This window comes from Marmota flaviventris, chromosome 1 (assembly GCF_047511675.1).
Source record: "Marmota flaviventris isolate mMarFla1 chromosome 1, mMarFla1.hap1, whole genome shotgun sequence".
Lineage (NCBI taxonomy): Eukaryota > Metazoa > Chordata > Mammalia > Rodentia > Sciuridae > Marmota > Marmota flaviventris.
Genome location: NC_092498.1, coordinates 214,261,255 through 214,333,343, shown reverse-complemented (window position 1 = coordinate 214,333,343; position 72,089 = coordinate 214,261,255). Strand labels below are relative to the sequence as shown.

At 38.5% G+C, this 72,089-nt stretch overlaps 3 protein-coding genes and 3 pseudogenes across 3 annotated transcripts; 3 read left to right on the top strand and 3 right to left on the bottom strand.

Moving 5' to 3' along the window:
* Nucleotides 1-6,070: 6,070 nt before the first annotated feature.
* On the bottom strand, nucleotides 6,071-6,900 carry LOC139702332 (olfactory receptor 7E24-like; annotated as a pseudogene).
* Nucleotides 6,901-11,889: 4,989 nt separating this feature from the next.
* On the bottom strand, nucleotides 11,890-12,732 carry LOC114084172 (olfactory receptor 7E24-like). Its single transcript, XM_071603231.1, has 2 exons — nucleotides 12,378-12,732; nucleotides 11,890-12,092 (listed from the first exon to the last, which is right to left on the bottom strand). Exons 1-2 carry the CDS (start codon nucleotides 12,730-12,732, stop codon nucleotides 11,890-11,892), a joined length of 558 nt encoding a protein of 185 aa, XP_071459332.1.
* Nucleotides 12,733-36,767: 24,035 nt separating this feature from the next.
* On the top strand, nucleotides 36,768-37,763 carry LOC139705226 (olfactory receptor 7D4-like). The gene has a single exon (XM_071610193.1). The coding sequence runs from the start codon at nucleotides 36,768-36,770 to the stop codon at nucleotides 37,761-37,763; it is 996 nt and encodes a 331-aa protein (XP_071466294.1).
* A 4,236-nt stretch (nucleotides 37,764-41,999) lies between these two features.
* LOC114107477 (olfactory receptor 7D4-like) lies at nucleotides 42,000-43,364 on the top strand (annotated as a pseudogene).
* A 3,666-nt stretch (nucleotides 43,365-47,030) lies between these two features.
* Nucleotides 47,031-54,684, top strand: LOC114107571 (olfactory receptor 7E24-like). The gene is made up of 2 exons (XM_027954996.2): nucleotides 47,031-47,263; nucleotides 53,742-54,684. Exons 1-2 carry the CDS (start codon nucleotides 47,031-47,033, stop codon nucleotides 54,682-54,684), a joined length of 1,176 nt encoding a protein of 391 aa, XP_027810797.2.
* An 899-nt stretch (nucleotides 54,685-55,583) lies between these two features.
* Nucleotides 55,584-56,377, bottom strand: LOC114107479 (dnaJ homolog subfamily B member 6-like; annotated as a pseudogene).
* Nucleotides 56,378-72,089: the final 15,712 nt, after the last annotated feature.

Below are 72,089 nucleotides of genomic sequence, written 5' to 3'. Positions count from 1 at the left end.
GGTTAAGTGTCCCTGGATTCACTCCCCAGTACCAAAAAAAAAAAAAAAAAAAGTGACGAAGAAGAAAAGGGGAACCTCCTGGATTTTTATGGCAGTGTGGCCTGAGTCTGTAATCACACAGTCAATCCAACTACAGCCTTACTTTTTCTACCAGCAACTTAATACAAGTTACATAAAAATAAAACAATAATATTGTGGGGACACATAACTAGGGAAAACTATGAATGTTAAATTAAAGAGGCCACATAAAACATACAGATGAGCACTTCCCATTTAGGAAGCCCCCAGTATTGGTTCATGATTGATGGCTACTGTTCTTCTGATCCTCGTCTCCCTCACAGACCTTTTGATGGTTTATTGAACAGCTCACAGGAACCTGTCTCCCACCAACATGTATAAGATGCTGTGGTCAAGTAGAAACAGTGTAGGAGGAAATGAAACCTTTAAACAAAGCAATTGGCACCTCCACCACCAGCAGGTACCTACGCTTCAGTCCACAGCAGCTGGTATTCAGCCTGTCTGTGTTCACCCCTAGGATCCACACGGGCTGTCCTGTGCATCTGCTGATGAGGAAACAGTGCTGCCACCCATCCTTTCGCCATCCCTCCCCTCCCTCAGCACTTACTGGGAAGAGCTGCCTCCTTCCTGGGTCATGTCTAAGAGCGGAGGATCCAATGCCCCCCCCCCCCCCCCAGTGCTCAGTGAGGTCTCAGGCTCTGCACTCAGGATTGATAGGAGTAAGGTGAACAGGAGCCTTGTGGGGCAGAAGAGCACGGGAGGGGCTGACGCAGGTAGGGGCCAGCTGGACTGGAGCATTGAAGGAAGGGCTGGAGGCACAGGATGATTATTATATGACCTTGGAGGCTCCCAGCCCAGAGTTCATAATTAGCCATATTGGTCCATGTCACCCAAACATCCGAGGACTTCCTAATGTTAGTGGAGGAAGTAGAAATCTAAAAAAATGTCCACAAACGTTTGGGGCTATCTTCTTCTCAGGAGGAAGCTTGTGTATTCTTTTCAATTCATTTATTTATTTATTTTTTTAAAGATCCATCTCCTTTTAATTTCAACTGTGGTAAAACACACCTAACAAAAATTGACCGTTTTGATCACTGTTTAATACACAGGCCAATGAGATTTCAGAGATCCTTGGGGAGAAAAGTCTTTATATTTACAATCTGATGATGAGATTCTCAGCATGGGAAAAACAATTTTAGAGTAAGACAAAATTGACTTCAAGAGAGGGAGAAAATCTGAAATGGAATCAACAAAATACACTTTTATATATTTTTAGAAAATAAGACCTGACAAGATTAAGGACTTGAGAGGTTCATAAAAGAAATTAGAAAATTGCATATCTTTGAAGTATGTAGATTGCAAAATAATTAAATCATGCATCTTGGAGTCCACATGCTGATCATAAAGTTCATGAAACCAAAACACATAGAGTTGAAGGATCATGATGACTGACTAAAGCAGGGGGTGACTGGTTTTGAACCATCATAGTCAGAAGTATACCATTCATATGTCCAAAAATAAAAACAAAGGGCGTCTGTCAGGCATCCCAGTTAGAAAATGACTCTGCTGTGAGTTTGGATGTGCACAATCATCTCTGGGAGTGTGGAGGAGACATGACAGATGTCAATCTAGGGCAGGTTGGAGAGGAAGAAGGTTATGGGGATTGGTGTTGGGAGTTCAACAGTCACAGAATGATGATCAGGTTCCCTATCTCTGTGGCCAGGTACAGGGACAGAACAGAAAGGTACAAAGGGGTTGGACTGCAGGTTTGGCTTTTCTTACTGACCCAGGAGATGGAATTCTGAGGTGTGTGTTAGATTTTGTGATTCTTTATAACTTGGACAACTTTCAAAACAGAAAAGAGGATTAGAAAAATGAAACCAACAAATAGCACCCAGCATGGTGTACACATTCAAACTGAATTCACATGTTCCCAAGTGGAGTATTCATGGCTGTGGTCCACCCACCTCAATGATTCTCACTTTGAGAAACTCTGCCTTCTTAGATTCTGCTTCTAATTTTTTTCTGTGTTTTTTTCCTTTGAATATGTTCTGGCATTTAGAAAATAATTCATTAGTGTTACCTTTTATTATTATAAATTGGAAAGGGGTATATATCCCCCAAAGATAAACTTAAAATAACCCTTTTTACTCTAAACTTTTAAAATTTGGATTAATCAGGGCTTAGTGCTGTGGAAAGGCACATGTGTCCAAAAAATGTACATAAGCCTAAGGTACTTTGGAAGGATATTCTAACAGGACAATGGAAAGGTCCTGACCCAGTGATTGTCTGGAGTCGGAGTTCTGTTTGTGTGTTTCCACAGGGAGAACAGCAGCCTATTTGGATTCCAGAGAGACTAACCAAAGCGATTTCTACATACCAAAAAGAAGATGATTTGACTCAAATCCATAACAGCTGATATCCAGAGCTCCAGTTTGGCTATTTTTACATCTGTGACAGTGATTCTCCCACACCTGGGGGCTAATGAATAATGAACACCATTAAGGCCTATTTCAAATGTAAAAAAAACCCTTGAGGCTTGCTTGTGGAAATACCTTCAGACCCATATGCAAGTTACAGAAAAAAGGATGGGATATCCAAAAAAGAGTCAAACCCAGGTGGTAATCAGGATATCTTTTTCAATATCTATTTTATTATTGCCTTTTCCCACATCATAAAGTTCTATTTTGTTTTTTGAGCTCATACAGACCTAGGTTAATGTTTTTCTGATCAGTTTTATTTTTTGACTGTGGAGTTTTTAAACATTGCAATAGAGATTTCACCTGTGTAAAGCTACAAGGCCTTTACTATTGTCTTATGTGTTGTATGTTATGTGTGCACACTTGTGTTTTGTGTTGTATGTCTGTATGTGTGTATGTTCATATATCATATATGAGAAGCACTCATGATAAAATGGATCTAAATATTTTTATTATTTACATGATTTAAATGGTTTAATTTAAATTGGGTAAACAGCTGTTGAGGATTGTTTTAATATGTGAACAAATAAGGAGGTTAACAGATCTGTTTGTTTACTTTCACCTTTCCTTTTCATTATATTTAATAATTCTGTTCAGGATAATGTAAATTGTTCAGAAAATTGTTTTCTTAGTTCCTGTTGGAATGTTACATAATTATTTTTTTTTTTGTATCTACAAAAAGGAAACTTTATTGCTTGAACTCCAACAGCATTCCATGCACACTCCTCGGGAACTCTCCCGAACACCACTCGGCTCCTCCCGGAACCACCAACCAGAAATCCCTCTTCTGGCACTTCCCCAACCAATGCGAACTCTTCAGGAATCCCCGCGAGAGCTCAAACATAGCTCGAGAACTCCAAAGTAGCGGGCTGAGGCGGACAGTAAAGGTCTAATATACAATTGAATCAATTCAGCATCATCTTAATGGCTCGCCTCTCAACCAATACTATTGGCAAAATGCCAGGAGCCATTCCAACTTGGCTGTGGCTCTCAGCAATAAATAATATCCATCTCTTATATTAATACATAAACATTAATGAGGTGCTTTATGTCTGATATTTTGCAGATATTTGATTTATTATCTATGAAATTTGAGTTCTGGTTATTTCTGCACGAATCCATTCTGATGCATTCCTATCCCTCAAAGACAACTAATATCAAAAAATTGACAGGTATATTTTCCTATTGAATGTTTCCATATCAGTATTGATTTATTAATCCAGAAATTGGATTCTTAAAACTTACCTAAAAAATGTCAAAACTCATCTATGCAGTCTACGGCACAATACCTATTGCCTCTGAAATGTACTACTGCACATATACATGTGGCTTTGTCTCTTGGTGTGGTATGTATGGCTCCTTCAAATGGCAATAGCTGAAGGAGAGTCAATTATTTTTTTTTATTTTTTAGTCCACTGTTTTTATTTTTCCAAATGAGCAATAGATAATATTTTGAGCTTATTATCATAAAAGTTCTTTTGCAATACTGCTGTATTTTCCAGATAACATAACTTATGTACACAACTCAAAAAACTTCACAGCAAAAATCCCAATCTATAAATGGGCTAATGAACTAAACAGACTTCCATCAAAAGAAAAAATATAATTGGCCAACAAATATATGGAAAAAATATTCATGATCCTTAGCAATTCAGGAAATTCAAATGAAAACTACACTAAAATTTCACCTAACCCTTGATAGAATTGCAATCATCAAAAAAGTAAATAATATAAATGCAAAGGAAAATGTAAGGAGAAAGGAATATTTATAATAGCTGAATTACATTTTGCCCCAATTTCATACATATGTCAATTAATAATCACATAGAAAACACACATGCATTTAATCTTAATTCAGCTGTATCAACTATAAGTCCACTCAGGTGACATTTCTCAGTTGCAGAGATACTGATGACCTGCCCGTGTTAATGAAATGAGAAATGTAGCCAGCGTCATTCAAAATTAAATTGTCAGACTCAACGTCAGATACACCTAAATTTCCATTGTTTCATAACGTAGTAAAATTTTAAACAGAGGTCCAAATTTCTAAACCACAGGTATATTTGAGAAACATTCAAAATTCTGGCTAATTCTGAGTAAGAATGGTATAAAATCCCAACGTTAATGTCTTCTTTTGAGATTGAATAGGCTGATGTAAGATCAGAGGGGGATGTGAACATCTGAAGGATGCCCTGGACTACGGGAAAGAAAGATCAGGGCTGCTCATTGTTCATCTTCTCTTTCTGTGAAGTTACCTGTCATCTATAGGTGTCCTCCTGTACTGACACAGGAAGTTTCAACCACGTCTCTCCCTTGTGGTGTCCCAGTAACTGCACAAGGGAATAGCACAGTGGGGAAGGCTCTCCTCCTGGAGAGACAGGCCAGGGAAAGCTCTGGCTGTGTAGCCAAGCAGGCAGCGATGCAGGGTGTTCTCCTGTCATGAGGTCCTGCATCTGCCCAGACCAGGAAGGCACGTCTTCTCTCTCATATCCAACAATGGTATCACCAACATAAAAATCAACATTCCTCCCTTTTCTAAACAATAACAATAATATAGGAGTTTAAACTTTGGAGAGATAATACAGATGTAATGAAATGAATTATACAGAGCATGTAAGTCAGACCCTGGCCACTAGGAATCCGTACGACCAGTTCATAACATTATGGATACTGTCCTCCTCTTCTTCCCACTCAGGATTACTTTTATAATCTTATTGGAGTACATAGGAAACCATTTTCAGGGGTTCACATTGTGCTGTTATGGATGAAATGTCTAAGGGAAGGAGGATCAACTTGGGTGGAAATCAAAATCTCAAATGAGTCTTTTGGCACCCCTGTCATAACCAGAAACATAAAGTTCCCATAAAGTCTATAGAGAAACTTTTAATATTGATATCGTCTCATCTTGACACCCAAACCTTCATGTCGGTTCTCCTGAAGGGAAAGAATGATTGATAGGCCTTTCTCCATCCATCATGCCCCTTGGCGTTTAGGAGTCACAGTCTTCTTTACTGTCATATGACTTTGGAGGTACAAGCACAGAACTCATACTTGGCCAAATTTATACAATATCCCAATCACGAAGGATATCCTCATGTTAGAGGAGGAAGCAGAGGAGAAAGTGAATGTCCCCAATAGTTTTACAACTCTTCTTACAGAAGAGAAAGCTTGTATGTGCTGTTTATTTCTATTTTTTCTTTGTTCCCTAAAAATTCACTATTTTTTTTCTGATTCATAAGTAATATTGTCAAAATACAGATGACATAATCCAGCCATTATAGCCGTGATCAAGGGCACAGCTCAGTGGCAATAATTACTGTCACTCCCTTGTGCAACCATCACCATCATCCATCTCCAGATCTATTTCTCCATTCCAAACTTTATACCCACTTAAGAAACTTTCAATTATTCCTTCTCCTGTCTCTTCAAACCACCATTCCACTATGAAGCATAGTGAATAAATTCATCAAACTACAAAAATAATGTGATAAAGGAAGCAATTATAATATCTAGATGTTTAGTTTTGCTGAGTTTCTAGAATTCATTCCAAATAGACGCCACAGGACCTGAGATCACACTGCTCTCCTGTGCAGCCTCCACAGGGCACTTTTAATGTCCCTGTTATTCAGGCTGTAGATGAAAGGGTTCAGCATGGGGGTGACCACAGTGAACATCACTGAGTATACTATACCCTTCCTGGTGACAGATGACTGATATGAAGACAGGTACACTCCAAGGCCTGTTCCATAAAATAAGCAAACCACTGAGAGGTGGGAGCCACAGGTGTATAGAAGCTTTTGTACTTCCTGCCTAATGATGGGATTCACAGAATAGAAGACACAATTTTAGAGTAAGAGAAAAAGGTCCCCAAGAAAGGAAGAAAACCATAAACAAGGCCAACAAAATACATGACTGTATCTTTGATAAGTGTATCAGAACAGGAAAGACTAAGGATCTGAGAAGGGTCACAGAAGAAATTAGCAATGGCCGTGTCCTTGAAGTAAGTAAACTGTAAGGCAATCAAATTGTGCAACTGGGATTCCAAAAGGCTAAAACCAAGAGACCAAAATTAAGAAGCCACAGAGGTGAGGATTCATGATGACCGAGTAATGCAGGGGATGACAGATGGCCACAAACCGGTCATAGGCCATCACAGTCAGAAGCATTTCATCCATACATCCAAAAATGATAAAAAGGAACATCTGCGTCAGGTATCCCACATTCGAGATGACTCTGCTGTGAGTTAGAATGTCCACAATCATCTTTGGGACTGTGGTGGAGATGAATCCAATGTCAGCCAAGGACAAGTTGGAGAGGAAGAAGTACATGGGGGTGTGGAGGTGGGGTCGGAGCTGACGGCCAGGATGATGAGCAGGTTCCCAAGCACCGTGACCAGGTACATGGACAGGAACAGTCCAAAGAGGATCTGCTGCAGGTCTGGATCCTCTGAGAGGCCCAGGAGATGGAATTCTGAGACACGTGTTATATTTTCTTGTTCTGTTTTGTTTGGACACCTTTTGAATCAGAAAAGAGGTTTGGAAAAAGTACCCAATCATCTGTTACCATATAAACGGTGATACACGTTATTTTGACTTACAATACTTTACATTGTGTAAGATTAGGACTGCATTATTTGAATACTAGATTTGATTATTCATGTCAGAGAACATTATGTGATACTTATCTTCCAGAAGTTTTTCAGCTTCCTGTTTTTTTCTGATTTGCCTCCTTTGTGGAAAAAGTTCTCACTCAATTTTTGTTTGTATTTTTAAAATCATGTAGTATAGAACTGCTCTGTTTGTGAACTTCACATGGTGATTAACATATTTACATTTGAGGCACATAACCACAGTTATCACTAACCATAATATGTTATTTTTTGGACTGTACCTGTCAATGTGTCAATGATGAGATAATAATGAAATGTTAAAGAAACTTTTAAAATTTTATATTTTATTATGTAAATGTCTCACATAATCTTAGTAAAATATCTCGGGAGAAAAAGTTTCCTTGCCTCCCACCTTTTTTCATTTCTTATTTTCTAATGGTTTTGGAATGATTTTCTTTTTTTTTTTTTTTAAATCAGAAACCCTTCTGCGTGGTGTTAAGGATTTTAGAACCAGCAAATCCCCACCCTTCTTATGCTGCTTAATACAACTTCACATATATACTTCCTGGAACTTGGATGCTATTATCTGACCTCAGCTAATTAAAGGCCATTTTGTGGTTATTATTTTGTGATATGATTCCCCCCCCCCCCCAAAAAAAAGGCAAAAGAAAACATTTAGGTGTTTACCTTATTAAACACCTGTGCCATTTATCCATGTCTGAAATTGAGACAATAATTACAAGTGATAATTATAAGTAGCTTTTAGTGTTATTGTAAGTTTTTTTTTAATTCAACTAGTGATTTTTAGTCTCATTTATCAATATGTATATCATAATGTTATTAGCATATCTGACTTATCTATAACCTAAATTTACTCAAATATATGTGAATATTTTAAAATATCAAGACACCACACATCGGACAAAAACCAATGTAGCTAAAATACTTTATATGAAATTCCTCATGGGCTTTCCTACACCAGGATTGAGAACCATCAGCACTGACTACCACCCTTAACATTATCTGCTATTACTGGCAATAATACCTACTGCTCATGTAAAACCAAACTTGAAACAAAATGTGCTTTAGAACCTAATAATTTAGAGTAATTTCATATTTTTTTTAATTTTTAGTTGTAGTTGGACACATTACCTTTATTTTCTTTATTTAATTTTTTTTAATGTGGTACTGGGGATGGAACCCAGTGCCTCTTGCATGCTAGGCAAGCACTCTACTGCTGAGCCACAGCCTCAGCCTGCAGAATTTCATTTCTATGAAATCTGAGTTCTTGGAATTTCTGAACAATTCCATTCTGCACATCTATTTCCCCTAAAAAATGCTGTCATGATTCTGTGGGTGAATTTTGTGTGTCGATAAAGAGATGTCAGGATTCATCTGTGTATCATGATCAGGTTTCTTTAAGGTTTAATCAAAAAAAGCATGTAAAACTAATGTAGCTCCCAACATACTTACTGGTCCTCAAATGACTGATTTGTAAAGTTTTGGACTTAAGTCTCTGTGAAGTACTTGCAGCTATGTCAAATGATTCAGAGGATGCAGAACATACTCCCATCGAGGAACATCATTTCTTTACTGAGTTTATTATTAACCAAATACTTTCAAAATCCTGTGTCTCTCTCTGTATTATGCAAATGAAAATTTCTAGATAATATATACTGTGTGAGATAGTTATTTGAATTTCAATAATTGATACATGTTCCCTTTTACTATCAGTCACCTATATTTGGTATGATAATAAATATCATTTATATTCAAAAAATCTACATCTGTTCATTCATACTGCCAAAAATACCACTAATCCATATGTGGTAAATGTTCTTGTAGGATTATTGAACAAATGTCATCTTGTATATTGAATAATATTTCCATTTGGCTTCTGTAGAGGACACAGTCCCCTGAGATGAGACTCAGGAAATCAACAGTACAGTCCTGGCTCATTAACCCATATGCAGAATGTGTGGACAACCCCCTCCCACCTCTGGGTGCACACTGCTTAAGGAAAGCAGCATCATTCACACCCATAATTTCACATAGAAGGTATGTAAGGCAAGTTTGGATTCTAATAAACGTTTGGTCCTTAAATCACTTTTTGAAGAACTCATTCTTTATAGAAATAGTGAGTTTATTGATGCAAACAGTTGTCAAAAGCCAGTAAACCCTAAAATGATGCAATCAAAATGCAAATGAGCTCAAGCAGGAGGAATATTTCCCACTTTATCTCTCTTTTGTCTTTAATACCCATAAATACCTGTGCTATTATCTTTGAATAACATAACAGTGTAAATCCTGTGAAATTAAAATTTAAAATTCATGCATCTATTGTATAGACACAATTAGGATGAAATATTTTTTGTGTCCTGTTCTTCGTGACTTTCCTAAAAGATAAAAGTGTAGAAAGAAAAACACTAAGTGTATTGGCCACATCAGGTTTTGCAAACCAAGAAGTAGCTCTTCTCTATTTTAAGCGGATTTCTTTTATATTTGATGCCTCCTTTGTATCAAATAAGGTACAGAATGTGAGGAATCGTAAATGAACCAATATTAGATTTCTTTCCAAATAGACAGCACATAATTTATACAAGAACAGAATCATTTGCCCCACTGTAGAAACAGGAAAAGAGTAACTTCAAGTAACATGATATTTTAGCTGAATTGTACAAAGATTATCATCACCCTTATAATAATACCTAAATTGCCTTTCACACTTATTTCATAAGCTCATCACGTGTTAGTCACATAGGAGCATTCATATGTATTTAATCTGTACTCAGTGCTTTTGTATCAACTAGAAATAAATTTAGATGAGAACGTTGAGTCTCTGAGGTACCAATAACCTGCCTGTGTTATACGGACATAACCAGTGTGGGGGATTAAATTGTAAGTGTCTGTGTCTGAAACCTAAACTTTTCATTGTTTTCCAAATATCAGAATGTTTTAAGCAGATAACCAGAGGTCTCAATAACAGGGGCACATGAGGAACTTAAAAAATTATTTATTGTGTAGAATTAAAACCAAGACCAGAATGCCAGCCTCCTTTGGAAACTGGCTTTGTGGATTCTAAGAATGCCGGGGGGTGCCCACAGCTGTCAATATCCTGGATGGGGGCAAGAGGTAATCTGTGCTGAACTGTGATGTGTCTACCTTTTCTGTGATCCTTGCCTATGATTAACTATCCCTCTTGATGCAGCAGGAGCCAACCACTGCTCTGCCCTGTGGGCTAACAGAGACCCCAGGAAGAACAAAATCAGCGAGGGGTCTCTTCCTGGAACACAGTGAAGTACAATGTACTGTTGGGTTGTCAGGGGGAAACCCAGCAGGATTCTCCTGGTAGGAAGCCCTGTGTCTGTATTCAGACAGACCCCTTCAAAATCTCTTCAGTATTTTTTTACCTAATAACTGATAGCAGTTACATAAAAACTCAGTTCTCCCTCCCCTTTTGGAAAATAAAGTGGCCAATTGATTGGCAGAAAACCATGCAGATTAAATGGAATGAAACAAGCTCTCCATAGCTCACAGACTGAACCAAGGAATCCCTCAAATATGGTTCACAGTGTTAATGTTGCTTTCCTCCTGCTCCTCCTCATCCCTTGGTTATCCTTTTGGAGAGTTTTGGGGACAGTGGTGCTTTCATGGGTGAGAGATATTGACAAGTGTGGGAAGGAAACAAAACCTTGCACAGGTCATCAGGACCCCAAGTTGACACAGAACAAGAGCGTCCCACAGTACAGCTTACTGCCTGCCTCACCTCTCCATCCATCATCTCCCTCAGCTTTAACTGGTTTAAGCTGCTACTCTTCTGGGTCATGACCAAGCAGTGAGGGTCAGTGCCAAGCCACAAAGGTTTCTGCTCCTCCCTGGGCTCAGAATGTCTGCAGGGAAAGAGGCCACACTTCCTGGGACAGACAGCAAGGGAGAGAGCAGACGCAGGTGTGGGACACCCGGGGCCGAAGTCCCCACTCTGAAGGCTGGTTATTTATTATGAAATGACTGTGTAGGTTCAGTACTCAGAGGTCACAATTAACCAAATTGGCCCATGCAATCACAATCTCTGAGGACTTCTTCATTAGTAGAAGAAAAAGGTAGAGGGATTGAACGTTCACCAAAGTTCTAGGTTCTTCCTCTGTGGAAGAAGAAGCCCCTGGTACTATTCACTTAATTTGTTTCCCATCTTTCCTTGCTCATCTTTAGAGATCCATTTGTATTTTTCCATTGATTATTGTGATAAAAAATGACAACATTACACTTTTCACCATTTTTATGACATTCAGTGGTATTAATTACATTCACTTTTTTATACAGTTATCACCAACACCCATTTCCAGAATATTTTTCTCTTCACAAACTGAAATTTTGTAACCATTTAAAAAATTTATGACCATTTAAAAAATTTCATTCCTCATTCTTTTTTTCCCCCTCTTGACTCTGGGGATTTAACCCAGGGGTACTTTACCACTAAGCCACAACCCCAATTCTTTCATATTTTTATTTAGAGACAGGGTCTCACTGATTTGCTTAGGGCCTCGCCAAGTTGCTGAGAATAGCCTAGAATTTGTGATTCTCTTGCCTCAGCCTCCGAAGTCACGTCACCCTGCCCAGCTTCCTCCCTCTTTCAAACAAAAATGGTAATGGCCATTTGTTCATGAAACTCAATGAGGAATTGAACTCCTTAATCTACAAAAATATTGTGAGCAAGACACACCACTCACGGGTCTACATATTTAGTTTCACTGCTAATTCTATCCTCTATTAAAAACAAAGGCCTCAGGTTCTGTGATTGTCCTCATTGCTGTGTATCCTTCTCAGGGTGGTTTTAATGTCCCTGTTCCTCAGGCTGTAAATGAAGGGATTCATCATAGGGCTGACAACTGTGTACATTACTGAGAACACCGCACACGTTCTGGGAGAAAGTGAGACAGCTGAACCGAGATATGCTGAAAGGCCTGTCCCATAAAATAAGCCAACAACTGCCAGGTGAGAGCCACAGGTGGAGAAGGCTTTGTACCTCCCCCCTGAGGATGGGATTCTCAGAATGGAGGAAAGAATTCTATAGTAAGAGAAAAGGATCCCTGAGATGGGAAGAAATCCAGAAATGGCAACAACAACATACATGACTATGTTATTTGTTAAAGTATCAGAACAGCCAAGATGAAGTAGTTGTGAAGGGTCACAGAAGAAATTAGCAATTTCCACATCCTTGAAGTAGGGAAAGTTTAAGACAATCAAGTTATGCAGCTGAGAATCAAAAAAGCTGATCCAAAAGGACATCAGAACCAAGAACCCACAGAGGTGAGGGTTCATGATGGCTGAGTAATGCAGGGGATGGCAGATGGCCACAAACCGGTCATAGGCCATCACAGTCAGAAGCATGTCGTCCATACACCCAGAAAGGATAAAAAGGGACATCTGTGTCAGGCAGCCCACATAGGAGATGACTCTGCTGTGAGTTTGGATGTTCACAATCATCTTTGGGACTGTGGTGGAGATGAAACCAATGTCAGCCAAGGACAGGTTGGAGAGGAAGAAGTACATGGGGGTGTGGAGGTGGGGGTCAGAGCTGATGATCAGGATGATGAGCAGGTTCCCGAGCACTGTGACCAGGTACATGGACAGGAACAGTCCCACAAGCATAGGTTGTAGTTTTGGATCCTTTGAGAGTTCCGTGAGATGGAATTCTGATACAGATGTTAGATTTTGTGATTCTGTATTGGTGACCATTTTTGAAACAGAGATGCAGGTTTTAAAAAAAGGTAACTGCAGACATAGAGTTGTTTCCATATATTTTGAATTTAAGTATAATGAAGTATTCGTTCACACTTTAACATCAATGTGCTTCTCTAATACTTCTCAGCTGTGATCATCTTAGTCATCATAAACTCTTCAGGGTTGGTTTCTGTTTCATTCACATCATTCTATATTTTAGAGATATTGAAAGGCACAATGTTAGAAGACCAACAAAATTATAGAGAGCTAGTCCATTAGTATTGTAAAATAAACCCAACACTTTTGAGAAAAGAAAGTACTAATAGCCTTTTATCTTTATAAATGAAATAATTCTACTTATGAAGGTTAAGAAGCAGCCAAACAGCCAGGTGTGGTGTCCCACACCTATAATTCCAGTGACTCGGAAGGTTGAGGCAGGAGGATCTGCAGTTCAAAGCCAGTCTCAGCAACAAGCCCTTGAGCAACTCAGTGAGACCCTGTCTCTAAATAAAATACAAAATAGTGCTGGGGAGGTAACTCAGTGGTTGAGTGCCCCTGAGTTCAATCCCTGGTACCCTCCCCCCCAAAAAAAAGCAGCAGTCAAACAATAATGGGCCAAAGTCCTTTTACTTGGAGTATTTTAAACACCATGTAAGAACAAGCAAATTATCTGCACACTGAATTTAATAGTTTATATGCAGAAGATTGTTATATGCTGGTCATTTTCCAGTTATTGAATTTTCTGATATCCCTCTTTTGTAGTTAGAAGACCTCATTCAATTTTTTGAGTTTAGAAATCATGTAACAAAAATCAAATAACTCTGATTCTAGGTATGTTGAAATTCAAATTTTGATAAATATGGTTTAATTAAATCCATATAATCTTGTGATATCCCTCACCATAAATGTGTCATGAATCAAAGTAACAGTCAATGATTAAAACTAATGACTTTTTTTGGCACTGTTGTCAAAGATCAGATGACTGATCTATGTGGATTTGCCTCTGTGTCTTCTATTCTATTCCATTTGCCTTAAAGTCTGTTTTATGTCAATGCCACGCTTTTGATTTTACTCTAGTTGTGGAGTATCATCTGAGATTGGGTATTATGCTGCCTCCAGTATTTCTTATATTTCTCAGGATTGCTTTGGTTTTTTGTATTTTTTTCACATGAATTTTAGAACTTTTTTTCCCCTCTATGAAAATGCCATTCATATTTTAATGGTGATTGTACTGAATCTATATAATGCCGCAGTCTGGCTGGGCACAATCAGGAGCCACTTGTCAAAAGAAACTAACTTTATTTTTAGAACAAAACATATGCCTTTCAAACAGCCTCTCAGGAAAAACCCCTCAGAGCCTCAACTGCCACCACCGGCTTTTCACAAGCCTGTCTCTCCCCCCACAAGCTTCTCCCCACCTCCCACAATCCTCCTGCTCTTGAGGCCGATTGGCTGGGTCACGTGGGCAGAGCCAAAAAGTCCCCCAATGAGCAGCTCCGTGGTCTGAAAGGGCAGGGAAACAGTCCAATGAGCATCACCGCAGAGGAGCCAATCAGCTAGATGTTGCTGGGGCCAAGGAGCCAATCAGCTAGATGTTGCTGGGGCCGCTGTGAGCCAATCATCAGCCGGCAGCTGGATTGCTGGCAGCTGGAAGTTTGCTGGGGCCCCTTCGGCTGTGGCTCTCAACATCTCCCACTCTCTGTTTAAACAACAAGCATGTGGCTTAGGGACCGTGCCTGTTAGGCAGTCCAATTCAACATATGGTCCTTACCCGTCATCGGATGAACTGACCTCTAGGCGTCAGCCTCCTGTCTTAGGTTGGTACCACTGCAATTGGATCATACCCGTCACTGACTACCGGTCCAGCATACAGCCATACTTGTGGATAGGCCTTTGCACCAGTGGGGGGGTGAGGTTCTTTGCCTCACCTCTGTTGGCCCCCAAATTTTAGACCATCACTAGTAGAGGAGGATGCAAAATGTCATGACATTAAGCCAATTGAGGGCTCCTTTGAAAAATTGTACCACCGGTGACATCATCAGCAAAAATACCCCAACACTACCACAAGTCGCTGCACCAACAGATAGTTCAAAATGCATACAGGTGAGCTCACAATGTGTCCAGGCAAGTTCTGCAAGCAGTTCAGTGATGGCTATTGTAGAAGGTGTAGATTGGTTTTATCTTTGACTTCACCAGCACTGGGATGAAGATAGGAATTCTGGCAATAATGGCTAAAGAAAAAATTATGTAACATTACAGAAGGCACTAAAAGAAAACAATTTTCTTAACAATTTACATTGTCTTCACCGGCACTGGGATGAAGATAGGAATTCTGGCAATAATGGCTAAAGAAAAAATTATGTAACATTACAGAAGGCACTAAAAGAAAACAATTTTCTTAACAATTTACATTATCTTTAAGAGAATTATTAAATATAATGAAAAGGAAAGGTGAAAGTAAACAAACAGATCTGTTAACCTTCTTTTTTGTTTACATATTAAAACAATCCTCAACAGTTGTTTACCCAATATAAATTAAACCATATAAATCACTTGAAAAAAAAATATTTGGATCCATTTTATCATGAGCGCTCATCATATATGATATATGGACATTCAAACATATAACACAAAACACAAGTGTGCACACATAACATAATACATACAACACATAACATTATAGTAAAGGCCTTATAACTTTTTACAGGTGAAATCTCCATTGCAATGTTTAAAAACTCTATAGTCAAAAAATAGAACTGATCAGCAAAACATTAACCTAGGTCTGTATGAGCTCAAAAAACAAAATAGAACTTCATGATATGGCAAAGGGCAATAATAAAATAGATATTGAAAAAAGCATCCTGGTTCTGTTGCAGATGTAAGAATAGCCAAACTGGAGTTTTGGATATCAGTTGTTATGGATTTGAGCCAAATCATCTTCTTTTTGGTCTGTAGAAATCGCTTTAGTTAATCTTTCTGGAATCCAAATCGGCTGCTGTTCTCCCTGTGGAAACACATAAACAGACCCCCGACTCCAGACAATCACTGGGTCAGGACTTTGGTTAATCTCTCTGGAATCCAAATCGGCTGCTGTTCTCCCTGTGGAAACACACAAACAGACCCCCGACTCCAGACAATTACTGGGTCAGGACCTTTCCATTGTCCTGTTAGAATATCCTTCCAAAGTACCTTGGGCTTATGTACATTTTTTGGACACATATGCCTTTCCGCAGCACTAAGTCCTGATGAATCCAAATTTAAAAAGTTTAGAGTAAAAAGGGTTATTTTAAGTTTATCTTTGGGGAATATATACCCCTTCCCAATTCCTTCTTTTTGCTTTAATAAGTACATTTTAATAGTTTGATGAGCTCTTTCAACTATGCCTTGTCCCTGTGGATTGTATGGGATTCCTGTTATATGAGTAATGCCAAATGTTGAGCAAAATTGTTTAAAAGAGGTAGAAGTATAACCAGGGGCATTATCTGTTTTTAACTGTTTTGGAACACCCACAGTGGCAAAATTTTGTAAGCAATGAGCTATAACATCTTTAGTTTTTTCTCCGGCATGAAGGGAGCCCATCAAAAATCCAGAAGAAGTATCAACTGTAACATGCAAATATTTTAATTTTCCAAATTCTGGCAAGTGTGTGACGTCCATCTGCCAAATATGGTTAGGTATCAATCCTCTAGGATTGACTCCAAGATTAACTTGTGGTAAAAAGGTCACACAATTTTGACATTGTTTTATTATTTGTCTAGCTTGTTCCTTAGTTATTTTAAAACGCTTTTGTAAAGTATTAGCATTGACATGGAACTTTTTATGAAAATTTATAGCTTCTTCTAGTGTAGAGAAAATATGTATGTCATGTGTAGTTTTATCTGCTAAATCATTGCCCAAACTAAGGGCTCCAGGCAATCCTGTATGTGCCCTGATATGTCCTATAAAGAATGGATCTTTTCTGTCCCAGATTAGACTTTGTATAGTGGAAAGCAAAGAGAAAACAGTAGAAGAAGGGGAAATCCTACCAGCATCTTCAAGAGATACTATAGCATTAACTACATACTGACTATCAGAAAATAAATTAAATACAGAATCTTTAAACATCACAAAAGCTTGTAAAACTGCATTAAGCTCTACCTTTTGAGCTGATTGTTTGGGTACTAAAAATGTAAAAGTTTGATCAGGGGTAACTACTGCTGCTGTACCATTATTTGACCCATCAGTGAATATATTTGGAGCATTCATGATAGGTGTTTTTCTTGTCATTTTTGGAAAAATTACAGGATGCAATGCCCAAAAAGACAATAAAGGATTAGATGGTAAGTGGTTATCAAATGAAACATTAGATTTGCACATGATTATTGCCCAAGTATTTAACTCATTAGCTAACTCATCAATTTGATTCATAGTATACGGAGTAATAATTTTATTGGGAGAAATTCCAAACACTCCCTTTGCTGCTTTTATTCCTTTGAGTATTAATTGTCCTACAGCCTCAGGATACCTAGTAAGAATAGTGTTAGGAGAATAAGATAAATGTATCCATAATAATGGACCTTCTTGCCAAAATACTCCTGTAGGAATATTTTTTGTTGGTAGTACAATAAATAATAAAGGCAAACTTATATCAATTCTATCCAAATGCATATTTTCCATATATGTTTCAATGATTTTTAATGCCTTTCTTGCTTCAGGCGTTAACATTCGGGGTGAATTTGGATCTGATGGACCTTTTAGGATATCAAATAAAGGTCCCAACTCTCCTGTTGGTATACCTAAATAAGGCCTTATCCAATTTATGTCTCCTAATAACTTTTGAAAGTCATTAAGTGATTTGAGTTGATCTACTCGTATTTGAATTTTTGGTGGACGGACCATGGTTGAGGATAATAGAACTCCTAAATAATTAATTGGAAAATTTAATTGTACTTTATCTATTGCTATCTCTAGATTATAATTTTTTAATAAGTTTGTAAGTGTGGCATAACATTCTAGCAATGTGTTTTTATCTTTGTGTGCTAATAATACATCATCCATATAGTGAAATATTTGTAGTTCAGAATTTTGATTTCTAAGTGGCTGGATTGCTTTGTTAACATAAATTTGACACATAGTTGGGCTGTTAGCCATCCCTTGAGGGAGTACTTTCCATTCATATCTCTGATCAGGACCTTCATGATTCAGTGCAGGGATAGTAAATGCAAAACGTGGACTATCCTCAGGATGAATTGGAATTGAAAAAAAACAATCTTTAATATCTATAACTAAAACATACCAGGTTTTTGGCAAAGCAGACAACTGAGGAATCCCTGATTGAGCAGGTCCCATAATAACCATCTCATTATTAATGGCTCTTAAATCTTGCAATAATCTCCATTTACCAGATTTCTTTTTGATGACAAAAATGGGAGTATTATGGGGAGATACAGAAGGTTGTATATGTCCTTCCTCTAATTGTTGTTTGACCAGATCATGGGCTGCTTGTATCTTTTCTTTAGTCAGGGGCCACTGAGGAACCCATACTGGTCTTTCTGATTTCCAAGTAATTTTTATTGTCTCAGTGGCCCTTTCTGAAAATCCAACCCATGTCTTTCTGTTCCTTGATCTATTTGTATTGGTGCTGCTATACCTTGTTCTTGTTTTTCTAATCTTTTTCCTTTCCTATAACCTTGTCTAGTCATAATAGTGGGTGCATTTTGGTTGATGTTATTTGTTAATGTCAAACCTAATTGATCTAGGACATCTCGTCCCCATAAATTTACGGGAAGATGATCCAATACATATGGCTGTATAGTTCCTTCACATCCTTCAGGATCCTTCCAATCTAATACCATTGCACTTCTATGGGGATTAGTCGCCACTCCTAGGCCTCGAAGCGTTTGAGTGGCTTGTTGTAATGGCCAATGTTTTGGCCATTCTTGACGAGAGATGATGCTAAGGTCTGCACCTGTATCCAGTAGCCCATTAAATTCATGTCCTTGAATATTTAGTTTTAGCATGGGGCGAGAATCTAAATTTAAAGAAAGCATAGCCCAATCTACACCTGTGGAACCTAATCCCTTGGAACCTCTTTCTACAGTACGACTGGAAAATTTATCATGTAGGCTGGGTATTATTAGTAACTGTGCTATTCTATCTCCTGGTGAAATTACTGATATACCCTTTGGAGAACTGGCTATAATTTTTATTTCACCTTCATAATCGGGATCAATTACCCCAGGACTTATCATAAGTCCTTTTAGAGTAGAAGAGCTGCGTCCCAATAATAAGCCTACTGTTCCTTTGGGAAGAGGTCCTTTCACCCCTGTGGGAATGATTTGAACTCCCATCTCTGGAGTTAGTACTGCTCTGGCGGAGGCGCAGATGTCCAACCCTGCGCTCCCTCTGGTTTGTCTGATGAGGGATCTGATGGACAATGTGTCCTGGGCACTACCCTGATGGGGTTGCTGGGTTCCTCCAGTGCTCCGTATATTTGTGGTTTTGGGCCCCGGAGCATTGGGCCCCCTTGTCCATTTTTTGGCAATGGAGCCTGATGCCTTTCTCCACGATATCGTGGATAAACACCTGGTCCTTGTTCGTTTTTTGATAATGGAGTACCCTCTATGGTGGTTTGAGAACGGCATTCATTAGCCCAATGTCTCCCTCTACGGCATCGTGGGCAAATACCTGGTATTCTACTCCTTGGATACCTAGTTTTGTTAAACCCTCCTCCAATGGGGCAATTCCTTTTAAAATGTCCTGTTTGTTCACAATTGTAGCATGTTCTTGGCCTGGCATCTAAAGCCTGTTTTACTGCAGCTGCCACAATTTGCCCTTGTTCATTAATGTCTCTGGCATCTAAAGCCTGTTTTACTGCAGCTGCCACGACTTGCTCTTGTTCATTAATGTCTCTACATAATTTAATATATGTGTTTAAATCTTCATGTTTCCATGGTCTAATGATATCTCTGCACCAACGATTCGCTTGCTCATAAGCCAGGTGTTTTAGTAATGGCATTGCTTGTTCTGTATTCCCAAAAACTCTGGTAGCTGTTTGAATAAGCCTATCTACAAATTCAGCATAAGGTTCATTAGCTCCTTGTATTACCTTAGATAATTGACCTTGTAAACCTCCATGTCCTTGTAAAGTCTTCCATGCCTTAATTGCATCTGCAGCAATTTGTGCGTATACGCCAGGATCATATGCAATTTGTTGCTGCTGATCCTCATAAGGTCCCTTTCCTAACAACATATCTAGATTTCTCTGAGGATAACCAGCTGCTGCATTTCGCCTAGCCGTCTCCTTGCAAAATTCCTCATTGGCAACCTTCCATAACAGGTATTGTCCTCCATTTAGCACAGCTTTACACATATTAGCCCAATCTGCTGGCGTCATGTTCAAGTTGTTAATGGATTCGACCAAGCTTACAGTGAAGGGTGCTTGAGGACCATAGGTTGTTACAGCCTCTTTTAGCTGCTTCACTGTTTTGAAATTTAAAACTTGGTAAAATCGCTGCCCTCCTGCCTCAAATACAGGGCATGTTAATATTTGAGATCTTGTCTCAGGATCCCAACTATCAACTGCGGGGGTTGGGGACCTCCCAGCATATGGAGGTGGCCTTGTTAGTTGGACACTTACGTCCTCTGGTGATAGAAAGGTGTTAGTAGCAGTCTCCTGTAGAAAGGTGTTAGTAGCAATCTCCTGTTGTAACTTTCCCCCTGATGGCTTTTTCTGTTTTACACTTTCTTTCTCTGTCTGACTAACTTGAGAGGCCTTCTCTTTTACTTGAATCTTTTCCTCTGTCTGACTAACTTGAGAGACCTTCTTTTTTACTTGAATCTTTTCCTCTGTCTGACTAACTTGAGAGACCTTCTCTTTTACTTGAATCATTATGTCTTCTCCTTCCTCTACCATTGTCTGAACTGAAGGCTTTGGACTAAGCAAACAAGATACGAACGTCCACAATGGCAATGTGCCAACTGGCAGAGTCCCTGGGCTTTTCTTTTCTATTCTTTTTAAATCTTCACCATGATGGTTCCATTGTGATATATTTAACAACTCCTCCTTAAAAAGCCATGGGCTACATTTTTGTATTGTATCAACATATGCCCTGACTGCTATTGATTTTACTGGGATGCCTCCTTCCTCTAACAATTTACTTAACACTCTTTCAGTTTGTTTTTTACTAATTTCTGATCCCGTATTTCTACTATAATACAACCCAACAAGATGACGCCAAACAAAACCGAGACAGAATGAAATAAAAAGGGAACAACAAAAAGTCATTATAGCCTTTCTATCCTCCTGACATGTGCATCCGTCCTTTCTCCCTATCTGTTCCTCAGACGTAAATAGTTTTTCCTCAGATGTGAGCGGTTTTTCTTCCGTCTCACTCATCTCCAGGGACAGGCAACTTAAAACAAAAGTGAAACAAAATAACAAAAGAAGAATCTTAAAATGGCTACCCATCCTCTCGCCCTGCCCTCAGGGGCGAGCAGTTCACTTACCCTCAGTCGCTCCCCGTGCGAGCCACCAGATGCCACAGTCTGGCTGGGCACAATCAGGAGCCACTTGTCAAAAGAAACTAACTTTATTTTTAGAACAAAACATATGCCTTTCAAACAGCCTCTCAGGAAAAACCCCTCAGAGCCTCAACTGCCACCACTGGCTTTTCACAAGCCTGTCTCTCCCCCCACAAGCTTCTCCCCACCTCCCACAATCCTCCTGCTCTTGAGGCCGATTGGCTGGGTCACGTGGGCAGAGCCAAAAAGTCCCCCAATGAGCAGCTCCGTGGTCTGAAAGGGCAGGGAAACAGTCCAATGAGCATCACCGCAGAGGAGCCAATCAGCTAGATGTTGCTGGGGCCAAGGAGCCAATCAGCTAGATGTTGCTGGGGCCGCTGTGAGCCAATCATCAGCCGGCAGCTGGATTGCTGGCAGCTGGAAGTTTGCTGGGGCCCCTTCGGCTGTGGCTCTCAACAATATAATGCTTTTGATAATATTCCCATTTGCTGATATTTATTCTACCTAACCAAGAACATAGGATGTCTTTCCATCTTCTAAGGTCTTCTTGGGATTCTTTCTTCAGTCTTCGATAATTTAGTTGTAGAGGCCTTTCACTTCCTTGGTTAGATTTGTAGATGGCCTTCTTTTCCAATTGGTGCTGGGAAAATAATATCCATATGCAGAAGAATGAAACTCCCTGTCTCTTGCCCCACAAAAGCACTCATTCAAAGTGAATCAAAAACCTGGGAATCCACTAGAAACTTTGCAACTGCTAGAAGGAAACACTCCTATCCAGTGGTGTAGCAAAGACTTTCATAACAAGACCCCTGAAGTTCAAGAAATAAAACCAAGAGCCAACAAGAGGGATGGCATAAAATCAGAAAGCTTCTGCACAGTAAAGGGAACAAGGCAGAACATGAAAAGAGAGTCCACAAAGCTGGAGGAGCTCTTTGCCACAAAGAGGGAAATTTCATTGTGTCCAGCAACTTTTGCCTTCTTCACATTTGCAGCACGACTCACCCCTGCAGTCCTTACTCAGTGCACTTATCACCCAGAAATCAACTCACACAACAGTGCTCAGACTCGGAGACAAGAGCCACATGCTCTATGTCACAGAAACAATAAGTGAAGCCAGCAACACTTGAAATTAAGTTGCCAGACTCTGGAACTAGAAGAATAAAGTGTTTTATTGTTTCCAAACCACCAGAAAGTTTAAGAAGAGTTCCAGTGGTCACAACCACAAGGATATTTGAGGTACATGTTTAAAGTCCCTCCAGATTTATGGAAGAAATGACACCAAGACCTGACTTTATTTATCTGTATGAGGCTCATTACAACATCAGAGGGAGTTAGGAACAGCTTTCAAGGGTAACCTGGACTAGGGAAAAAAGAAAGATTTGAGCAGAATTATTATTTTTTTAACTCTGTGTACAACCAGAAACATGAAAAATTGTGCTCAGTATGTGTACTATGAATTGTAATGCATTCTGAGCAGAATTATTTTGTGCCTGCTCTTTTATTTTTCAATCGCTGCTTATTTTGTATAGCTATCCTACCTATATTCCATGCACCAGGTTCCAGTCAGGGATCTCCACTGTGATCTACCTGGACTCTCACAAAAGGAAAGAATACAATACTGAGGAAATCTCTCCTGGTGTGAAGGCAGGTGAGATGCTGGGTGTGTTGTCAACAGCCCCACCTAGCAGGATCCCACTGGCAGCACTGCCCTGCGTCATTATCATGCAGATTAACTGGAGCAAGGCTTCACACTTCTCTACCTAATCACCTTGTCCTTGTCTTTGTTAAACAAAAGTGCTGGGCTCCTTCCTTCCTGTAAATGGATGACAGCTTGGGAACATGTAACTTGGAGAAGACTGTGAAGGAAATAAAACCTGCTACATAGAACACAGAGCTCAGAGCCTGGCACCTAGGAACCAGAAACTCTGGTGTACAATGTCAGGGCACCGTTACCCCATCCCACCATCAATACCTTGGAGTAGTTATGAAATAGGTAACACAGACCCATTTCTTGCTGTTGTGGGTGTGATGTCCATGTTGAGAAGAGTACTGTGTGTGTGTGTGGAAAGTAAAATTTTGAATACGATTTTTGTGATTCCATCACAACTTAGGACATAAAATTCACAGTCCACATACCTGAAATTTTACACTGTCATTCTCCATCTGACTGCCTCAACTGTCATATTTCTACAAATGATAACAAGCAAAGCTTCGGTTAGTCCTTCCTCCATCCCTGTCTCCCTCAGCACTTACTTGGTTGTGCTGAGTGGCTGCTTGGTCATGACCTTGGATGGCAGAATTGATGAACCTCCCCTTCCCGTTGTGTAATTAAGGCTCAAGCTTGTTCCTTAAGATGGATCTGAATAACGTGACCCATAGGAGCTTCCTTGTGCAGAGAACCAGGGCAGGAGATGACACAGGTGTGGTGCCAACCAGACTGGAGGCACAGGCTGAGTATTTACTAGATCAAGACCTTGGAGGCTCAGTACATGGAGCTCATAATTACTCACATTGGTCTTCACTACACAAATCCCAAAGGTTTTGCTAATATTAATGGAAGAATAAAAATGGAAAATGAATGTCCTCAATAGGATTTGGGGTTCTCCTCTACTCAGGGGAAATTTCATGTAAACTATTCATTTCTTTCATTTTAGGTAAGATCCATCTACTTTTTATTTCCATATTTTATTATGTTAGCACACATAATAAAAATTTACCATTTTAGCCATTTTTAAGGACGGTTTGGTGACAATAATTACATTCACTTTGCTGTGCTGCCTTCTCCAATCTGTATCTCAAATGGATGCTACAAGTTCTGACATCACACTGTTGTCTATTAGCCTCCTTAAGTGTTTTTAATTTTCCTGTTCCTCAGGCTGCAGATGAAGGGATTCAGCACTGGGGTTACCAGTGAACATCACTGAACCAACTTATCATTGAGGACAAATGTGATACAGCTAAACCGAGGGGCATTTCATTGCATTATCCACAAAATAAACAAACAACTAGAAGTTGAGACCCACAGGTGGTGAAGGCTTCATATTTCCCACTTGATGATGGGTTTCCAAGAATAAAGGAAAGAATTTTACACTAAGGTGAAAGGATCCCTGAGTGAGGAAGAAATCTAAATATGTCCCCAATAAAGTACATCAGTGCAATATTGGTAAAAATGTCAGAACCCACAAGATCAAGAGTTGAAAGTGTCACAGGAGAAATTAGTGATTCCCTTATCTTTGAAATTTAAATCAGATTGACAGATGAGATACCAAAAGACTGGGAAAAAAAGATAATAGAATTAAGAAGACATATTGGTGAAGAGACTCAACATGGCAGCAGGCGGGGAGGCAGCGCTTTCAGTACCTCCTCAGCCACGCGGACAGAGAGACACATCAGAACGTTCGGATTCTGCCTGCTGAGAAACTCCCAGCAATATTTCACTGAAGTGAGACCTAGGCGGGTAGTTTGGGATTATTGGAGGTGACAGCTTGCCCCAGACGGGTGAATCTCGGCCACCCTGCATGCGGAGGTGTGGATTGCCCCTGTCTGGCGACCAGCGCAGAAGGAGGCGTTTCAGCACTGCTGGATACCGTGTGCGGGGTAGAGACACTTTGAAGAGGTTGCTAACCAAGTCTTCATGAAGCAGTGGACCGAGAACTGAGACTGAAACTGGAATAGACCAGAGACAGGCCAGACCCACCCCTCCCATTGGACACTCAAGCAAGGAGTCTGGGGCCCGCCATAGCAGGGAGCTGATGTCACCAGAGTTCCGCAGACGGGATTCCTTCCCAGCAAAATCGGCTTCAACTGATGTGTGACCTCCATCCCCACCAGACACATACAGCTGAGAAACCTCAAAAATCTCACCCCAGATCTCCGTGGGTGTGCCTGTAGGGGCAGAGGGAAGCAGAGGGGACTCCCAACCCCCAACTCCCCCTACCACCAGCAACTACACAAAAGGCCTTAGTTGCCAGCTCCCGGGGGGCGTGGCCACCGAAGGAGTCCAGGCAAATTAAGCTGATGGTATCCAGATCACGGGCTCCACAACCTTGGGTTCTGGGTGAATGGCAAACAGAGAGAGTGCTCAGTCATTCAGGAAATAGGGCACTCAGGGGTGGTGCAAGTGTAACTAGATCTGTGGAGATTGCCTCCGGTGAGCGAGGCCTGGCTGGCTGGCATGAAGAAGGGGGGAATGGCTGGAGAAGACAAACGGCTCTGGACTAACAGGATTGGTGAGATGCCCAGTAGGGGATGAGGAGCGACCTTACAGGGATTGCTGCTGGCATACAGAGGGCAGAAGCTCCACTCAGAGGGCACAGCTCCACCTACTGGAAGAGAAGAAAAGAGAACTCTAAGACTTCATTTAACATTTTTTTCCATTTTCAATTTTTATTGTTCTTTTCATTCTCCTTTATTCTACCTATTTTTGTCTCCCTCTTTCTCTTTAAGGACTTCTTCCTTCCCCTTCCCCCTAACTTTCACCCCAAGCATTACGACTTTCATTACGGGTAATTTTCTAAATGCAAATAGGTGAATGTTCCGAGGCTGTCTATAGGGCTCCTAAGTACCTAGCTACTACCAAATACCCTGATCCATTCGCCTGTTAATATCCCCCTTCAGTAGAGCAATCTTCTAAGTAGCCAAGACATACTAACCTTCATACCATCATAGCACCCAACCTAAACATAAAGTCCTAAGACCAAACAACAGATCACTATATGCCTACAGAATCTGTAAGCCTTTTATGAAATGAATGAATCAGCTTTAAATTACAATAAAGCCCAACAGCTCTAGACATAGTCTCCCACCACAAAAGAGTGACCACAGAGATATACAAAACCAAAACAAATTTATAGGAGAAAACAGAAACACAGCAGTTAAACAGAGTTGGAAAGTAACGTGAACACCATGAAAAAACAAGGGCAAAAGGATTACAAACAATGCAGGACAACTTAAATTTACAGGAGAACCTAGAGGCATCAGAAAAAAAAATGGACAGAGAAAGAACTCAAGTCATACCTGACTCAGATGGAATGGAATATTAAAGAAGTAATTAGACAGCAAGCCAAAACAATGAAAGAATACTTTGAAAATGAATTACATAAACAGATTCAAGAAGCAAAAAATCAACTCTAACAGGAGATAGAGATTTAAAAAAAAATCAAAGAGTAATCCTAGAAATGCAGGAAACCATAAACCAAATCAAAAACTCAAATGAGAATATTACAAGTAGACTAGATCAAATAGATCAGATAATGAAGACAAAGTTTATCAACTCGAAAAGAGTATAGTCAACACAGAAAGGCTGATAAGAAACCACGAGCAAAACATCCAAAACATATGGGATGTCATATAGAAACCAAACTTAAGTCATTGGGATAGAGGAAGGTATAGTGGTCCAAACCAAAGGAATGAGCAATCCATTGAATGAAATAATTTTAGAAAACTTTCCAGACATGAAAGATGGAATGGATTGCCAAATCCTGGAAGCCTATAGGACCCCAAACATACAAAACCATAATAGACCAACTCCAAGACACATTATTATGAAGATATCCAACATGCAGAGCAAGGAGAGAATATTAAAAGCTACAAGAGAAAGGAGGAAGATTACATTCAGGGGTAAACCAATTAGGTTAATAGCTGATTTTTCATCATAGACGTTGAAAGAGAGAAGATCCTGGAGCAACGTATTTCCAACGCTGAAAAATAATGGATTCCAAACAACAATATTTTATCCAGCAAAATTAAGCGTCAGGTTTGACAATGAGGTTAAAATATTTTATGATAAACAAAAGTTAAAAGAATTTGCAGCCAGAAAATCAGCACTGCAAAGCATTTTGAGCAAAACACTACAAGAAGAGGAAATGAAAAACAGCACCCAAAACCAACAGTGGGAGGTAACTCAGTAAAGGGGGTAAAAATTATCAAAGAGGAAAAACAAGCCAAATTAAAATAAATAAATAAATAAACAAACAAACATGAGTGGAAGTACAAACCATATATCAATAGTAACCCTAAACGTTAATGGCTTAAACTCACCAATCAAGCGACATAGGCTAGTAACTTGGATTAAAAAAACAGATTGAACAATAAGCCCTCATTCAGGAGACTCATATGATAGGAAAAGACATACACAGGCTGAAGGTGAAAGGTTGGGAAAAATCATACCACTCACATGGTCCTCGGAAGCAAGCAGGAGTGGCCATACTCATATCGAATAAAATCAACTTCAAACCTAAGTTAATCAAAAAGGATAAAGAAGGACACTATATACTGTTAAAAGGAACCATTCACCAACAAGACATAACAATTATCAATATTTATGCATCGAAAAATGGTGCTGCGATGTTCATAAAACAAACTCTCCTCAAGTTAAAGAATCAAATAGACGACAACACAATAATTATGGGTGACTTCAACACACCTCTCTCACCACTGGACAGATCCTCCAAAGAAAAGTTGAATAAAGAAACTATAGAACTCAATAACACAATCAATAACCTAGACTTAACCCACACATATAGAACATATCAACCATCATCAAGTTGATAAACGTTTTTCTCAGCAGCACATGGATCCTTCTCAAAGCTAGACCATATATTATGCCATAGGGCAACCCTTAGTAAATATAAAGGTGTGGAGATAATACCATGCATCTTATCCATTATTAATGGAATGAAACTGGAAATCAATGATAAAAGAAGGAAAAATCCTACATCACCTGGAAAATGAACAATATGTTACTGAATGATCAATGGGTTACAAGAGATATCAAGGAGGAAATTAAAAAATTCTTACAGATAAATGAAAACACAGACACAACATATCGGAATCTATGGGACACAATGAAAGCAGTTCTAAGAGGAAAATTCATTGCTTGGTGTTCATTCCTTAAAAAAAGAAAAAAAAAACAACAACAAATAAACGATCTCACACTTCATCTCAAAACCCTAGAAAAAGAAGAGCAAAACAACAGCAAAAGTAGTAGAAGGCAAGAAATAATTAAAATCAGAGCTGAAATTAATGAAATTGAAACAAAAGAAACAATTGAAAAAATTGACAAAAATAAAAGTTGGTTCTTTGAAAAAATAAATAAGATCAACAGACCCTTAGCCATGCTAACAAAGAGAAGAAGGGAGTGAACTCACATTACTAGCATACAGGATAAAAAAGGCAATATCACAACAGACACTTCAGAAATACAGAAGATAATTAGAAATTATTTTCAATCCTTATACTCCAATAAAATAGAAGATAGTGAAGGATAAATTTCTTATGTCATATGATCTGCCCAGATTGAGTCAGGAGGATATAATACAACCTAAACACAGCAATATCAATTGAGGAAATAGAAGAAGCCATCAAAAGACTACCAACTAAGAAAAGACCAGGACCGGATAGGTATACAGCAGAGTTTTACAAAACCTTTAAAGAAGAACTAATACCAATACTTTTCAAGCTATTTCAGGAAATGAGGCCAACATCACCCTGATTCCTAAACCAGACAAAGACACTTCAAAGAAAGAAAACTACACACCAATATCTCTAATGAACATAGATGCAAAAATCCTCAATAAAATTCTGGCAATTCGGATACAGAAACATATCAAAAAGATCGTGCATCATGATCAAGTAGGATTCATCCCTGGGATGCAAGGCTGATTCAATATATGAAAAATCAATAAATGTTATTCATCACATCAATAGACTTAAATATAAGAAAAATATGATCATCTCGATAGATCTAGAAAAATCATTCGACAAAGTACAGCATCCCTTTATGTTCAAAACTCTAGAAAAACTAGGGATAACAGGAACACACCTCAACATTGTAAAAGCTATCTATGCTAAGCCTCAGGCTATCATCACTCTAAATGGAGAAAAACTGAAGGCATTCCCTCTAAAATCTGGAACAAGACAGGGATGCCCTCTCTCACCACTTCTGTTCAACATAGTTCTCAAAACACTGGCCAGAGCAATTAGACAGACAAAAGAAATTAAAGGCATAAAAATAGGAAAAGAAGAACTTAAATTATCACTATTTGCAGTGACATGATTCTATGCCTAGCAGACCCAAAAGGGTCTACAAAGAAACTACTAGAGCTAATAAATGAATTCAGCAAAGTGGCAGGATATAAAATCAACATGCATAAATCAAAGGCATTCCTGTATATCAGCGACAAATCTTCTAAAATGGAAATGAGGACAATCACCCTATTCACAATATCCTCAAAAAAATAAAATAAAATACTTGGGAATCAACCTAACAAAAGAGTTGAAAGATTTATACAATGAAAACTACAGAACCCTAAAGAGAGAAATAGAAGAAAATCTTAGAAGATGGAAAAATATACCCTGTTCATGGATAGGCAGAACTAACATCATCAAAATGGCAGTATTACCAAAAGTTCTCTATAGGTTTAATGCAATGCCAATCAAAATCCCAATGGCATTTCTTATAGAAATAGATAAAGCAATCATGAAATTCATGTGGAAAAATAAAAGACCCAGAATAGCAAAAGCAATTCTAAGCAGGAAGAGTGAATCAGGCGTTAAAGCGACACCAGACTTCAAACTATACTACAGAGCAATAGTACAAAAGCAGGATGGTACTGGTACCAAAACAGGCAGGTGGAACCAATGGTACAGAAAGAGGACACAGAGACCAATCCACAAAATTACAACTATTTTATATTTGACAAAGGGGCTAAAAGCATGCAATGGAGGAAGGATAGCATCTTCAAAATGGGAAAACTGGAAATCCATATGCAACAAAATGAATCTGAATCCCTTTCTCTCGCCATGCACAAAAGTTAACACAAAATGGATCAAGGAGCTTGATATCAAATCAGAGACTCTGTGTCTGATAGAAGAAAAAGTTGGATCTGATCTATATATTGTGGGGTCGGGCTCCAAATTCCTTAATAGGACGCCCATAGAACAAGAGTTACAAGCAAGAATCAACAAATGGGACTTACTTAGACTAAAAAGTTTTTTCTCAGCAAGAGAAACAATAAGAGAGGTAAATAGGGAGCCTACATCCTGAGAACAAATTTTTACTCCTCATTTCAGATAGAGCCCTAATATTCAGAGTATACAAAGAACTCAAAAAATTAAACAATAAGAAAACAAATAACCCAATCAACAAATGGGCCAAGGACCTGAACAGACACCTCTCAGAGAAGGACATACAATCAATCAACAAGTACATGAAAAAATGCTCACCATCTCTAGCAGTCAGAGAAATGCAAATCAAAACCACCCTAAGATACCATCTTACTCCAGTAATATTGGCAGCCATTATGAAGTCAAACAATAACAAGTGCTGGAGAGGATGTGGGGAAAAGGGTACACTTGTACATTGCTGGTAGTACTGCAAATTGGTGCGGCCAATTTGTAAAGCAGTATGGAGATTCCTGAGAAAGCTGGGAATGGAACCACCATTTGACCCAGCTATTCCCCTTCTCAAATTATTCCCTGAAGACCTTAAAAGAGCGTACTATAGGGATACTGCTACATCGATGTTCATAGCAGCACAATTCACAATAGCTAGACTGTGGAACCAACCTAGATGCCTTTCAATAGATGAATGGTTAAAAAAATGTGGCATTTATACACAATGGAGTATTACTCTTCACTAAAAAAATGACAAAATCATGGCATTTGCAGGGAAATGGATGGCATTAAAGCAGATTATGCTAAGTGAATCTAGCCAATCCCTAAAAAACAAATGCCAAATGTCTTCTTTGATATAAGGAGAGCAACTAAGAACAGAGTAGGGAGGAAGAGCCTGAGAAGAAGATTAACATTAAATAGGGATGAGAGGTGGGAGGGAAAGGGAGAGAGAAGGGAAATTGCATGGAAATGGAAGGAGACCCTCATTGTTATACAAAATTCCATATAAGAGGAAGTGAGGGGAAAGGGAAAAAAACAAGGGAGAGAAATGAAATACAGTAGATGGGGTAGAGGGAGAAGATGGGAGGGGAGGGGAGGGGAGGGGTGATAGTAGAGGATAGGAAAGGCAACAGAATACAACAGACACTAGTATGGCAGTATGTAAAAACGGGGATGTGTAACCAATGTGATTCTGCAAATTGTATGCGGGGTAAAAATGGGAGTTCATAACCCACTTGAATCAAATGTATGAAATATGATATGTCAAGAGCTAAGTAATGCTTTGAACAACTAATAATAAAAATTAAAGTAAATAATTTTTTTAAAAAGACTAACTTGGTGATTTATTGCAGGCCATAACACTCTGAAAGTCCTTCCCACACAAAGCTAGTCTATGTAGAGTATAATTACACAGTTCTTCAAATATATTTGTAGACATTGACATATGACCTTGAAGATCCTTGACAATCAGGGAACCATGACATAACAAGGGAGAAAAAGCAGTGTTGTGAATAACCGTGGAGAGATTACAGTTCATATACTTCCCAGCAAAAATATAAATGACTGTCTTAAGGAGGTTCAGCAAATTTAATAAAATGGAAGAATCATTCAGCAAAAGATGAAAACAATAATAAGGTGCATGTACCTAAGAAGAAGTTGTCCTAGAGTTTAAAATATATGTATCTATATATCTCAAAAAGAAGTAATGCTAGAGCTAAAAATACAGTATCATGGAAAATGGAATAAAAGTATGAATTGCAGAATTGATATCGCTGATGAGAGATTCATGATCTGGGAGGTAGGAAAAGTCATTGGAGACAGGGTGGAAGATGCTAAAATGAAAAAAAAAAGAAATATTAAAGGATTTTTGAGAGAGTTTTGAAAGAACAAATATTCAAGTCATTGCAGTTCAAGATGGAAAACAAAAATATAACCATAAAAAAATTGTATTTAAAGCCAGGTGCTGTGGTGCGCACCTATAATCCCAGCAGCTCCGGAGGCTGAGACAGGAAGATCATATTCAAAGAGAGCTTCAACAAAAGTGAGGTGCTAAGCAATTCAGTGAGCCCCTGTCTCTAAATAAAATACAAAATAGGACTGGAGATGTGACTTAGTGGTCGAGTGCACATGAGTTCAACCCATGGTGAACCTTCCCCTCACCAAATAAAGAAATCATATTTAAAGATATAATGCATAAAATACAATAACAATATAGTGTTGAAATCAATTCCATACCCCGAGAAACATAAATATATAAGAAAAGTAGGTCCATGTTCTCCAATCAGGTTCAATCTACATAAGACAACCTCATGATATATTATAATGAACCCATAAACAATCAAATAAAAAGAAAGGATAATGAAACAACAAGGAAAAGAAGAAAAAAAAATTAGGTATCTGCAGTAGGCCTCACAGCACAAATCTTACAAGCTAGGACACAGTGGGAGGATGCTCCCAGTATGCTGAAATTAAAAAACTGCCCACCATGACTGTTCCTTGGCAAAGCTGTTTTTTTCATTAATGAAGAGAGATAAAGACTTTTCCAAACAAGCTGTGGGGAGATCATCTCCATCAGGCTGTCCTTCAGGAAATGCTGAAGGAGCCCTTCAACCTGGTGGAACAGGATTTTAAAAAGTAATAGAAACATGAGAGTGTGTTAATTAAACTCATTGGTCATAGTAAGCAAGCAGTTCCAGGATAATGTCACCCTGGTGCACAATTAATATCTCAAGTTGGACAGTGAGAAGAAAATGCTGTTTCAATGATCATCTTTTTTAAATGATTTTATAGGAATAATCACATCTAAAATGAAAAGATGTCAAGTAAACAACCTAATGTTGCACACTATGGATGTACAGAAATAAGAATAAACTGAGTCCCAAATTAACAGAAAGAAGGCAATAATAAACTTCAGAGTAGAAATAAATGAAAAATGAAACAGAATAGAAAAACAAGAGAAAAATCAATGAAATAGAGGTCATTTTTGAAAAAAAAGTATTGACAAATTGTCACATTAACAACAAAGAAGATGAGAAGACTCATATTTTAAGCACCATATTTACATAATATATGTACAATTTTATCTCCTAATTTAAAGAAATAAATATGCAATTAACTACACGTGGAAAATAAAGAGGTTAAAGAAAATTACAAATATGATTTTTTAAAATAGCATTGTGAATCTGAAATGAGGTCTAAAATATCCAGATTGTTTAAAGGAGGCATATCACAGGAGATGATACCTGGGACAGATTCCTTATAGAAATTAACCTTCCATTGGCAGATACCTTATGACTTTTAAATTAAACCAAAGAAAAAAAAAGAAATATATTTTTTTAAGGAAATAAATCCATTTTCCCCTGCCACTTCTGCCACAGATGCAAAATTGGCTGAAATTTTTCAGCTCTGCTTCTTTGTATCCCAAGGGCATTGAGTTGTTTAGACAATGGAAACACAGTGAAATAATTTATTTAATTAGGAGCTTTGAGAATTCAATCTTGGAGGCTGCCGAAAATTTAACAACACTCCTGGTGCCCCTCCCTCATCCTTTTCTGTTCTCAGCCCTCCTGAAAACCTAAGCTGGCTTCCTATGGACAGACAGATCAGGGGGAAGAGGAAGTTCAGTGACAGCCTTCAGACACAGTCAGTGTTTTGCAGTAAGAAGGACAACAGGAGAGGACATGGGTGCTGGGTTTACCTCTAGGATTATGGGAAAGGGAATGTTCCACAGTTCTTGAGCTGAGAAGGTAAAGCGCCTGCACTTTGAAGGCACTGTAGTGTCTGTTAGAACCTGTCTCTTCCACCTCTATTGCTTTGCTTCCTTCTGTCTTTGAAATCTAGAGCCTCTCTCCCAAATTGTTGTTTCCTGAGAGTCTGCAACTCTTCTCCACTCTTTCTAAATTATAGGCTCTTGTCAGATTTGCTGCACCTAGGTATTCGTTATCTACCACTAAAGATCTATTACATACAAGGAATTGTCTTTTTTGTTCTATATTTGATTGGATTTTTTCCATTATATTCTCTATTTTTACCTTAATATTTGTAGTTATCAATTCACCTTACATTACACAATATATCTTCTACGAGTATAATTGTTTCTGATGTTCACATTCAGTCCAATATACTTTTATGGCATTATCAATTCTTTTAAATTTTCAGGAAAATGTCAAATGGCTGAAATTGGAGGAGATTGCCCTGGCAAGTTTATGAGTTCAAATCAAATACTGTAGTGTGTATCTATTTTTCTAGTCCTGGGGATGAATATAGGGCCTCATGCTTGCTAGACAAGTGCTAGACCACTGAACTACATTTCCAGCATTCCCTATTTTTATTTCTTTTGAGACAGGCCTTGCTAAGTTGCTCAGGGTACCATGTCTAGCAAAGGTCTGTTTTCAGTTACTGGGCTGTATTGTTACAATGTAGCACCTCCTGTTGGATTTTTGTCTAAACAGTGCTTCCTGGTTGGGTGAGCAAATGTCAGTATTCATAGTGGATTGTGTGGATTTATGAGGATCTCTACAGGAATGCCTGTTAAATATCCTCAAATGCTTTTTCTATATTGTGCTTATGGGTGTGAATGCATTTTATTGGCCTAGTTTTGTGATAAAATATGTAAGCAAATGTGTTTATCTTAAATTGGCTCCATTCTTGGAATTGGTATTATTTATTAATCGTGCATTGTTCTTTTAAAGCAGACATAAATGCATATCCTTCAAATTCACTTCTACATTTTGTTCCCATATTCAGGCATGATACACTGGAACACTTATCTTTTGTATCATAGTAGACATTTTGGTTTTCAGCATCCCTAATGTTACAGACACCTTGTTAAGTTCATGATGAGACAAAACTGTCACAATTTCAGACCCACAAATGAACATGAATTTGCCAATGGGAGAGGGTGCTAAGGAAAGATCATAGTGAGCTCATATACCCTCTCCCTCCTGACCCTTGTCCCCTGATCTCCACCACCCTCTGTACCAAGCTCACCATCTGATGGCAATGCACATTCTGCTCTCTCAGCCTGGGCTGTTACTTCCTCCCTTCCCCCCCTGATTTACAATGACCCATCCTTCCTCTCTCAGCTCAAGCATTTCTATTTCAGGGTGAAATCTTCTACCCATTTCCACACACTAAATCAGTCCTCAGTGATTTTTTTGCCTGTCTTGAATTTAGGTTCATGGCCGAGGCACTCAAAATACTGACTTTTCCTGTCACAAAATCTAAACATTTATTTCTGAAACTTAAATTCTTTCACTTTTTATAGGATGAGTGATTTATGTAGTTTTGAATTTTTTAGATTGAACTTATATTTTGGCTACTAACTATAATGATTTTAATACAGTGCATCCTCACTCAAGCACATGGACAGGTGCACACACTCTTACAGTGACTTGTGTTTAATGTTAATGGTGGCTCCGTTTTCTACCTTTTTTTTTTTTTTTTGCTACAGAATCCCCATGTGTTTCATCTTCCTGGAAGAATTCACTGGACAGAAGTTCTCTGAAAGAAGTATCCATAGGGAACTCCTTGGGGTAGAAGTGCTCTGTGGCACTTAGAAGAGGTAACAAACCTGTTGATATTACTGATAATAATTCTACTCTTAGTAGTTTAGGAGGTATATTGTGAAATGTAGTCACAAACAACAAATTTATCAAGATGTTAAGACACAAGCTCACATTTGTGTAACACCCATATAAGTTACAGAAACCACAGTAGAAAAATTATATCAGCTCACTTATTTTCACTCCTGGATCCTACCCTATTGTGAATACTACATGGTCTGCTGGAGAGGAGAGGTGCTTTAGTTAAGCTAGTTTGAAGAACTTTCTCAAACTTAAAAGATGGTATGTTGGTGGAGCAAATTCTACTCCAGGAAATTTGGCTCAAGCATCCCATTTTTGAATCACAGGTCTATTATGTACAATGGAAATTTTTATTTAAAAATATCATTAAGGACACATTTTGAAGTAAGGTTAATAATAGTAATGAGAGTTATTTTCTGAGACTCCTATTAAGAAAGCAAAAGCATTTTCAACTTCACAAATCAGGTGATAGCAATATTCACATTTACAGCAACAACAACAAAAATGGGGACTGATAAAACTCTCATGACACTGTGAAATCTCACATCACAGAATGAAGGTTATTTAAATTAAAAATTCATATTTAATCACTATTAATGAGCTTTAGACTTGAGAGAGTCTGGAAATTAACAAGAAACTGTGAAATGTCTTCACTTCTTGCACATGGGTTATATCATGGAAATATTAGTTCTCAGGGATAGATTTTAAAAAGAGAAATAAAATTAGGAAGTTGTTGATAAAGGATATGCTGTGGGTGATTTAAAGAGAGCCTGAAGGATTATACACTAGAAGTTAGATACGGGCTGGCACTTGGCTGAGCCCTTGTTCTCCTGGACAAGTATCAACACAGGATGAATCATGCTGATCCAAGAGTGTAAATAACAACTCACTCGAGGATTCACTTGCCTGTTCCTTAATTGTTCTTTTACCTCCTTTCCCAGAACATACACCAGGTACATGGAAGCAGAGAACCACACAGTCCTATCCCACTTCCTCCTCCTGGGCCTCTCAGAGGATCCAGACCTGCAGCCCATCCTCTTTGGACTGTTCCTGTCCATGTACCTGGTCACAGTGCTTGGGAACCTGCTCATCATCCTGGCCATCAGCTCTGACTCCCACCTCCACACCCCCATGTACTTCTTCCTCTCCAACCTGTCCTTGGCTGACATCGGCTTCATCTCCACCACGGTCCCTAAGATGCTGGTGAACATTCAAGCACATAGCAAAGACATCTCCTACCTAGAATGCCTTGCACAAGCATATTTTTTTATTATTTACGGTGGAGTGGATCATTTCCTACTGACTATAATGGCCTTTGACCGCTTTGTGGCCATCTGTCATCCCCTGCATTACACAGTCATCATGAACCCCCGACTCTGTGTCCGCCTGGTTCTGATGTCTTGGCTCATAATGTTCTGGGTCTCCCTGATTCATGTTCTATTGCTGAATCAACTGACCTTCTACACAGGCACTGAAATCCCACATTTCTTCTGTGAACTGGCTGAGTTACTCAAGGTGGCCGGCTCGGATACCATCATCAATTACATCTTTATATATGTGGTGGCTGCCCTGCTGGATATGATTCCTGTCACTGGGATCCTCTTCTCCTACTCTCAGATTGTCTCCTCCTTAATGAAGATGTCCTCCTCTGTGAGCAAGTATAAAGCCTTCTCCACCTGTGGGTCTCACCTCTGTGTGGTCTCCTTGTTCTATGGAACAGCTTTTGGGGTTTATCTAAGTTCTGCTGGGACCCAGTCTTCCTCAAGAACCATGATTGCCTCAGTGATGTACACTGTGGTCACCCCCATGTTGAACCCCTTCATCTACAGCCTGAGGAACAAGGATGTGAAGGGGGCCTTGAGGAGACTCCTCCGCAGAGCAGTCTTTGGTCCTTCTTGGGTCACTGACCTCAGAACTAAGTGGACTCTGCAGAACCTTAAGCTGTTGCTATGAATTTATATAACCTGGTTCTTTTCCCCCTGAAAGGATGTGGTTAATTTTCTTTATTCACCAAGCTCCTGCAACTTGGTATTTTATATATATATATATATATATATATATATATATATATATATATATATATATATATATATATTTATTTATTTTTATTCCTTGTACATTGTCCTCAAAGTTCCAAGTTTGTTGAACTTTTTCAAGTATTTTTTTTAAATTTTTTTTTATATATACATGACCATAGTGTGTATTTTCACATATTATACATATTATATACACGTGGGGTGCAACCCATCACCATTTTCATCACATTCTTGTGGTTGAACATGCTGTGGAGTTAAACTGATTGTGTGTTCAATTATGAGCATAGGAAAATTATGACCCATTTTTCTAATGTCTTTCCTATTTCCAACACTTCTCCTTTCCCTTCATTCCCCTTTGTCTAATACAATGAACTTCTGTACTATCCCTGCTTACCCTCCATTGTTATGGGTTAGCATCCACATATCAGAAAGAATATTCAACTTTTAATTTGGGGGGATTGGCTTATCTGCTAATGCCATAATTTCATTCTTCTTTATTACTAAATAGTCTTCCATGTGTATCATACCACATTTTCTTGATCCATTCATCTGTTGAAGGACACCCAGGTTGATTCCATAGCACTGGATATTGTGAATTAACTGCTGTAAACATTGATGTGGTTGTGTCATTCTAGTATGCTGATTTTATGTCCTTTGGGTATAAGCTGAAGAGTGGACAACTGGGTCCAATGGTGGTTCCATTCCAGGTCTTCTAAGGAATCTCTATACTGCTTTCCAGAGTGGTTACACCAATTTTGGTCTCCCACCAGCAATGTATAAGTGAACTTTTCCCCTACATACTCACCAACATTTATTGTAACTTGAATTCTTAATAATTGCCATTCTGGAGTGAGATGGAATCTCATTGTAGTTTTTAATTTGCATTTCTCCAGTTGCTGGAGATGTTGAGCATTTTTTCATTTATTTTTTGACCATTCATATTTCTTCTTCTGTGAAGTGCCTGTTCAGTTCCTTTGCCCCCCCCAAAACCCACAAGTTTTTCCAGGTATCTGCAGTAGGCCTCACAGCACACTTCTCCACACAAATCTTACAAGCCAAGTCAGAGTGGGAGGATGCACTCAGTATGCTGAAATACAAAAACTGCCCATTGTGACTGCTCTCTAGCAAAGCTGTTTTTTTCATAAATGAAGGCAAGGTAAAGACTTTCCAAAACAAGCTGTGAGGAGTTCATGTCCACCAGACTGGCCTTCAGGAAATGCTGAAGGGAGCCCTTCAAGCTGGTGGAGTAGGATTTTAAAAAGTAGGAAAGGTAGCAGAATACAACAAATACTAATATGGCATTATGTAAAAATGTGGATGTGTAACCGATGTGATTCTGCAATCTGTATATGGGGTAAAAATGGGAGTTCATAACCCACTTGAATCTAAAGTATGAAATATGATATGTCAAAAGCTTTGTAATGTTTTGAACAACCAATAAAAAAACAAAAACAAAAAAAAGTAATACAAAAATATGTGAGTGTGTTAATTAAACTCATTGGTCAAAGTAAGCAAGCTGTTCCAGGATAATGTCACCCTGGTGCACACCTAAGATCTCAAGTTTGACAGTGAGAAGAAACAGCTGTTCCAAAGATCATCCTTTTTTATGAATAAGAAATAATCACCTACATGAAAAGTGAAAATATATCAAGTAAACAAATTAATGTGCAGTAAGGATGCACAGAAATAAGAATAAACTGAGTCTCGAATTATTAGAATCAAGGATATAATAAAGATCAGAGTAGAAATAAATGAAACAGACCAGAAAAAACAGAGATTTTTTTTTAAAGAATCATATTGACAAATGTCAGATTAACACAAAACAGAGAAGCCTCGTGTAATATATTTCTAAGCACCATATGTGCATAACATAACATATGTACAAAAATTGTCTGCCAATTTAAAGAAATAAATACACAATTAAATACACATAAAAATTAAGAGGTTAAAGAAAATTACAAATACTTATTTTTTAATAGATTGTGTATCTGAAATGATATCTAAAATCTCTAGATTGTTAAAGGTGGCATGTCACAGGAGACAATTTCTGGGAATGTTCCATGTAGATATACTTCCATTGGCAGACACCTTATGACTTTTAAATCAAACCAAAGGAAAAAAAGAGATTTTTTTTGAGGGAAATAAATCCACCTCCCGCTGCTACTTCCTCCACAGATGTAAAATTGGCTAAAAATCTCTGTTCCACTTCTTTGTATCCCAAGGGGGTTGAATTCTTTAGACAATGGAAAGACCATGAATTTATTTAATTAGAAACATTGAGAATTCAAGCTTGGAGGCTGCAGAAATTTAACAACACTCCTGGTGCCCCTCCCTCATCCTTTTCTGTTCTCAGCCCTCCTGAAAACCTAAGCTAACTTCCTGTGGATAGGTCAGGGGGAAGAGGAAGTTCAAAGACAGCCTTCAGACACAGTCTGTGTTTTGCAGTAAGAAGGACAACAGGAGAGGACTTGGGTGCTGGGTTTACCTCAGGATAATGGGAAAGGGAATGTTCCACAGTTCTTGAGCCGTGAAGGTGAAGTGCCTGCACTTTGAAGGCACTGTAGTGTCTGTTGGAACGTGTCTCTTCACCTCTATTGCTTTGCTTCCTTCTGTCTTTGAAATCTAGAGCCTCTCTCCCAAATTGTTGTTTCCTGAGAGTCTGCAACTCTTTTTCACTCTTTCCAAATTATAGGCTCCTGTCAAATTTTCTGCATCTAATCATTTGTTATTATCAATAGAGATCTATTACACACAAGCTATTGTCTGTTTTGTTCCATATATCATTGGATTTTTCTATTATATTCTCTACTTTTACCTTCATATTTGGCTTAATGATAACTTTGATTAATTCCATATGTATTTTTAGTAATCAATTTACTTTATGGTATACAATATAAGCATTAATATAATTATTTCTGATATTCAACACTGAGTCCATTATACTTTATCACATTATCTATTCCTTTAAATTAATTGAAGGAGACTGCCTTGGCATGTTCATGAGTTCAAATTGCATACTGTAGTTTGTTTTTGTAGTCCTGGGAATGAACCCAGAGCCTCATGCTTGCTAGGAAAGTGCTACACCCTGAGCTATATTTCCCGTACTTCTTATTTTTCTTTATTTTAAGATAGGCCTTTCAAAAAATGTTCAACATCTCTAGCTATTAGAGAAATGCAAATCAAAACCACTCTAAGATTTCATCTCACTCCAGTCAGAATGGAAGCTATTATGAATACAAACAATAAGGGTTGGAGAGGATGTGGGGGAAAAGGTACTTTCATACTTGTTGGTGGGGCTGCAGATTGGTGCAGCCAATATGGAAAGCAGTACAGAGATTTCTTGGAAAATTGAGAATGGAGCCACCATTTGACATAGCTATCCCTCTCCTTGGTCTATACCCAAAGGACTTAAAAACAGCATACTTCATGGACACAGCCACATCAAGGTTTATAGCAGCACAATTCACAATAGCTAAACTGTGGAACCAACCAAGATGCCCTTCAATAGATGAATGGGTTAAAGCAATGTGGCATATATACACAATGGAATATTACTCAGCAACAAAAGAAAATAAAATCATGGCATTTGCAGGTAAATGGATGTAGTTAGAGAAGATAATGCTAACTGAAGTTAGCCAATCCCAAAAAATCAAATGCCAAATCTTTTCTCTGATATAAGGAGGTTCATTGATTCATAGTGGGGTAGGGATGGGGAGCATGGGAGGAATAGATGAACTCTAGATTGGGCAGGGGGTGAAAGGGCAAGGGAGAGGGGCATGGTCTTAGAAATGATGGTGGAATGTGATGGTCATCATTATCCAAAGTACATGTATGAAGACACAAATTGGTGTGGATATATTTTGTAGCCAACCAGAGATATGAAAAATGGTGCTGTATATGTGTAATACGAATTGCAGTGCATTCCACTGTCATATATAAATTTAAAAATTAACTTAAAAAAGAAATATTTGACAATAAATTGAAAAGAAAATGACAAAAGAGGCTTCATAAGGCACTGATGAAATTCTGAAATTCAGTTTTATTATTTCTATACAGCAAGATTTTTTTCCCCAGAACAATAAAGATTTGCCTCTTCAAACAAACAAACAAACAACAAAGAAAGATAGGCCTTGCTATCTTGCTCAAGGTATCCATGGTTCCAAGCATGAGCCACCCAGCCACCCGTCTAGTAAAACTTGTTTGTGTGCTTATCTTCAGTTACTGAGCTGTAGTGTTACAGTGTGGTAGTCTTTGTAGTTAAGAGATTTTGAGGGCTGGGGTTGTGGCTCAGCGGTAGAGCGCTCACCTAGCATGTGCAAGGGCCTGAGTTCGTTCCTCAGCACTACATAAAAATAAACAAATAAAATAAAGGTATTGTGCCCAATTACAATTAAGAAATAAATATTAAAAAAGAGAGTTTGAATAACTTTCCTGAGCTTATAAAAATGGTATCAACCCAGGATGAACCAGGCTGATCCAAGAGTGTAAATAACAACTCACTTGAGGATTCACTTGCCTGTTCCTTAATTGTTCTTTTACCTCCTTCCCCAGAACATACACCAGGTACATGGAAGCAGAGAACCACACAGTCCTATCCCACTTCCTCCTCTCAGAAGATCTAGACCTGCAGTCCATCCAATTTGGGCTGTTGATGTCCATGATGGTCGTAGTGCTTTAGAACCCACTCATCATCCTGGCGGTCAGCTCTGACTCCCATCTCCACACCCCCCTGTACTTCTTCCTCTCCAACCTGTCCTTGGCTGACTCTGCTTCATCTCCACCACAGTCCCTAAGATGCTGGTGAACATCCAGGCACAGAAAAATTACATCTCCTTTATAGAATACCTGTCTCAGGTATTTTTTTTAAATTTATGGTGGAGTAGATGCTTTCCTACTGACTATAATGGCCTTTGACCGCTTTGTGGCCATCTGTCATCCCCTGCATTACACAGTCATCATGAACCCCCAGCTCTGGGTCCTCCTGGTTCTGATGTCTTGGCTCATCCTGTTCTGGGTCTCCCTGATTCACGTTCTACTGTTGAATCAACTGACCTTCTCTATGGGCACTGAAATCCCACATTTCTTCTCTGAACTGGCTCAGCTACTCAAGGTGCCCATTCAGACATCCTTGTCAATAACATCTTTATTGACTGGGTGTGTGGTGGCTGCCCTGCTGGGTGTGGTTCCTGTCACTGGGATCCTCTTCTCCTACTCTCAGATTGTCTCCTCCTTAATGAGGATGTCCTCCTCTGTGGGCAAGTCTAACGCTTTCTACACCCTTGGTTCTCACTTCTGTGTGATCTCCTTTTTCTATGGAAAAGGATTTGGGGTTTATCTCAGTTCTGCTGTTACCCATTCTTCCCTGAGAACCATGATTCCCTCAATGATGTACAGTGAGGTCACCCTCATGCTGTATCCCTCCATGTACAGCCTGGGGAACAAGGATGTGAAGGGGCCCCTGGGGGACTCCTCAGCAGAGCAGCCTCTAGTCCTTGAGGGCTCACTAAGAACTATGTGAATGCTGCAGATCCTTCAGCTATCGCTGTGAATTTATATATCGTGCTTCTTTTCCCCTCTTAATGGATGTGGCTGATTTTCTTTATTCTAAAAACACCTGTAACTTGATACTTATAAATATTTGTATTTATATCTCTCCCTTGTACATTGTCCACAAAGTACAAATTTGTTAAACTTTTAATGGCATTTCTCAGAATTCCACTATGATATCAAGAATTTATATTACATGCTGACATGGTTCCCTGAAAAATCATTGCTTAAATGCTGATGTTTTCCACATTAATTTAATTGTATTTTTTTGTTCTTTTCTGGAGGAAACATAATAAAAATCATCACATTTAAATGCTCACCTTGTCATGACTTTGCTGGTTGTTGTTGGTTTTTTTTTTCCTCAAAAAACTTTTCTTAGAATATTTTTTATCATTCACACTTTCCTCAAGGAAGAGGAAGATTGGGAAGAAAAGTCCTGTAGACTTGACATTGAGCCTTCACTCCAAACTTTGCTATTCTGTTTCTATATGAGCAGTGCTTTATTTTCACCCTGAAAGCTGGGATCTGCCTTTTTTAAATTTTATTTTTTTTATTTATTTTTTATTATTAGTTGTTCAAAACATTACAAAGCTCTTGACATATCATATTTCATACATTTGATTCAAGTGGATTAAGAACTCCCATTTTTACCCCATATACATATTGCAGATTGGGATCTGCCTTTTATTTCAGGTTTGTTCCTATATTCATACTGATGTGTTGCCTTTGGAAACTCCAATTTTTTGTTTTTCATTTTGTGAAATATATTTTAATTTTCTTTATCCCTTTCTTCCCTCATTTCTACTTTTCTTCATGCTTTTGGCTGATTTATTAGTAAATATTAACTTGTTCTACTTCCTCAATGGGTGAATAATAGTTTACCCTGTTTATAAACATCAGGTATTTATGCCTGAATCTGCTGATTGTCATCTGAGCAATTCCCATTTTTTGGCTATTATGAAGAGTGCTCTTACAGAAATTCATGCACATGTGTTTCCTTGAGTAAATTTATGAACTTCATAAGGTCATTTCAATCAATGATAGACAGCATAAATGACATTGGTTCTGTGATATGTATCACATAGTGACATTGTAGCCATCCTAGTTTGTTCCAGTGTGAGTTACTATGTTCACACAATGATGAAATCAGCTAGCAATGAGCTCCTTACAACCTATGCCCATTATTGAACACTGGCTATATTGGTTTTCAATTATTTGGATTAGGCATACAGGAGTGAGACTGCTTGGTCCTATAGTAATGGATATTTGAGTGTTTGGGAAACAGCCCAATTGTACTTCATAGTAGCTGGTGCATTTTACATTATGAGGGTCCTGATATCCTCACCACTTTGCCAATAATTTTTTTCTTCAATTTAATGAAAGTTATAGCCCCCCCATGGATTAAGAATTGGTTCTGGTACTTTTGATTTAAATTTCCCTATGACCCATTGAACATCTTTTCGTGTGATTTTGCAGTGTATAAATATGTGGTGGAATGTCTTTTTAAATATGACTTATTTGGAAGCTTTGTTTTGATAGTATTTTTATTTCTTATCTGCAAAACCCCTTATATATTCTGGATATGAGGCTCTTATCAAATATGCATTTTGCAAATATTTACTTCATTCTGTATGGTGTCTTTCCATTTTTAAGATTTGTACATTTATTATCTATATTCAGTATAATACATGTCTTGAAGCTGTTCATCCTAACTGAAATTTTGTGTCTTCTGACAAACATCTCTCCATTCTACCACCCCAGAGACTGTGCCATGAGCACATTTTAATGTTTCCATGAGCTTGACTTTTTTCTTATTTCAGAGCTTTTTCCCCCCCTCTTTGCACATTTTTATTGGTACATTGGTCATAATGATGAGATTCATTGTTACATGTTTGTACATTACAGTACAGTCTGGCCAATAATACTCCCCAGCACTTCCCCCTCCCTCCCCACCTCTCACCCTCTGGTATCTTTCCTCCACTGATCTCTCTTTGATTTTCCTGAAATTTCAATGAGTTTGACATTTTAGATTACACATAGAAGTGAGGTCATGTGGTGTTTGTCTTTCTATGCCTGGCTCATTTGTCTTAACTGAATTTCATATAGGTTCAGCTATGTTGTAGAAAATGATGGGATTTCCTTCTTTTCATGCTTAAGTAGTATTCTACTGTGTATTTGACCACATTACTTTATTGATGATTCTCACTATGGTTTCTTATGTTGATTCCATAAGAGTGATTAATGTTGCTTTGAAAATGGGAGTTCATATATCTCTTGACATATTCATTTCATATCTTTTTAATCTATACTCAGTCCTGGAATTGCTATAGCATATGGTTGTTCTATTTTTAATTTTTGATGGAACTCCATAGCATTTTCCATATGTCTGCACTTATTTATATTCCTACTAATAGCATTCAATAGTCCCTTTTCCAAATCTTCACCTACACTTATTATTTGTTTTTTTGATGACAGTCGTTCCAATGGGTGTGAAGTGACATTGTGATTTAAGTTTGCATTTCCATGATGGTTAATGATGCTGAACATTAATGTTTTCATATACTTCTTAGCTATTTGCAAGATGTCTTTGAAAATGTCAATTAAGATTCAATGAATTATTTATCTCTTTAAATTAAATTTATTTTAGTGATACAGAAAAACACAAAGATTATACATATTAATAGGGTAATGTTATATTTCAATCCATATAAATATACATCCATAGTAGCTTTTAAAATTTTTATTGGTACATGATAATTATACATAGTGACATATGTATACATAATGTATACATCAGTATACATTATACTTCATTGTGATGTGTATGATGTCACAATGACATATACTTGCACCTAATATAATATGATGAAGTCAATTCCTTAATACCTCCCTTTTCCCTTCCATCCTCCATCCTCCTGATACATTTCCTCTACTCTAACAGTCTCCCTTCTATTTTCATTATAGAGAGAAAAAAATGAAAAATAACTTCTAAGTCAATTTAAACACATCTGTCTATTTAAAGATTTATCATTTTTTTATGGTAAAGACTTTCACAATCCTTTTTTATGGCTTTTAAAAATGTACAAGAGGTTATTGTTAGTGTTCAAATAATACAGTGTGTTTATAAATATTTTATATCAAATAAATATATTTCATTGTCTTGGTATAAAAGAAACTAAATATAACTGACTCAATTTTTTTTAATCAGAACATTCTTTTCTCAAAGTGGGAAACATGCTTTTAATTGTTTTTTTTTCTTTAAATGAGTAGACTATATTTTACTGTGAACATGCACTTGTTATCTCTAATGTTCTTGGTCTTCTAACGTTGTTCAGTTGAGAGTTTATAAATCAGAAGTGTACAGTAGCAAGTGAATCATACAGAAACCAATAATGAAAGATTTTTAGAAATATCAAGGTGGTCACAAATAAGAAATATTACTAAAGGTATATGGATATCAAGTATGGATACTTGTGAATTCTTGAGTTCAAATATATACAGAATGTTGGATGCCTGTTTGCTTGTTTCATTTTTCCAATTCTCTTTTCTTTTGCAAATTGTGTCCAAGTGATATATAACCACAAATCTTAGTCCATGTCTCAAAATTCCATCTCCTGGGACTCTCAGAGTATCCAAAATGCAGTCTGTCATCCTTGGATTATTTCTGTCTATATACCTGGTCACTATTGGGATCCTGCTCATCATCCTGGCTGTCAGCTCTGACCCCCACCTCCACACCCCCTTGTACTTCTTCCTCTCCAACCTGTCCTTGGCTGACATTGGTTTCATCTCCACCACGGTCCCAAAGATGAGTTTGGACATCCAAACTCACAGCAGAGTCATTGCCTATGTGGGCTGCCTGACTCAGATGTCTCTTTTTAATCATTTTTTAAAAATATGGGTGATCTGCTTCTGACTGTGATGAACTATTACCAGTTTGTGGCCATCTGTCATCCCCTGCATTACCTAATCATACAGAACCCTCACTCTTTGGTTTGTCATTTTTTATGTATAGTTTGTTTAGCCTTTTGGAGCCCTTGCCACACAATTTGCATGCTTTACAACTTACCTCCTTCCAGGATGTGGAAATGTTTATTTTCAGCTGTGGCCTTCCTCAATTTTCCTGTTCTGTCACCGTTACCAAGCACATAGTCATGTATTTTGCTGGTGCCATATTTGTTGTTGTTGGCTGTTGTGTTTTGTTTGTTTGTTTGTTTTTCATCCCAAGGATTCTTTTCTCTTACTATAGAATCATTTCTGCTAATCTAAGTCTCCCACTATCAGGTTAGACCTGTGCGTCTAACCTGTCTATTATTTGCTTGTTTTATTGAACAGACTTTGAAATGTACCTCAGTTCAGCTGCACCACATTCTCCCAGGAGGAATGTGGTGCTTTCAGCGATGTACACTGTGGTCAGCCACATGCTGAATCCCTTCACCTATGTTCCAAGGAACTGGGACGTAAAACATGCCTGAGAGGCTTCCCAGCAGAGCATTCCAACCTCAGACTCTGTGGCTTCCATTTGTAATGTAGGACATAAAATGTAAAAATCTGAACATCTAGATCTATAATCCAGCCTTCTTGGTTTCATTGCTTATGTAGTTTAAAGATTTTAATTTCTCATGATGGTGGTGTCCAGGGTTGGGATGGGAGGAATGGCAAGTTTTTGAAATGTGTACCAAGCTTTAAATTGGAAAGATGAAGAATTTATGAAGATGGTTGATGGTGATGTTTGTACAATTACGTGAATGTAATTAATGTCCTCAAACTATGAACTTAACAATGGTTAAAAAGGTAACCATTTTTGGCTTTTATATTTTACCATAGTAAAAAGTGGAAATAAAAGAAAGTAAACTATGTAAATAGTACACGTGATCAATCTCTGAGTACAGGAAGAGCACAAGAACTTTTGTAGACATTCATATTCTCTTCTTCTCTCTCTACTAATATTAGGAAGTCCCCAGAGATTGTGATAGCATGGACTAATTTGACTAATTGTCAGAGTCTACAAAGTCATATAATGAGCCAGTGCCAAGTGTGCCAAGTCCAGTGGGCTCCATGCCTGTGTCTGATCTCGATCACGGTCTACATTTGGGGAAGCTCCTATCTTATACTGTAATATTCATCTCAAACCTGAGGAAAGACTGAGGTATCACTGGGCACCAGGAAGATCAGGGGTGCTGGACCTGCAGTTCTTCATCACAACGCAGCAGAGAAGCAGCATGACCCTGTAAGTGCTGAGGGAGATAGAGGAGGGCTGAAGGGCAGTGGGAAGCATTGTTTCCGCATCGTGTGGACAAGCTTGATGGATTGTGCAGCCAGAGGACAGGGTGCTGTTGTTCAAATTTTCAAGGATAAGATCTATGAAATTTGTGTTCTTGGTTTTAGTGGGGTGTTTCCCATAAATCTCATTCAAAGTTTTGTTTCCTTTCCCATTGGTTCTACCTCCTAGAGACATCTCACCCATGAGAGCAGCAAATGAATCTCGCTAAACACATACATTTGTATGTGAAAGTGATGATCATGAGAAGGAAGTGACAGCAATCATAACATCTTGAACCATTACTTAATGTGCACAGGCTTGGAGCTTTGTGGTCTATATATCTTGTTTTATTTCATCTGCATGATCTTCCTCAATGTATAAGTGCCCACACTCTCATCATACTCCAGAAAAGGGAAGGAACACAGCATTTTTTTGTATCCTGTGCCAACTTGTTAGGAAGCAAAGAGTGAAGCCTGGTCGAGGCTGGCTTACTGCAGACACAGGGCATTTTGCTAGAAGCATCCTTAAAGGTTGTCCACTTGACCACACAACTAAACATTTCAGTCTATTGTCTATCTGGAAAGGGACTTTTTGTTCACTGTGTTCTTTTCTTTGGGGGCTTCTGGCAGACCCCAGGGCAGAGAAGTGGTTTTCACCTCCTACATCAATGATAGAACGGTTAGGATCATACACAAAGAATCACAGAATTACTCTATGAGTAATTCAGCAGGTATTTGTCTTGCCCCCAGTCCTGGATATCCCTATGGCTGTGCACATTCTCCTCCATTTTTATTTATTTATTTATTTTTATTTAAAAAATATTTATTTATTTTTTAGTCATACATGACAGTAGAATGCATTTTGATATATAATACATACATGGAATGTACACACATCAATCATATTGTCTATTCTATTCTGCTGCCCTTCCTATCCTCCCTATTCCTATCTATTCCCTATCTATTCCTCCCTATTCCTATCCTATTCCTATCTCCTCCATTTTTATAATTAACTCATTCATTCTTCAAAGGAGGCACAAATTCAGGTCTTTATTTTGTTCCTACTCAAAAAATTGGAGTGAGTTTTAAAATATACCTTGGATGCATTACAATCCTGGATCTTTTCAAAACTTTCTGATTATTGAAAAACAAGAAGTTCACTGCATTGGATTCAGGGACTTACAATTTAATTGTGAATGTTCTCAGGTGCACTTATTGCTTCTGTTACTTAGGGCAAGTTGTTAGTGTCTCTGAGATTCAGCATTGTCATCACATTTGTCCCTGGGCGGTGCAACTGCATTGCATAAGGATTATCCAGGTAAGGTGTGTTTCCTATGTGATCAATCATGACAAACGCATAAATTAAGATCAAAATGAATTTTATATTTATTGTTAATACTAAAGTTAACTTTATACCATTGAAATAATGTATCCCATGACATAAAGTTATGGTTTATGGTTTTCCTATTTCTATAAGGGGACATTTTATTTTTGTTCTTATGTAAGAATATCATCTGTATGTGGAGAAGAATGACGAATGACTAACTCTTTCATCTCCAGTTGCACAGAGACTATGCCTTTCTTTGCACAGAAGAGGCATTAAAAAAGCTCTGTTAAAATGTTTAGTAGGCTAGACTTGGTTCACAAAACCTGGCCTGATTATGGCTTCAAAACACATGGCAATTCCCTGTCTGCACTTTCACCCTTTACAGAATATCTCATAGAAACAGGGACAAAACAGCTCATGTTCATGTCTGTGTTATGGACATGTAAGCCCTACACTTCCAATCAGCAGCATCCACAACAGCTTCAATAATTCAGATGATGGCAGAGATTTTTATGGGTTTTAAAAAGAAAACAAGGCTGACAGAGAAGGTAAACCTTGTGCTGAAACACTTTGAGTGTTACATAATTCCAGGCTCTTAGTGCCCTTTAATAACTGTATTAATCTATTAACTCACTATTTGCACAATGATTGAATTCTGTAAGAAACCACAAAAAATAAATTTGTTAATTTCTAGGTTTCCCTTAGGTGCCACATGTGTTGTTTAGCTGAGTTTTATGCTCCCTGTTTCCATGAGGTACAATAAGCGCACAGAGGTGCAGAGATTTATACACATTCTGCTCATAGAAGCAGGTAAAAGCCATGGGAATAAAATGTTCCTTACCCTGCTCCTGTCTCAAGCTGACCCTCCTCCACTGTATCAATGGAGACATATTCCCTTTGCAAGATGAAATTTCTTTATGACTTGTCATGAAAGAATTATTACCAGATAGACTGTAGGGATGTTTCTGATGGTATGTATTAAGAATAAGAGGATGTAGCCAGGTGTAGTATTGCACACCTGTAATCCCAGTGGCTCAGGATGTTGGGGCAGGAGGATAGCAAATTCAAGGTTGGTGTCAGCAACTTAGTGAGACCCTAACCAACATAGTGAGACCCCCTCTGTAAATAAACAAACAAAAAGTGCTCAGGAAGTGGCTCAGTGGTACAATCCCTGTTGCCAAAAAAAATAAGAAAAAAATAAGAGTATGCAGAAAATAATGATGAATTTTTAAAAATTGGGACAAAAAATCTAAGTGATTAATAGTATATGGATGATGCATCAGTTGTTGGAAGTCAGACATTAACCCTCCATGCACATATTATGTGGAAATTCTTTCCTATATGATATGGACTGAGGCACAAAAATTTAGAAAGGATTGTTGTAATAATAAATGAAATGTTTCACTTGAGATAATGCTGTGCCCAGTTAAAGCAATTGAAGTAAATGTGCATACTTGAAGGAGATTGGAAATCACATGTCAATGTCAACTAGTGCATTACAGGGCCAATAAGTGTACAATACTTAGATTAGCTTCAGGGACTGTTTAGGTAAATGTTTTAAGATACTCTTCATGGATATCTAAGTCAATACTGACACAGGAATTCTGAAAGGGAGTTTTATCCACCAAATCATGGCAATAATTGCCTACTGGGGACAGGTGTGCAGAGAATGGAATCAGGTAATGAGAGTGAGAACTCAAAGGTATTGGGAAATAATTCCAATCTCAATAAAATATTGGTAATGAAGCAAATATAATTAAATGTTTGCATTTTCAAATTAATTATCAGTTTTATTGAGAGTAATGACAGGTAATATTATTGCATCATTTGTAAATGCCCAGAAAAATTCTAAGCCACTGGTTGTCAACCTTGGTTTAAAAAAAATCCAGCAGAACTTCACATGCAGACTATAAATAACCAGGGTTGGCTCTGTGTCCAAGTATCTGGATAGTCTGAAATATCCACAGGTCAACATATTGATAAGTATCTGAGTATATTTGATGCATAATTTAAGAGATTTTCCACAATTAAAATATCATGTAAAGTAGGCCATTAATTTCCCCAGATTACAGATGACACAACTTTTCACGTGCTTTTTCACATTATTCCCTGAACTTTCTTCTTTGCATTGTTTCTTGATTACAGCATTAATCAGTGAGAGCTGACAAAATAATGAGCCCGGGTTTTCTTCAGGTATCTGATGTAACAAAATGCAACTCATATATCAGCAAAGATTGATTTAAAAACCTATTAACTAGCTGGGCACTGTGGTGCACACCTCTAATTCTACTACTTAGAAGGTTGAGGCAGGAGGATGGCAAATTTGAAGCCAGCCTCAGCATTTAGTGAGGCCCTGAGCAACTTAGTGGCATCCTGTCAAAAAATAAAAACTTAAAAAAGGGCTGTGGATGTGGCTTAGTGTTAAAGTGCCCCTGGGTACAATGTCTGTACCAAAAACAAAACAAAACAACAACAAAAAAAGCAAAACAACAAAAAAGTTTGACTAAACCTAAGAAGGCTGAGACTCAAATTGTGACTTCCCTGGGTTCAAAGTCCTCAGCTATAAATAAAAGGCTTTATAATCAGAAAAGTAATGAAACAATATGACTAAACATTATACAAAGGAAAACAATTTGAAAAGCAAAGACCTATCTTCCATACCAGATATTTTACTGAGTTTGAATTGATTTGATAGAAGTAAACCTGGATAAAATTTAGAATATTCAAAAATGTTTCTATTCTATTGTTTTGGGCTGGGGTTGTGGCTCAGCGGTAGAGCGCTTGTCTAGTGTGTGCAGGGCCCTGGGTTCGATCCTCAGCACCACATAAAAATAAATAAAACAAAGGTATTGTGTCCAACTACAACTAAAAAAAATGTTTTATATCATTAGTAGGTACAATGTACTCTAATGTCATATTTGTGGTCACCAATGTTGTATAATTACATGCATTTAAATAAACCACACATATCCATATTTGAAGACCATGAAAGCCAAGTTTAGAAGGTATATGTTAAACAATTTTTGAAAGATAAACAATGTTTCACTGAATACTAACATTCACAAGGTGGGAATTCAGAAAACCCAAGAATGATGAAAAACCTCCTGGGAACTAATGGAAGCACATTTATTTTCTGAACTGTAAACTTTAACTTAGTGTTTACATGATGCAATCCAAGCTCTTTAGAATGTTTGCAAACACTCAAAGTCAAGGAAAATTGTACTGCACTCCTAGAATAATGTATGCTTGCTGCTTCTCTGTTTCCTTTAATTAGAATAACTTTTTTTTCCTTAAAGGATGAAATATATTTCTTAGTCTCTCTTTTTTTTTTCTTGGAAGAATGAGGTATTGGGCTGGGGGTGTAGCTCAGTAGTAGTGCACTTGCCTAGCACTGTGAGGCACTGGGTTAAATCCTCAGCAGCACATAAAAATAAATATAAAATTATATATAAAAGCAGGGACTGTAATTTACTGTGATCATGGCTCGGGTATTCTTGGCCTTATAACATTGTTCAGTGGAAGGCCTCTAAGGTAGGTATTTATATAAAGAGGTGAATAGCACATAAAAATAAAAGAATTCAAATATATTTGGTTTCGTTAAAAGTGAGCAATACTGATGAATATAATATGATACTCAAATGTGAATAATTTACTTGTGAATACTTGATTTCAAAATGTATGTAGAGTGATGGATTCCTATTCTTTTTTTTGTTGTTGTTGTTGTTTTTGTTTCCCCAACACTCTTTTCTTTTGCAAAAGTTGTCTAAGCAACGTGGAACCACAAAATCTCACAGATGTCTCTGAATTCCATCTCCTGGGATTCTCAGAGGATCCAGAACCGCAGCCTTTCTTATGTGGACTGTTCCTGTCCATGTACCTGGTCACTGTCCTTGGGAACCTGCTCATCATCCTGGCCATCAGCTCTGACTCCCACCTCCACACCCCCATGTACTTCTTCCTCTCCAACCTGTCCTTGGCTGACATTGGTTTCACCTCTACCACAGTCCCCAAATTGATTGTGAACATGCTAACTCACAGCAGAGCCATCTCCTACATGGGCTGCCTGACACAGATGTCTCTTTTTATCCTTTTTGGATGTATGGATGACATGCTTCTTAGTGTAATGGCCTATGACCGGTTTGTCGCCATCTGTCACCCGCTGCGTTACTTAGTCATCATGAACCCTCGCTTCTGTAGCTTCTTAGTATCCGTGTCTGTTTTAGGCAGCCTTTTGGAATCTCTCCTGCACACTGTAATTGCATTACAACTTACCTGCTTTAGGAATGTAGAAATTTTTAACTTCTTTTGTGACCCTTCTCAACTTCTCAACCTTAGCTTATATGACACCTTTGCCAACAATATAATCATGTATTTGGGTGCTGCTTTATTTGGATTTTTTCCAATCTCAGGAATCCTTTTCTCTTATTATAAAATTGTTTCTTCCATTCTGAGGATCCCATCAACAGGTGGGAAGTACAAAGCCTTCTCCACCTGTGGCTCTCACCTAGCCGTGGTTTGCTTATACTTTGGAACAGGCAGTGGAGCATATCTGGGTACATCAGTGTCATCTTCTCCCATTAAGAATGCAGTGGCCTCAGTGATGTACATGGTGGTCGCCCCAATGCTGAACCCCTTCATCTACAGCCTGAGGAACCAAGAAATTAAAAGCACTCTGTTTAGGCTCCACAGCAGAATATTCTAATCTCAGGACACATGGTCTCCATTTGAAATGTAGGCTGGAAAAGGTAGCAAATCTAAACATCCAGATTGGTACACCCTACCTCTGTGGTCACACTACTTTTATAGTGTAATGGGTTTAATTCCTCATCAGATTTTATAGTAGAATGATCATTGCCAGGTTGGGTGAGAAATGGGGAATTTTAAATTAGGTACAATGTTTTAGTGCAGGAAGATGACGTTTCTAAAGGTGGATGATAGTTATGCTAGTAAAACAGCATGCATTTAATTAATGTCTCTGAATTTTGCACATTCACTTTTATTTTCACATTTATTTAAAAAACAAATGACAAAGATCTAGTTCACCAGTTTTTTAAACCTAAGCTTATCATTACACATTTAAGCAGTTGTCAAAACTTTACTAAGTTGCCAGCATTCATGCACAACTAGAAAACATTCTTAAATTTATATTAAACCAGAAATGTATTACGATTAATGCATTAATATCTTTCATTATTAAATACCGGAAAAAACCCAAATTATTTCTATAGGAGCCTCATTCTGGCAATGTTAGCTCATAGTCACACCACTTGGCTCACATGTCAAACACAAGAGAAAGCAGATCCATGCTGGTATTAGGATAAAAATCTTATTCTAGAACTTTTCAAAGGCTTTCCTTGGATTATGTTTAATAAAAAAGCAAAGTGCATACAGAGATTGCAACAATTTTAAAGACAAAAAAAACGGTCATATTGTGTGGTTCCAACAATAAACTCACAGTTTATGCCAAACAGGGACTCTGACGAGCTGTTTATAAATACTTTAGATTGGATACAATTTTACTGAAAGTTGATTTCATCTAAAATCTTCAAAAAATGTTCCTTTTAATCCTCAAATGGAGCTTCTTATAGTTTAACATTTCTGTTAAGTGCCTGTGTTGAATTGCTTGTTATCCAAGCGTAGCAGCTGCTTCTTACCATTTATCGTTAAGGACTTCAACTGGTTGTTCTCTTCAATTTCTACTCTTTCTTTAACATTCTCAATAATTCTTTTTGTAGTGATTTTTCTGCCATTTACCATTTTGGTAGAAGTTGATATAGATTTGAAGTCACCCATCCCACTGCCACCAAATAATGTAGAAGAGAATGAAGTAAGGCCACCATAACCTAGTGACCCAAATGAAGTAAATCCCATATCAAATGAATACAATCCACCTCCAAATGATGGAAATTCACTTAAAGCAGAGAAATATGAGCACGCACCTTGGTTTATGTTTCCTCATGGACCCCCTTCAGTTCCCAAATAGTCTTCAAATGGATCTTCAAATAAGTCCAACAAAAATGGGCCCCTTCCAAAAAAAAAAAAATTCTCAGAAGACATCATCTGAGTTCCAGAATGAGAAGCCAAACTCAAACAGACTGTCAAAATGACTTCCACCTCTACCTGCACTATTTACACCTTCTTTGCCATACTTGACATTTATGACAAGAATGTGTTGTTGGGCTGGGGGTGAATTTGAATCAATTTAATAGATAGCATCTGATAACACCTCACATGCCTCAGCTAGGTGTTTGACTTTTCTCTTTTCTTCTTCTTTATTATCAGGATTTTTTTTTTTAATCTGGGTGATAATTTAGAGCCAGTTTCCTATATGCCTTTTTGATATCCTCAGGTGAGGTGTGCCTCTGCATGCCTAGAACTTCATAGTAGTCCACCATGTTTTAACAGATTTTTGGAACAAGTCCTCCAAGGACACAGCGAAATGGACAGGGCGGGCAGCCAGGTGCTAGTGGTCAGTCATTGCTGCACTGGTGGCCAGGGCAGTGGCTCCTCACGTTTCCTTTCTCTCCTTTCTCCAACAACAAACAGCAGATTGATCTTTATTTTTTAAAAAAGTCAAGATAGAAACTGACACATGTTAGGTGCAGGACAGGCTGAGTAAGCTGTCTGCAGGGCTTGCCAAACAAAGTTAGCTGCAGGATGACCTGGCCACTCAAACCCTCTGTCTGGTTCTTTATCAACTATTTGCTTCAAGCCCAAACGCCCAAGCCCCTGTTCAAGGCTGAACACTCAACTCGCCACTCAAGGCCGAACACTTAACCCCCTTGTGTGCCAACAAGGCAGCCTGCAGACCCAGAGACCCCATTAGATTTGGGCTATAAAAACTCCCTCCTGCAGGGGCCCCTCTCTCTCTTGCTTTCTCTGTCTCTCTCTTGAGCACACTTTCTCTCTCTCTCTCTCTCTTTTCCTCTGTTGCACTGCTGCAATAAATATCTCTTGGTTGCTCTGAGTGTTGTGGTCACTTTCCTTTCAACACAAATGATGTCAATCGTCCGTAGAAGATTCATCTTGAGTCGAGGGAAGTTTGAAAACTTTTGTGAACCTTCATATTCTCTACTTCCTCCATAATATGAGGCAGTGCTTAGATTTTGTGATAATATGACTAATTTGACTAATTATGGCCTGTATGCAGTAAGCCTTCAAGGTCATAAAATAATCAATATTCATCTTGTGCCTCTGGCCTTCACTTGATGGTCCATTCTAGTGGGCTCCATACCTGTATTTTCTTCATCAATAATTTTCTACTTTGGGAAGCTTCTGACACTCTTCCTATCAATCCTGAGGACAGAGTATGGATCCTGCACCTGGATCAGGAATCCACAGCCATACTAGAGTGCACTGCAAAACTCCGCCTTTTAATTTGTTACCAAGTCTTGGTTTTATTGCTAATTTGGAAACTGGAAAGAGTTTTAAAATGTAACTCATTACATGCACCCCTGGTTAGACTTCTGGACCTCTGGTAAATGGAAAGAGCTTTAAAATGATGTAAACTTTCTGATGGCTAGGGAACAACCAAACTTGTTATAGTTCAGCCCATGTGGTGAAGGCTTGTCTGTTCTGTGGTGCTTTATTGGGAAATGGTGGAGCTTTTAGGAAGTGGGGCCTATTAAGAGAAAATTGTGTCATTGGGGTCATGCTCTTGAAGAGGACACAGTGATGGTAGTGTCTTTTTCTCTCTTTTTGCTTCCCAGCTACTTTGAACTGAGAAGTACTCCCCCCTCCCCCCACAACTCCTGCCATGATGTATTGTGCTGCCACCAGCCCACATCAAGGGAGCCAAGTGGGAATGGACTGAAACCTCTAAAACCATGAGCCAAAATAAATCTCTCAGCCTTTTGAGGTCTTTATCTTAGGTATTTTGTTAGTGGCTGAAAGCTAACACAGACTCAGAGATCAACATGTTTTATTTTGAATCCTGTCAGTTCCACTTATTATTTGCATGACCTAGGGAAGGTTGTTAGTGTCTTCCATGTTCAGTCTTGTCCTCTGGGTTGATTTCTACTTGATACAACTGTGTGCGTAAGAATAAAACAGAAAGTGATACTCCCTGTGTGATTAATATGTGATGATTGTATAAGGGGAAAATAAAATTTAGATATTAACATTAAATCATGACAAGGTAACCTTCATTCCAAGTGTGGCACTAAAGTAGGTCTCACCTGAGTCTCACATGCAGAGCCATGCCCAGTTTTGGGGACCTGGGAGTGTGGACCCCAGGCCCACTGTTAGGCTGACAATGATGCAGATCAAAGCTTAGTCTGCAGCAGTGTCACACAGGTCTCTGCCTCTTGTTGGGGAAGGTCTAGAGGCTTCATCTGGAGCTCTGTTCTGTACACAGAGCCATTGGTTTGTACCCAGTGTGGCACCTCACAGGTCAAAGACCTATGCTGGCTTTCCTGCTGTGCTCCCTGCAGGTTCTTATTCACAGCTATTGCCTGAGGTTGGGGGAGGGATTTGGAGGCAGTCTCTGGGGCAGGGCTAACATAGTTTCAGTAGGTCAGCACATAGTTACAGTAGGTCAGCTCAGGGTTTGTATGGCAAGGGGGAGGTTGTGACTCTGCTCAGCAGAGGATGAGATCAATCATGATGGGTCTGATTTCAAGTCTTAAGGCAAGGCCTTAATGCTCTCTCTCCCAAGAGCTATGCCCCCTTCTGCTGGGCTGCTTGGAGCTGAAGAAGGAGTGACTCCAGCAACCCCGCCCTTCCTACCTTCTTCAATGCATCTTTTCTTTTTCTGATGCTGTTAAGCAAGAGCTAGTTTCTCCAGCTCTTGTGAAGCTAGTTTGGTGCATGTATTAGTAGCTAATCCATTTGGTGTCCCTGTGAGGAGGCGATCTCTGGAGGATCTTGGCCACCATTTTGGTCGGCAACTCCAATGACCTGGTTCTTCTCTTTACTCTTATCCCTTGGAAACACTAGTGTTTCTTGCAGCTGGCTCGCGGGGCCCTCCTTGGCAGTCCCACTCCAAGACCCAGCTCCTCAGGCCCCGCCCCTTACGCCCTGCCAGCTGAGGACCGGAAGCGGAAGTGCAGCTTTGCCACGTGCTTAGGTCCCGCCATATCCCGGGCCTCTCTGACTGAGTGTGAAGTAAATTTTCCTCAGATTTCCTCTTGGTGCGCTCTCCCTGTCCCCGCCTGGTTTTGCGCGGGAGGCCAGGGCCGGCCTGGGTCTCTGCGGGACGCGTTCCAGGCTAGTTCCGCCCGCCCAGGGCCTCGCGTCGCAGAGCCCCTGTGGGCTCCGCGGGCGCCTGGCTCGTCAGGTGACCGCAGTGGGGGGCTGCTTGGGCGGCGGGCGCGTCTCCGCAGGCCGGAGCTGGAGAGCCCCACGGCCTTTCCCGTCCCCACCCGCGTCCTCTGGCGGCGGGCAGAGCGGGTCTGAGGGTCCCGGCCTGGGAGCCTGGGGGCCTGGGGGAGACGTGGCATTCAGATACCGGAGAGTGAGCAGCGTTTTAATACCGTCCGCCGCCTCCTGGCCAGTACGTGGCATCCTGAGTAAAGAGATGCATGGCAGCCACTTGTCTATGGACGCTGTGACTCACAGAGAATTTGGTCCTCTGCCAGCTTCAACCTCCTCTGTTACTCTTGCTTCCCTTTTCAGTTTCTTTACTCATCGGGGTTTGGAGTTGAGTGGAGCATAATGTCCCTCCTTCGCTTCTTTCTGGCATCAGAGAACTGATCTGCCCCTTCACTATTAAATAGGACATTTGCTGTAGATGTTGGTATTTTCTATTTCCTAATAAAACTTTTCCCCTTGTTGGTCCTTCTTTTAGGCTAAATTATCACCACTCATGGGTACTGAAATAGTCACTGTTTATGTCTAAGAGAATGAGGCAAATAATCTTCTCCTGTGTATGTTTATTAATCCGTGACTTGATTTTTAAGCATCCTTTGTTCCTAGGAAGAAATGAACTTGGTTTACAGTTTATACTTCATTGTTCATTTCTCCAGTGTACTGGTATTTTTATATTGTTTGCACATTGTGTATGAGATCTTGTTTCAAGTTGTACCCTTTTGATCTTAGAAATGCTCAGGAAAACAGTACCCTCACCCCATATTGGCTTTATGAATTCCTTTCTTAATTAGTGAACCTACCTATAAAAAGAGTATACAACTTCTCTTTTTCTTTGTTTCTTTAACCTGTTTTGTCTGTTTGTTTGTTTAATAACAAGATATAACAAGAATTTGTGTTTCTTTTAGATAATTGCTGGAAAATTATAGTGCTTTGTAGAAGAAATTCATTGACTACTTTCCGTTTCATATCTATTTCTTTAATATTTATTATATTCTTGCAATGTCTATAATTACGATTCATTCTTTGAACTACCATTTTTGTCTATGCTCTTTTGCTCGAAATTGCTTAGTTCATCAGTGTTATTAATTTTCAAAGGATGTATTTTTAGGTCTTCTGATTCTGTTAGGTTTTGAAAATATTAATTTTGTCCTATTTTCTTTCTGAACTTTTATGCTTTTCTTTTTCCACCTGAACCAATGGTTATTCCATGAATGTGATTTTTTTTTTTCCTCCTGGAAGTTGAAGCTCATAAATATATGCACTAAACCAGCTGTGGATTTACAGTTATTTTAATTTTATGCTTCTATCCTGCCACATAACCAGTCCTGACTCACTAAATATAAATATGTGTTCCCTTAACTCTCTATACTATGATGTATTTCTGTAGAGCATATACCACAACTTGATATATTTTGTTTATTTACTGTCTTCCCCACAAAGACTTTAACATCCATGTTAAAATTTTCTATTTACTTTTTTTCTATTTTATTCAGTGCTTTATTTCTCATGACTTCATTTAGTGAAGTCAGGGTAAATATGTCCAAATTAAGTATGAAATGAAGGAAGAGGAGGTAAGGGCTTTGAGGAAAACATTCTGGCCCAAGACCTAGGACTTACGAGATGGAGCTCAGAGATGTCATATTTGAATGGAATCTTTCTCTCAATCTTCTCTCTATAGTGCCCAATGAGATTTTGGGCTAAATGCTAGTAATCTTAAGGAATAATGGCCATTATAATAGCAACTACATTTTAAGACATGTATTCAGAAATGTATTCATTGGTCATTTAGACTTTAAAGACAAATAGCCTTGTGTTCATACCCTGCTGGAGCAACTGTATAATGGGGTAACATTGTGCAAGTGTGTGTAATAATATTCCTCAACTCTAGAGCTGGGGATATAGCTCAGTTGGTAGAGTGCTTACCTAGCATGCACAAGGCTCTGGGTTCTAATCCCCAGCACCACACATACACACACAAAAAAATTCCTCAACTCTAAACTGGTGGTCATAACATCTGATTTGCAGTGTTTCAAAGAAAAATCACTAACTTAAGGTGCCGACATCTCTCCAGAGTCACTCACATATCAGCATTGTTCAAATGGCTTATATTATTATAAATATAGTAAAGAGTGTTAAAAATGTTTTATTGAGTTTTATTTTTTTTTAATATTTATTTTTAGTTTTTGGCAGACACAACATCTTTGTTTGTATGTGGTGCTGAGGATCGAACCCGGGCTGCACACATGCCAGGTGAGCACACTACTGCTTGAGCCACATCCCCAGCCCATTTTATTGAGTTTTAAATAAACTATTTGTTCACTTAAGTGGAAGGAACTGTTGAATTTTCATTGTCTGATATTTGTGAAACAGCACATATCTCTATTGGGAGTGACACAAATCAAATATTCCTCCGCTACTTGTGTACTGTTCAGGGAAATTTAGCATGTGAATCACAGTAAAGCAGTGTTCTTTGTGTCATTCATATAGAATTCAGTGAATTGATGGTCACAAACTACGTTTGAGGGGAACCCCACAGTTTACTGGTATGGGGAGGAGTGGTCAAGGGCAGAGCTATAATGCTTGTTAACTTGGCAGGGGCTGCTGAAATAGATGTGTGTGAAACTCATAGAACCCTGTTGTATAAATCAGTGCTTTCTTGAACTTGAAATAGGGAGTATATATTTTTAGGGTTGAAGGCACTGCTTGACAAACTTTATGCCTTTTGTTATCATGAAGAAATTGACAGCCAAACTTTTTTAGATTTTAGTTAAATTACGTACAGAATGTCACTCTTAATCTCTTTATGATCAGCAAAGGCAACAACACTGTTTTCTGGCTCTAAAGGGGAAGATTAGGTTTTTTGCCTTCATGTGTTTGCTTGGGCATCATGGGGTGTGTGTGCTTGTGTTTTGAGGGGAGTTACAACATTGATGTACTGCAGCATGTAGGCACGTGGGTGTGGAAGGTGTGGGGAGGTCTAGATTCGCTTGTCAGCTTATTGATTTTTCTAGAACTTGTGAACATCCTGCTTCCCTTCAGGAAGAGAACATGGAAGAAGAAAGAATAGCTGCTAAAATGCAGAAAACAATGATATAGGTAAGCCAAAGGTAATAATTCTCTATAAGAATATTTCCATTTGAGTAGCTGCCCTAGCTGGTTTTTAAAATTTTTAAAAATATGTATTTTTAGTTATAGATGGACACAATATCTTAATTTTATTTTTCTGTGGTGCTGAGGATTGAACCCAGTGCTCCACACATGCTAGGTAAGTACACTACCTCTGAGCCACAACCCCAGCTCCCTAGCTATCTTTGAGCACAAGCTAGCAATCTGGTTCTTATTGGCTCACATGGAAAAATTATTTTAGGCTTTGAGGGCCATAGAGTTTCTATTGCAAGGAAACTTTCATACAAAATCAGCTATAGAGAGTATATAAGCAAACAATTTATTATGTTTCACTGCTTCATTTACACAGGCAGGCAGCAGGCTGAATTGGTTCATGTGCTGTAGTTTGCTGAACCCTGGCATAGAATAAAAGAAAATATGACCAACTGTGCAGCTAGCATGAAAGATACACTTGTTTCTGCTCAGGTTTGTGAGGGGGAACAGAATGAGAAAAGTGCCCATTCCCTCTGTGTGTGGTATGATGCTCTCTCCAGCTAGAGATTTAATCCTGTTTTGTGTTGTGCTGATTACTGTGATGGAAATAAGGTAGCAAGTGACATTGTTTCTGTAACAAGGAAATTATGGTGTCAGTGTGGAAATTACTTCATTTTAGTGCATTTCTCTCATTTCTGTCATATGCTCTGGACTGTTCTGGACCATGACAGAAATGGAATGTATCAACATCTGTGATGATGTTCAGTATATACTTGATCTTAGACCAATGTCCTTGACATAGAGCTCCTAAAATCTGAGGCATGGCTGAAGGGATAAAGGTAACTTTGGATGCTAATAAGGTGATTGATATAATAACCTTGGGATGGTTGTTCTTGAAAGATGAAGGTGTGATTAAAGAGGTGGGACTTTTCAACTCTGCTCCCCAATCTCCAGAGGCAGGAGAGGATCTGAAGTTAAGTTAATCATCAGTGGCCAACAGTTTAATCAGTCATGTCTTCTAGTGGAGACTCCATAAAATCTCAGTAAAAGTGGGTTTGTGGAACTTTTGGTAGCTGAACATGTGGAGGTTCCTAGAGCATGGTACTCAATAAGCATGGAAACTCTGTACCACTTCCTGCCTACCTCTCTCTCTTCATCTGGCTGTTTCCATGTACTTTGTAATATCCTTTATAATAAACTTTAAACACAAGGAAACATTTTTTGAATTCTGTGAGCTCTTCCAGTTGATTAATTGAACTCAAGGAAAGCTCATGGAAACCTTGACTTATAGCCACTTGATCAGAAGTATAGTGACAACCTACTATTTGTGATTGAATTTTGAACTAACAGTTCTATGGGACCAAGTCATCAACCTGTGGTATGATGCTACCTCCAGCTAGACAGTATAATTATTATATTGAATTGTAAGATACCCAGTTAGTATCTGCTGGAGAATGGCTTGGTCCATATGTGTGAGAAATCCGACACACGTCTGGTATTAGAAGTGTTTTGTGCTATAGAGAGAAAGGGTGTAAGAGTGACTGTGTGATCTCATTACTATAAATTGCTGAGAGAAATTTAGTGTTTTAGGAGTATAAAGGCTGTGAGACAGGATTTGTTCAGTCACTAAGTTATGTGTGGGTAGAAAGGGAAAGAGATCTGCTGACTGAGTCCTGACATAGACTCTGGGAGACCATAAAATCTTCTGAGCTTCCCCTAAATTGATTCTCAGGTCCCCAGTGCTGTCAGCCTCACCTATCTTCTCACACACACTGGAGGAGTTGTACCTTTCTGAACAGAATTTGTGGCATCTTTTAGGACTCAGTGTCCTTTGAGGATGTGACTGTGGACTTTAACCAGCAGGAGTGGGCTTTGCTGGATCTTGCTCAGAGGAGCCTCTATAGAGATGTGATGCTGGAAACCTTCTGGAACCTGGCCTCACTAGGTAAGATTGGCAATGTTGTTCATGAAGTGGTTTAGAAAACAATTTTGTCTACTAGTTGACCTTGTTCTAGGATTTGTGCTGAGGAATGGGAGTGCTTGGTAAATAAGACAGTCGTGGTCACTGACTATAGGGTGCTTATGATCTTGAGGCTTCTTCAAGAAAATAAACATCAGTATATTAAATTTGCTTTTTATATTTCTTGTGGTTGAAAAATTTGAAGCTTATTAAGTATTGTTAGTGTGGGCATTCAGGGATTACTCTGGGGCACAGGGAGAGGTTGTGCTTTGTGACCTTTGAGGATTCTAACTGCTGTGAATGCCCTTTACCCTTTACCACCAGGAGAACATCTATAGTTAAAGAAGTGGGGTTTATTTTGCAGTGTGTCATGGGAGAGCATACCCTGTGGGGATTTATGGGGCATCCTAGTAAGAGGATATTAGAAAGTACCAATTATAGGATTTTTTCTTTTCTTGTATGGTTCAGGGATGATTTTGTGGAAGTACATTTATTAGTTCCTTAGGCCCTCTGTAATGAAGTACCATAAAAAGTTCAGAAATTTATTCTTGTGTTTCTGGAAGCTGGGAGTATGAATTCCAAGTGTCATTAGGGCTAAATTCTTTCTAAAGGCTCTAGGGAAAAAGTCCCTACCTGTTTCTTTCTAGCTTCTGGTGGTTGCTGGCACTGCTTGGTATTTCTTGGTTTATAGATTTATCATTCAATCTCTGCCTCAGTCATCTTTTTCCTGTGTACCTGTATCTCTCTCCTCATAGGGGTGCTAGTCATTGGATTTAGGACTCATTGTAATCCTAATAATCTCATTTTGACTTGATTTTCTTTGCAAAGACTGTATTTCTATAGACGAAACCTACTTACCTACCTTTCTCCTCCTTTCACTTTATTTATTTTTAGAGCAGTTTCAAGTTCACAGCAAAATTTACTGGGGGTGGAAAGATCTGCCCTATCTCTGCTGCCACCTGGGGACAGCCTCTTCCACTATCATCATCTACCACCAGAGTGGTAAATTTGTTAAAATGAATGAACCTACATGACATATCATCATCATCTAGAGTCCATAGGATATGTTAGCACTCACTTGTGGTGGTGTACATTCTTTGGCTTTTGGGACAGTGTATGATGACATGTACCCACCATTATGGAATCCCACAGAGTAGTTTCACAGCCATAAAAATCCTCTGTGCTCTACCTTTTTTATCTTTCATGTTCCGTAATCCTTTGGGAGCCACTGACCTTTAAATTCTCTCTAGTTTTGCCTTTTGCAGGAAATCACATAGTTGGAACCATATTGCATGCATCCCTTTTCAGATTGGCTTCTTTCACCTAATAATATGCATTTAAATTTCTTTCATGTCTTCTCATGACCTGATAGCTGATTTTAGTGCTTAATAATATTCCACCATTAGGATATGCCACTGTTTATTGTATTGATCCACTACCCTACTGGTGACATCTTGATTGCTTCCACATTTGGGCAGTTATGACTATAGCTGTCATAAATATTCATGTGCAACTTTTTGTGACGATGTAAGTTTTCCACACCTTTGGTTGGATACTGAGGAGCACAATTGCTGGAACATAGGTAAGAATATGTTTAATTTCATAAGAAACCACAAAACCATCTTCCAAAGTGGATTTTTTTGCCAAGTTGCATGCTTTCCAGCATTTGGCATTGTCAATATTGTGGATGTGGGCTATTCTAATAGATTTACAGTGGTGTCTCATTGTTTGAAATTGCATTTTCCTGATAATGTATGATGTGGAACATATTTTTATTTACTTGTGTGCCATTTGTATGTCTTCTTTGGTGAGGTGTCAGTTGAAGGTCTTTTGCCAATGTTTTTATAAGATTGTTGATTCTTATTGTTGAACTTTAACAGCTGTTTGTGTATTTTGGAAACAGTACCTTATCAAATGAATCTCTTGGAATTGTTTCTTCTAGGCTGTGGCTTGTCTTTTTATTTTCTTGAAAATCTTTCACAAAAGATAAATTTTTAATTTTAATAGAGTCTAGTGTATCAATTGTTCTTTCAAGAATCAATCCTTTTGGTATTATATCTAAGATGTCTATGCCAAGCCAAGGTCATCTACATTTTCCACTGTATTTTCTAGGAGTTATCTAACTCTATATTACATTTACATAATTTTAGGTTAATGCTTGTGAAGGTTTCACTTTTTTACATGTGTTTCCAGTTATTCCAGCAGCATAACTTTAGGACAAACTATATTTTTTAAAAAACTACTGCATTTGTTCCCTTTTCAAAGATCAGTTGACTCACAGTCATCCTTTGATATCCATACTAAATCCCTCTCAGAGATAAAATTTGTGTGTTCTAATTTCTTATTTAAAGTGACATAGTATTTGTATGCAACATATTCACATTCTTTCATATATTTGAAATAATTTCTTGATTACTTCCTAAACATAATACAATGGAAACCTGTCAATGCTTGTTATACTGTATTGATCAATGAATGATGACAAGGAAATAGAGACCTTTTTAGTGCAGATGGCAGTTTTTTCCCCTAATATTTTCTGCTCATGATTGAGTCCATGGATATAGATGGCCAACTGTATTTATGTGGATTTGTTTTTGGCCTTTCTATTCTGTTCCATTGATGTATTTGGACATGAATGGGCGTGGACAGTGTTCAACCTGGTACGTAAGTGGTCACTTTAGCTTGTATCTGACAGAAAACAGAGGCAAGTGAATATTTTGAGAGTGGAATATTGCCTTTTCTCTTTCTTTCTTTCTTTTTTTTTTTTGACTGTCCTTAGATAGAATTATGAAGTGGCCTTATTTTGTTTATTTATCATGGTCTTGGAAAAGTTTGGTATTCTGATATTATTTATGTTCACTAGGAAAATAAAATGTCCTGGCTGTATCAGACAAGCTTATAGTAATATTGATACTCATGTGTAAATTTCAGATCATTTATGCACATCAGAGGCTGCTTTTATCTCCCCATCTCTGTTTTTTCTTCTCCTTTATCTTTTCTTTTTTCTTTCATATATTTGACATTTTGCTGAAGTGAAACTTATACTTGACCAACTTCAGAGTATCAGAATACCAAAAGTTTGGCCCCATCTTAGGAAATGTGCATATTTCTTCATTGTTTTCCCTCCTGATATGCCTCCCGCCTGTGCAGGGTACCCACTACACACACTCCATCTGATCTCCCAGTGATTACAGGAGGAAGACCTGCATACAGCAAAGAGAGGGCATATCCAGAGCTTCTGTACTGAGCAGCACCAGGAAAGCAAGAATCTCTGGGATAAACTGGTCTTGGAGGGGAAAATAATCAAGTAGAAGTAGTTTGTTTTGTGAGGATGATGATCTTCCACAAATAGCTCTAATTGATCTTTAGACTTTTTATCAATGCTCTCACACTCTTTTTGTTCTTGGCAAAGAATCCCTTTATACTGTCTTTTTAAGTGAATATTTGATATGTACCTTTTATTCTGTTCCTTTCTCTTTGGTTTCATAATAATATTCTAGTAATGTTATGTCAGCATCAGTCTTCACTGAACTGTTTCTTAGTGAATTGCTTACCATTTGACTGTTTTGCTTGTTAATACCCAAATTCCTGAAACAGCCACACTTCTAAAAGTCCTTTGCTCTCAAATGCCTTCATGTTTTTTTATTTCAGGTTTTGAGTCTCTACTTAATACTGCTAATGAGTTGGTTGCTCTTTGAAATACTGATAGAGAAAAATTATCCAATGAACAGAAAATATTGAGGTTGAAAAGAAGTGGTTCCTCTAATTTGTATGAAAATGGGGAATCTGGTGGTGTCAGTGATTAGAACAAAAGCCATGAGAGACATTTGAGGTGAGTGCCCTTCATATAATAGTAGGTAGTGCCTCAAGGGAGAATCTTAAAATGTTTTGATTTAAGAAATGTGTATACATAAGTCTAGGTCAAAAATTGTGGTCTCACAAAAATTTTTTTCAAGATGATTTTTTTCCTCAAATGAAACTGAAATATTGAATATTTGACACATACTTTAATTATCAGAATTATTGGAAAAATTGTTACTGGAGTCCTAGGAGACCAGCATTCCTAGTACTTTTGGGAGTACTCACCTGAGCTTCCATTTTATATAGACAAGGGGACCATGAAGATGCATAGTGAAGCAGTCTGTCAGACTGTGATCTGGTTGATCTTTATGTCAGGATTGGTCAGGCAGGTCCTTGTGGGAGGTGATCAGAAAATTGCTGTTGCTTTGAGGATAGTTTTGACTCATCAGTTATCACAAGATGTTTATAGATTAGCTGGTGGTTCCTGGAATACACTGACTCAGAACAAAGGAGACAGATACAAAGTGGAGGCAGTGATGTGAAGGCTTTGTATTTGCATGCTCAAGTGAAGAGTCAGGTGCTTAGCAAAAACAGCTTTAGTCCTTCTTACAAAAATCCTTAAGTCAAAATCTCAATGACATTATTGCCTGTGGTAGAGCCTTCTCTGAGAACTTTCAGCTAAGTTGACAGGGCAAAAACATCAGGCACTCACTGAAAATGCAAAAAAATATTACGAATTATGGGCCTTTTATTTTTAAAAGTCATATGGTAGAGAACATTTATGAATTCAGTGAAGAAAATCAATGTGGACAAATTCCAAATCTTATGCTCAAGAAAACTACTGAAGTAAGATCCTATGAATGCCATGAGTGTGGAAAGTCCTTCCTGTTGCATTCATCCCTTAAGAATCACACCAGATCTCATTCTGGAAACAAACCCTATCAGTGAAAGGAATTCAGGAAAGGCTTCCATTTTCTTGTTTATTTTAGGAAGCATATGAAATCTTCCACTGAAGAGAAACCATATGAATGTAAGGAATGTATGAAATCCTTCCATTGTTCCTCCTTGTTCAGGAAGCACATGAAAATTCATAGTGAAAAGACAAACTGTGCATGTAAGGAATGTGGGAAAGCCTTCAGTAGTTCTTCCCACCTCACAGAACACAACAGAATTCAGAGTGGAGATAAGCCCTATGAATGAAAGGAATTTGGGAAGGCCTTTAGCTCTTCCTCTTACCTCATAATACATATAAGAATTCACTCCTGCTCCTTGGCATATACCTAGTAGACTTAAAAATAGCATACTACAGGGACACAGCCACATCAATGTTGATAGCAGCACAATTCACAATAGCTAAATTGTGGAACCAACCTAGATGCCCTCCAGTAGATGAATGGATAAAGAAACAGGCAAGGGCCCTATCTAGAGTTTGTCTAGGAATGATGGTGGAATGAGATGGACATCATTACCCTAAGTACATGTGTGAAGATATTTCATATATAAATAATGCTTTTCTTGATCTGTTTTTAGTGAGACTGGGAGTATTCTGTATCCTTTGTACATTACTCCCTGCATTCTTATATCCCGTTATACCTATGGAGCCTTCTGGAAGTTTTTTTTTTTTTTAATGATACAGGCATCTCAGAAAGATGAACAATGTTTTTATATACTTAAAAATTATGTTTTTTATAGAACTCATTTGTACTTTTCATACGAAGTTTGCTACAAAATTGATTTATGCAGGTTATATCTGAGGATGCATATTACTAGTCTTCAAGCTTTCCTGAATGAAGTCACCCAGAGTGCTTTAGAAATACTGATGCCAAAGTTTCACCATTAAGGATTCAATTCACTGCACCAGTATTTTGTCTGAGCATTAGTAGTTTTAAGGTACCCCAGGTTTCTGCCAATACTCTTAGGAGTTTCCTTGTATGGAATGAATTACTTTTCTCTTGTTGCTTTCAGGATTCTCTCTTCACTTGTGATTTTTTACTATACTGTCTCAGTGCAGGTGACTTTGGATTTTTCATAGTTGGAGTTTATTGAGCTTTTAAACGTTTTTATTGCTGCATTATAAGTATATACAATACATGCATAGCATACATAATTTTTTCCAAGTACTTCCATCTCTCCCTTCTTTACCCGCCCTGATGCTTTCCTCTATCCCACTGGTCTTCCTTCTATTTATATATTAATTGGTTTATTATAATTCTGCATAAAAGTGGGATTCATTGTGATATATTCATACATGCACATAGCATAATTTGGCCAATTCTATTCCCCAGTAATTTCCTTTACTGCACATCAGGCAGAGTTGGAGCAGTGGACCCATACTACTTGGTAATGCCCCCCCAGAGACAGCACAGCTGAGTAAGTGCTGAGGGAGATGGTGGAAGGAGGAGGAACTGTCAGGACATTCTTTCCTCCTCATCAGGACAAATGACAATCAGGAAAGTGTATGGATTCAGCTTGAAGTGACCATAGCCATCTTGAATTGTAACCAGTGTGATTACCCTTGAATAACCCTAGTTGGGTTTTCCCACATAGTTTGCAAGCACACTGTAAATAGATAAATTTATTACAGCCAAATGAAGGGTTTTAAAATTGAACACTGGCACCAGGGATGCCCTGGACCCTTTGAATGTACCTTAAGATAAACCAGGTACATTCCAGCCAGTATAAAGTCATGTTTTTCCTAACCTATAAATATTCATCTCTTTCTCACCCTACATGTGGGGATCCAACTAGTCTTTCTGCCACCCAGGACCACACTTCTATCAGTGAAACCCCTAATAAATTTCATTCTGTATGATCATATATCTTTTTTTGGTCTCAACATACTTTAGGTCATTCCTAATGAGTTAGGATCATGCTGTACTGGAACAGACTGATGGGAGAATATGAAAAATTTTCTCAGAGAACAAAGTTACATTTTGCTTCTGGAATGGTCTAGGAATTCTTGTTCAGAGTTCTTCTCCTCTCCTACACTAGTCCTATCTCCTATAGGCATCTCTTTAAACTGTCCCCTGAGTAATCCAAAATTATGCAAGAGATGATGAGATTGATGAGAAGGAGATTACTCAGGTTTTCTAAAGGAACAAAACCACCAGGATATGTATGATTATAAAAAAAAGGGATTTATTAGATAGGCTTTTATGACCAGAAGCTCGGTAGTTTTGCAATGGCCATCTACAGGCTGGAGAACAGGGTTCCTTTAGTAGCTGCTCAGTCCAAGAAGTTGGGGGCTCAGAACAAGAGGGATCAAGGATGCAGCCCCAGTCCAGGACAGATGGCCTGGAAACATCCAGGAGAGGCCAGTCAGAGTCTGCTCTGGAAGAGTAAATGAGCTGGAGTTTGATGTCCTCAGGCAATTGCAGCAGCATTCAAAGCACTCGCCCAAGAACAATCAAGCTTTTTATTTTATTTTATTTTTTTTTAATTTTTATTGTTGGTTATTCAAAACATTATATAGTTCTTGATATATCATATTTCACACTTTGATTCAAGTGGGTTATGAACTCCCATTTTTACCCGTATACAGATTGCAGAATCACATCAGTTACACATCCATTGATTTACATATTGCCATACTAGTGTCTCTTGTGTTCTGCTGCCTTTCCTATCCTCTACTATCTCCCCTCCCCTCCCCTCCACTCCCCTCTTCTCTCTCTACCCGCTCTAATGTAATTCATTTCTCCCCCTTGTATTTTTTCCCTTTCCCCTCACTTCCTCTTGTATGTAATTTTGTATAACCCTGAGGGTCTCCTTCCATTTCCATGCAATTTCCCTTCTCTCTCCCTTTCCCTCCCACCTCTCATCCCTGTTTAATGTTAATCTTCTTCTCATGCTCTTCGTCCCTACTCTGTTCTTAGTCACTCTCCTTATATCAAAGAAGACATTTGGCATTTGTTTTTTAGGGATTGGCTAGCTTCACTTAG

What these genes read in the sequence shown, in the direction of transcription:
- LOC114084172 (XM_071603231.1), bottom strand. Translation starts at nt 12,732, where the DNA reads ATGTACCTGGTCACAGTGCTCGGGAACCTGCTCATCATCCTGATCATC. An exon ending in TCTGATGTCCTTTTGGATCA is followed by an intron (nt 12,093 to 12,377) that starts GCTTTTTTGATT and finishes CTCACCTGGCAG; the next exon opens with TTGTTGGCTTATTTTATGGG.
- LOC139705226 (XM_071610193.1), top strand. Translation starts at nt 36,768, where the DNA reads ATGGAAGCAGAGAACCACACAGTCCTATCCCACTTCCTCCTCCTGGGC.
- LOC114107571 (XM_027954996.2), top strand. Translation starts at nt 47,031, where the DNA reads ATGCAGTCTGTCATCCTTGGATTATTTCTGTCTATATACCTGGTCACT. An exon ending in GTGGGCTGCCTGACTCAGAT is followed by an intron (nt 47,264 to 53,741) that starts GTCTCTTTTTAA and finishes CTTTTGCAAAAG; the next exon opens with TTGTCTAAGCAACGTGGAAC.